The sequence below is a fragment of the Hirundo rustica genome, chromosome Z (assembly GCF_015227805.2).
Source record: "Hirundo rustica isolate bHirRus1 chromosome Z, bHirRus1.pri.v3, whole genome shotgun sequence".
In the NCBI taxonomy this organism is placed as follows: domain Eukaryota; kingdom Metazoa; phylum Chordata; class Aves; order Passeriformes; family Hirundinidae; genus Hirundo; species Hirundo rustica.
This window is the reverse complement of record NC_053488.1, coordinates 85,690,119-85,760,427: the sequence shown is the minus strand read 5'-3', so window position 1 is coordinate 85,760,427 and position 70,309 is coordinate 85,690,119. Positions and strand designations below refer to the sequence as shown.

General features: G+C 49.4%; 1 protein-coding gene across 2 annotated transcripts; it reads right to left on the bottom strand.

Annotated features, from left to right (window-relative positions):
• Window positions 1-20,925: 20,925 nt before the first annotated feature.
• On the bottom strand, window positions 20,926-38,444 carry LPAR4 (lysophosphatidic acid receptor 4). Of its 2 annotated transcripts, XM_040090266.2 has the most exons (3): window positions 38,126-38,413; window positions 37,134-37,722; window positions 20,926-27,757 (listed from the first exon to the last, which is right to left on the bottom strand). In XM_040090266.2, exon 3 carries the CDS (start codon window positions 27,602-27,604, stop codon window positions 26,558-26,560), a length of 1,047 nt encoding a protein of 348 aa, XP_039946200.1. In that variant the 5' UTR covers window positions 27,605-27,757; window positions 37,134-37,722; window positions 38,126-38,413; the 3' UTR covers window positions 20,926-26,557. The 2 variants fall into 2 exon arrangements, with proteins under 2 accessions (XP_039946200.1, XP_039946199.1); XM_040090265.2 differs by lacking the exon at window positions 37,134-37,722 and having other exon boundaries at window positions 38,126-38,444.
• Window positions 38,445-70,309: the final 31,865 nt, after the last annotated feature.

The following is a 70,309-nucleotide window of genomic DNA, read 5'->3' as shown; positions in this document are numbered from 1 at the left end:
TCAGATAACAGAAAGAGGAACAGAGTATGACAAACATTTCAAAATCCTTCCCTTTTATTTCTGGTTTTGGGCCTCAAGCTGATAATAATTTTTTCCCTTGAAACAAAAAGGAGCAGGAGGCACATGGAAAAATTCAGACCAGGGTGTTCTGTGAGAAATAACTTCTAATTACCTGCATTTTCTGGCCACTGAATTATCATTGCTCATTAGTGCCTCTCTCTCTGCTGTTACAGAGTTACAATTGCACCACGTCGTTAACGATTTCCTCTGCCCCCAGTACAGACACGCACGCTCCTCCTGTCCAAAAGAGAGGCTGATTCTGCTCCAAATAAATCGATTTTTAATTCAAAACAGCAGCTTTTCCTAGCAGAGCTGCCCGGTAGCTCTGTCTCAGCCCAACCCTGCATCCCACGACAGCCGTTCCCTTCCGTGGGCGCATGGAGCTGGGGATAAGTAACGAGCTGGAAACGTCCGCACCAAGGGTTTCTACAGGAACAAAATTATCCCTCCCTGACAGCAGAAAGAGAAAGGAGATCTTGGAATGCTGGTGCCCAAACCCTTGGAAGCCAGCCCGGATTTTACTCAGGGCAGCTGAGCACCTTGAGTCCCCGGGGCTGGAGGAGAGTCTGAGGAGATTTTCCAATGAGAGATCCAGGGTTTGCCAGCTCTGGCCACAAGGATTTGCCCATCGGACTCATTTGTCATAGTCATTTACTTCCCAATTTCTGATTTTTAGCAGGAACTAAAAAGGAGAAAATGTGTCTTCTCCTCTAACCAACCAGAGCCTCTGAGAAGTATTTTCCATGCAGCTGATGCTAAAAATAATCGTTGGTTTTCTTTGCTGAAACTTCTCCTTCATCCCTTGCAGCTCAGAATCCCTTGACAGACAGATTCCAGCAGCCTTTTTGGAGGGGATAAATGAAAAATTTGAGGGAGAGGGACCCGGAAGGGAAAATGATCTCTTAGTTTTGCCTTGCAGTGGTTTTAATTTCTTTGCCCAGTTTAATTTCCTTGCAAAAGTTCTCTTCCCAAGGGGGTCTTTGTAGTGGTGAGTTACCCTGGAGCAGCTGCCACAAGCTGGCACGTGAAATTCCTTTTCCTTACGTGCACAGGGAATTGAGTGCATTGCCTGTGTTCCTTCTGGAGCTTTCTGCTAAAGCCAGTGCTCTGATTCTCCCGGGGGAGAATCACCAGCACAATCTGGTGAGATCCAGCTAAATGTAAAGGTTATAATTTGTTAATTTAGGGCTTCCAGCAAAAAGAACTGGAAGTGTTGGAGCACCATCCTCAGGGAACCAACTCAGCCTGGAGCTATCTCCTGGAATTCTGTCACCTCTCACCTACGGGTGACTTGCCCCTCTGTCAGGGCAGGACAAGTCTGAGAGCCGTGGTGTGAACTTGGACGCATCCCAAACCATCCTGGGATTCCATGATCCAAAAGCCAGCGTCCCAAATATCATCCGTGGCACTGGTGCAGCCTCCCCATGAAGGCTGAAAAGAGAAGGTTGAGAATTTCCATGAGAGCTGGAAGACAAACCTAATGAAGCCTGTGGGGAATTCCCGAGACTGGAAAACCCCCTCCCAATGAATATGATGAACCCCAGTGATGTTCTTCATCACATTTTCTTCATGAGGCTCTGCTTCCCCTTTCACTTCATCTGGAACAGCACCAGCAAAGAGAGAACTTGATTGCCTTTAGTAATTAGGAGACTTTTAGATGGGATATTGGGAAGGAATTCCCAGCTGTGAGGGTAGGGGGGCGGTGCTCAGAGAAGCTGTGGCTGCCCCTGGATCCCTGGAAGTGTCCAAGGCCAGGTTGGACCTCATTCTTGTCAGGTTATTCATGGAATTAAAGGACTGTTTGGGCTGGAGGAGACCTTAAATCTCATTTCATCCCAACACCCTGCCATGGGCAGGGATCCCTTTCAGTTATCCACCTAGACTAGGTTGCTCAAATCCCTGTCCCACCTGGATTTGGAAGCTGTCAGGTGCCATGTAGGATGTGTGGGGTGAGTCACAAACATGAACACAGGCTTAGGCCTGGGCCTAAGATATAAATCTGGTCAGAGAAAAAAATTAATTCTACACCATCAACAACTGACAGCAAGAAATCAACAGCAGCAGTTGTGTCTCAGGGTGCTCCTGGCTGGGGAAGGACCCCAAGGAAAATGATTCCTGGGAGAAAACAGCCTCATGAGACATTTTATCATTTCAATAAGATTAGAAACACTGGCAGCCCGTACAAAGCAGCTTCAGCCCAGATATCACTGGCTGATTGCAATAATGAAAAGCCAAGAGATGGTTTTGCCCTATCACTGCTTCCCTGGATTCTAAACGAGCAGGACAAATTCCTGGGAGCTGGTTTGATTTCCCTGCCCAACTGCAGAGGAGCAGTGATGTGTGCAGGTGTTGACGGAGCAGCTTGATTTTAGCTCTTCCTGCGAAACATTATCTCAGCATCATCTGTTTGGGGGGTTTTGGCTTATAAAGATCTTTTGTCAGCTCTTAGTCCCGCTCCAAGTGCCTGGATGTGCCTGGATTCTGCTGAAGCTGAACCCCAACAGTCACAACCTCCAATTTTTTGCCCTCCAGAGCTGCAGCTGAAGACCTTCAGTTCAGCAAGTTGTCAGCAGCAGCAAAGGAGGGCTTGGAAGGAGCTGTGCCATCCCACAAAGTGGATTTGTCTCCTGGAGCTGGCGGGAGGAGCGGAGCAGGAGCCAGCAGATCCTGGAGCCTTCTTCCCATCTTGGAGAGGGCTGTCCTTTGCTCACATCCCACAGGGATGTAAATCCAGCTGGGTGCTGGAAAGGGTGAGTGAGCCTCCACTCTTACAAGAGCTCCTTTGGATAGAGGACTCAAGATTTCCTTGGCAGCCAAAATTCATTGGCCCTGTTGGGTTTTGCTTCTTGTTTTGACGGTTTCTCCAGTGGCTCTGTGTTTAGGTTCAATCTTTGTTTCTTTTTTCTCTTTCAGATCTGTCTTTCACTCCTCAGTTTTCTCTGACACCTGGGGAGGAAATGCAGGACAGTCTTATCTAAGCTGTGTTTGCAGCATCCCAGTCTTGCAGAAAGAATCCTCCAGATCCTGAGATCAAACAACAGTTTAGCTACACCCCATCTTCTCCAGTGTTTTTCTTTAATGTTTTGCTTTTAAATTTCATTTTCTATCCATAATGTGGATTGCATCAAACCACCAATTCCATGGATAGTATTTCCGAACAGGGGGTATCAGTTGCCATGAGGGGTTTACTCTAAATGGATGATTCTAACTGTGTATTCCCAGATTCAGGAGTTAGGAGAAGGAACATTTGCTGCCTTTAAGTCAGTCTAAATTCATTTTTCCCAGTATTCCAGCTGTACTCAGTGAGGGAAAGCACAACTTCCAGTTCCACTCCCCTTGAACCAGTACCACAATTTATTGGGGTGAAATCCAACCCTTAATGGGCAAAATTCTATTTTTTAGGGACATTTCCTGCAGTCGCATCCCACAAACAATTTGCAGTTTAGTTGAGATACCTCCTCAAGGCACCAGATCCCAGGAGTCCTCCCTCCCTGGAAAAAAACTAATATCCCAACTTCCAATGGGTTTTTGCTGGATTAGGACTCTCAAATCTTGCTGCTTTTAAATGAGAACATTTGAGAATCCATTTGGGAGACTGGGAGAAAGCTTTTGGGATTGGGATATCTCCTCCACCTTTAAGATGTGTGGAGAAAATGGAGCATAGGGGAGGCTCCACACGTAGAACATTCCAATGAGAAGTGAGAGAAAAATCATTCAGAACAGGCTTCTTAAATCGTCTAATTTTAGACTAAAAGCAAAGTTCCTTCTTTCCCTTCCTCCCTGAAATCAGTGGAAGAATCCACAGCAGTCCTACGATTCCCTCATAAATCGGGCCATAGGTAATCCCAGTTAGCACTGGGCTCTGATTGGGAAATTATAATCATCTCTGAGTTAGAAGGGGGCTTTTCACTTTCTCATTTCAGATTGAGTTATTGGTTTGCATTTTGGGGGGGGTTTTTTTGGTTTTCTTTATTGTTGTTTGTTTGGGTCTGGTTTGTTATTTTTGCTTGCTGAGTTTACATAAAGCTTTGGGGCTGGGTTTTTTTTCCTGTCTTCTCTTCATAAGCAGAACCCAGGTGTTTCCCAGATTCGTCAGTAACTCTCAGGTTCCTCTTCCACCTTGATATCATCCCCATCTCTGCTTTTCCCAGGACGTCTAGCCATTTTTGCGTCTGGATAAAAAAACCTTTGTAGCCACCACATGACCAAACCCCTCGTCCGGAAGAGCTGCAGCTCATAAATTCACAGTGCAATCATTTTATTCTGAGAATTCTTGTGCAGGTGGAGGGGAAAAAAAAAAGGAAACTGCTGGTTTGTGGTTGAGACATCAGTGAAACCGTGTAACAATGTCAAGCTGCAAAGAACAGCTCTGCTAATTCCTTTTTCTTCCCTTCTTCCCAGCTGGAAGAACTGAAGTCTGCTGGGCAGTCACTGGATCAGGGATTTCGAATTAGCCCCATTAACGTGCATTAATTAGATTTCTGCAGAGCCAGAGACATCAGGCTTCAGGAAAACGATATCCTGCCTTTTGTCAGCAGCCTCACAGATGCTCCGGAGGAAGGGGAGCTGTGCCTTCCCCAGGGAGAGCAGCTCCCGGGGCAGGAGGGACATTCCAGAGGGAGCCTGGGAGGCTGAGCAGCTGCACCACCCGGGGATGCTCAGACAGCCCAGAAAGCAAGAAGTGCTGGAACATGCCGCCGTGGGAGAGGTGTAGGAAAGGGACAATCGTGTCCTGGGCTGGCAGGTGGCAGCAGGGACACGGTGTCACCAGGGCCCCTGAGCAGTGGCAGACACGGGGTGAGGTGCGAGTGAAGCCAGGTGGAACCTGCAGGCAGGAAACGCCCACTATTTGCTGGCTAGTTGGTTTTTCTCCTACCAAAACCACTCCTAAGTGTCCCAAGTCCCTCGTCCAACTTCAGCCTGAGTGTCTGGGAGTGCCGCAAGACGGCAAAGGATTTCCCCAAACAGACAACTTGGAGGGAAAAATGCTTTCTTTTAAACAAAAGAGTTAACTTGCCTTTCTAAACAAAAGGCTGCTGAGACTGGCACAGGGGCCTGCCTGAATTCCCTGGGGTTTCCCATTCCTTCAGGAAATACTGACTTTGGAGAGCTAAGCTGGGAATTCTGTCCCATTATATAAATTTGGCCGTTCCTCCCCACTGCTCATCCTGATGTGTTTGACTGGAGCTGGGGCGTGACTGCTTTGACCAGAACCCAAACCCACCCTGGCGTGCTGCATAATCAGTCCCAGGGGATACAAATCCCTCGTGTCCCTCTGCCACAGCTGCTGCAGCACCTTTTCCCTCAGGGTCTCCAGCAGCAAGCAAGGGCTGCGGAGCACACAGAGCAGGAGGCGTGGGGATATTTTGGAGCATCTCTGCAGCTCAGAGCCTGTTCTGGTTTCTCGCAGCTGTGGCTAAACCGTCATCAGCTGCCCAGATCTGCAGGCCACCGAGCTGTGACAGAAGGGTTTGTGTATTAGATAACAGTTCTGGTTAATTACTTGAGCACCTCGTGGCCTTTCACCAGCTCAGCCCGCCTGGAGAGGCCGTGGGGTGAGCTCTGTTTCAGGGACATGACCAAGAAACAGCAAGGGCTAAGATATTTCTTAATTCTTCTTCTAATTTCTCGTCTAGGGCCAGGTCCCTTTGCCCGCAGCCCTTCCTGTCACTGTTGGTTTGGCTCTGCTTTGGAGCTGCCTGTGCTGATGAGAGCCCTCCCTGAGCTCAGTCCCATCCCTGAATCCTAGGAGAGGATGCACCATGGTCCAGCAGAACATCCTCACGCTTTTAGGGTCTTTTAACCTTCCTCAAGACCACGGCAGTCCCAAATCCCTCCCTCTGGAGCAGCAGCAGGTTCTCAATATGTTCTCTGTTACATCTAGAGAAGGGAGAGATCCTGAGAGCTCTCCCTGTTTCTGTGCTTCCAACCCCAAACTTCAGTCCCTGGCCCCATCCCCAGGCACATCCTACCCTGGGCTTGGAGGAGCCCAGCTGGGATCTGCTGGAGGGAAAGGACCAGTAGTCCTGGATCCACAGGAGCACATTCCCAGCCTGGAATCAGCAGTCGGGGTGGTGGTGAGGAGAGGAAAGAGGCCTTGACTGTGCAGACAGGACATTTCCTGCTGGGAAAGGAAGGAGGTTTTTTTTCGGGGGGCTGATGGAAGGAAGGAAACTTGTGTGGGAGCGACTCAGTGTCTTCTCGTGGAAAAGTCTGGAAGCTGCAGAGCTCCCCAGACCCCAGTCTCCCAGCAGGGCTGTTCAGCTGCTCTTCCACCTAAATGTTTTCCACCTCCATCCCCCTTAGTGGAGCTGAGAAGCCTCACCTGGAGCTCCCCACCCCTGCCTAGGGCTCCATTTAAGCTCAGCATGGAGCACTCCTCCTCTTCCTTGCCTTGGGAATGCTTGGCTCTGATCCTGCCTCCAGCATGGACCTTCCCCATGCAGGTAATTTCCCTCTGGGATGAGCCCTTGGATGCACATTTTAATTTGTTTCCAGGCTGGGTTTTGACCCTGATGTTGGGGGAAGTTTTGGGGTCTTGTTGTAGGCTTGTCCCAAATCCTGGCTTTTTTTTCATTCTGGAATTCCTGGGCTGTGCTTGACCTGGCTGGGATTGTTGAGGGGATGAGCTGCCCCTCCAGGAGTCTTTCAGGGAGGAGTGAGGGCTTTCCTTGTGCTGGGGTTATCCTTGGATCCCAGGTTGCTGGTCTTTTGGGATCAGCCACCCTCGTGCTCTCTGGTAGCCTCCTGCCCAGCTCAAGTTTCTGGGGTTGCCTGGAGAGCTGCTTCCTCCCAAAGAAAGTTGTTGGAGCAAATCATGGATTTGTAGGCTCCAAGGCTGGTGTTAGAGGTGGAAATTCTAGGATTTGGAGTGGATGCAGGGCTTGACGGGGTGTTGGTTCTTCCCAGGGAAAAGGAAAACATCTTAAGATTTCAGCTCCTCAATTTCCCTTTCCATGAGCTGCCAAAATCCTTTTGGGCTCTGACCTGGCACATTTGGCATGAAAGTCAAAGCAGGGCCCCTTCTCTTTCAGTCCAGGGCCTATCCTGTTTGGGTTTTTGTTTTGTGGGGTTTTTTGTTTTTTTTTTTTCTCTTTTCAGGCATGAAACCCCCAATAATGGGGTGACATGTGTTTCCCTTCTTCCCTGCCACCCATTTCTTGCCTTCCTGGAGTTCATCCCAAATCCAGGCAATTGTATTTCCAGGGTAAATAATTTCTCTGACAATGATTTTTTTATTTTAGCTTCTTGGGCTGACTTGCTGTTTTAAGTTTATTTTTCAGCTCCGAGCTCTGCCCGAATAGACTTTCCCTTTGCTGAAAGTGTGCCTTCAGAGCAGGAAGGAACTTGACTTTGTGAAGATTTATGGCCCTTTTAACCACATTATGGGGCTATTTGTAACAATCAGCTTCAGTTCCACTTGAGATAGTAAAATTTCTGTAAGCCCTTATTTGCCCCAGGCTGGAAGGTATCAGCTACTGAAAAGCATTGAAATGAAGGAATTTTTCCACATAAAACATTGCAAACGTGCTGTTAAAAGCTGGATCCTGTCTTGGGTTTTTAATGCAGGGGTCTAAGGATGTGGAGTTGGGAATAAAATGGAGGTGGAGAAGAAATAGAAGAAAATGTTAATTGTTGTAAATACCAAAACCAATACAAACAAACAAAAAAACCCCCACCAACCCTATCTGAAGTAGTTTTAAATGAACTTTTAATGTTTTCTACCTGAAATGAAAACAAGATGAAAAGGTGTAGGGAAAGAGAAGCTGTTATTGAAAAGATTTGAGAGGAGGAAAAGATGTTTTATCTAAACAAAGAACCTGATGAAATTCTGATCCAGAGCACTTTCACCACTTTTGGTCTGACCCTTTTCCGTCCAGTCTGAATTTATTTTAGCAGTAAATACAAACCTGGGGTGGGGGTTAAGGAAAGATTTCCCTCAAGCACTTAATTTTTTTTTTTTCCTTTCTCCTTCTTCTCTGCAGCTGCTGGTTTATCTTTAATTAAAAATAGATTTATTAGGGTGCTGATATTGGGATCCTTTCCAACCCAGGAGAGTCCATGACACAATCCAATTCCCAGAGTTTATCTGGGACATCCAATGTCATTATCAATGCTTTCAATTTAGAATTAAGTAACTTCCCAAATGGTGTGCAAGTCGTGAGGAGACAGTTTTGTTCTGTAAACCTCAAGGGAGAAATAACTTTGTTTGGGCTGACACTTTAACAGGTGTTTTTGGTGGGTTGGTTTGGGGTTTTTTTTGTACTTTTAACCACTTCAGCTGTGTCTGCTTTGTGAAGGTCAGGGTTTCCGTGGGAAATTGGATGATTTTTCAGGCTGTGTCTGCCAGGGTTGTTCCTGATTTGCTGTGGAATTATGAAGATAGCAAAAGTCCAGCCTGTTCACGTGCATAAACTCTTTAAAATGGTTTGAAAAATCTGTTAGAACCACCAAGGGAGCTTGGGTTCCCTTTGAGGGCAAGGACAGTCTGGATAAAGGGATTAGTGAGGGGAGTCACTACAAACAGCACCTGTATTTTTAGGGTCTCACACCAACTCCCAGAATTTCTGCCTCTGGGATTGTGACTCTGCTGTCTCAGTGCCAAGGGGCGACCCTGAATTGCAGTTTTGAAGGAATTTGGTATCCGTGAGCAATTTCTCCTGACAAGGAGGGAAAGTGGTGGGAGGGAAGATGGAAAACGGCCCCAGCTGGGGTTTGTTCCACACCTGAGCCTCATCCTCAGGTCAGAACCGGGGTGGGGACAGCAGCAGAAGAGGAGTTTGTGTGGGGAATGGTTTAACAATTCGATTTAGGGTAGCTCTGGGTGGATTTTTTGTACTTTGACCATCTTCCTGTGCATTCTCTGGGTGCCATTTGAGGGGAGGGTTTGCTCCGCGCCCCAAGGAAGTACAGCGGTGTTGCTGGGGGGAAATTTTCTTTCTGCAGGGATGTTTTAGAACTTTATTTTGACAAACAGTCTGAGCTGCTTGGAGCAATAAATCTGCACCAAGAACTGGTGCCAGGGTGTAGCTGGCGTTACAGGATGAGCTGAGGGGGTTGCACAGCAGAGCTGTTCTCACCCCCACTCTGAGATGCTGAAAAGTTCCTTTTTTTTTTTTTTTGGCCTGGAGTGTGTTTTCCTTTGGATGTGAGATGGCAGCAGGTGCCTCAGCGCTGCCTGCACCACGTAATTGTGGGAATAATGGAAAACAAACCCCTGGAAACAAACTTAGTCAGGCTGAAAATGTTGGGTGTGTCCAGCTTGGAGGAGAGAAGCTCCAGGGAGATCTTAGAGCCCCTTCCAGTGCCGAAAGAGAGCTGGAGAGGGACTTGGGACAACGGATGGAGGGACAGGACAAGGGGGAATGGCTCTAAGCTGAAGAAGGGAAGGCTTAGATGGGATGTTGGGAAGGAATTCCTGTCTGTGAGGGTGGTGAGGCCCTGGCACAGGGTGCCCAGAGGAGCTGTGGCTGCCCCTGGATCCCTGGAAGTGTCCAAGGCCGGGTGGAATGGGGCTTGGAGCAACCTGGGACAGTGGAAACTGTCCCTGCCCGTGGCAGGGTGGGATTGGAGGAGCTTTGAGGTCCCTCCAACCCAAACCATTCCAGGATTTTCTAATTCTAATCCTTTCTTTTGCAGCAGCTTGGAAGAGATAAAGGAAGGATCCATTCCCCTTTCCCTTAGAAAAACACAATCCACCCCTTACATTCCCCCTTTAATTAATTTCTGCCCTTATCCCTGGCATTGCTGAATTTCCTCCTGGGGCTGCGCCTGCTTGAATCCTTGTGGGATTTGTGCAGGATGGGGCTTCCCCTGAGCAGATAACACAGATCTGGCTGACACTCAAGGCGCTGCAATGGCCAAAGCCACTCCTGGCACGGGAATAACAAACCTTTCATCAAAGGAATCCGTCAGTTCTGGAATAAAGAAGATGTCCCAGGGGAACAGGACCCTCAAAGCAGCTGGAGGGGGGAGAGATGTGAATAAATGGCAGAGGATTTGCAGCATCTCAGGCTGCCTTGGATAAGCAGCTTTTGGATGAGCTGGTTTTGAAGAGCCCTCAGGATTTAATTTTTTTTTTCCTTATCTTCCCTCTACTTACAGGGGTCGTGTAGATGCTTTTCCTGCAAAATACCCTCAGGTTTTGTTGTTATGGTTGGTTTTTTTATGGGTTTTTTTGTGTTTTTTTTTGTTTGTTGGTTTGGTTTTGGTTTGTTCTTTGTGTGTGGGGTTGTTTGTTTGTTTGTTTGGGGGTTTTGGTTTGGGGTTTTTTTTTTTCTGTCAGGAGATGAAATTACGGAAGGCAGCTCTTTCTGCTGTGTTTTCCTGGTTCCTGCGAGCTCTGAGGAGGTTTTTTTGTGTTCCACGGCTGCCCTCTGGTGCTCTCTAAACCCCGAGCAGGTCCCTGCAGATTTTCATAGGGATTTCGTCGCCTGCAGCTACCGAGGGCTTGTTTCCTGTTGCCTCCCTTGTGCCATTGCTGCATTTGAAAGTATAATTTAGGATTTTAATGAGCAACCCCTAATAAAGACACCCTTTTGTTATAATAGATTTTTTTTTTCCCCCCTAAAATGTGGTTTCTTGCAACTACGTTTGTGTTCTTCACTAAATGCTTCACAGTTTTTGCACCCTGTCCTTCTGATTTAACATTTCTAGTTATCTTATATATATAAAACATTTTTGTGATGCACTGAAATTCACACAGGGAAAAAAGAAATAAAAAAAGACCACAAGAAATGCCCCTTTTCTTTAATTATGCAACAATTAAAACTATGGTCCCTTGAGCGGGATGATGCTTTTGGTCCAGAAAGCAAAGCAATCAAATTAAGGAATTTGAGAACACTTTGGATTTTCCCTTTCAAGGTGACTGAAATGAGGGACAAAAAGCCTGTGGAATTCAAGGCTTAAAAGTGAGATTTTTTTTTTTTTTCTTGTCCCTGAGTGCACATATTTACCTAACTGTGAATAAATAATGTTTTCTGGGAAAAGAGTGGGAAAACGAACTCTGTAAGGAGCATATTCCTGCTCTTCTAATCCTCAGAGCAGAGCTGATGGTGTGGATGAAAACTCTCCTTGTGCTCACAACCCAAACCATGACAAGGGTAAAATTGAGGAGCATCCTTTGGCACCTTCAGGGGTCAGACTTTTACCAAGAAATGCCTTAAAAAAGGAAAGGTCAGAGGGGTTTTGAGCTCTGCCCTTTGGGAAAGGGAGGAGAGATTTGTGCCTGCCTTGGGGAGAGTCCTGAAAACCCCAGGATGTCAAAATCCAGGTCTCAGCACAGCACTTTCCACCCTGAAAAGGTTAATTAATGAGGCCCAAGTCATAATGGCATCGAGGGCAAAGCTACCAGTCTCTCCCAGCCTGTGGAGTTTATTGACACAGAATTCCTGCAGCAGGAGGAGCAGGACAAGGGGACAAGGCGCTTGTGCCTGCTGGGAATTGAGGCAAACAAAGCCCCAGTGCTCCCACAGAGCCCTGGCCACCTTCCAGGCCCCTGGGTGGGAAAAAAAAATCGATTGAAACTCGCCAAAACCTCCTTTCTGGCGTTGCTAAAAGGAGCCTCAAACAGTCCCGGTTTCTAAGGTTTAATGTTAATTTCTTGCTTCACTCTATAATCTGTGAATTAAATATACTGCGCTTTAGAGAACAGGAGTTTGGTTTGCACCAAAGCACAGAACATATCCCTGAAAAATCCCTAATTTTCCAAGTCTAGGACTGGTGCACCCCTCACCTGCAGGATGCAGAGGAGGGAGCGGGGGAAGTCAGAATCTTTCAATAGTGGAATTACTTGCCACCTCCTGAAGCTCTGCTGAGCAGAAAGTGGGAGAAAATCCTTGGAGAGAGGGACTGGCAGGAGCTGGAGTCAGGCAGCAGCCCCTTCTCCCTAAGGAAATTCCTCCCTGGATGCTGCTGAGCCTCGGAGAGCTGCAGGCAGAAGAGGTTTGGGTGGGAGTGGGGTCTCACTCACCCACCCATCCTTGGTTGTCAGAGCTCTCCTGATGGATCCTGAGGAGCTGGGATAGGGGCTGTGGGGCTGCACAGCAACCAGGCCCAGGAAGCCTCCAGGAAAAGGATTTTTGCGGAAAATGGGAGCTGGGAATGCTGCTGAGAGGAGGATCTGCCCCCAGCAAACCCCCAGCTGCCTTCCCCAGCAATCTGCTCTGCAAAGTCAATCGGCCTCTACCAGTTTAATGAGGAGGGGTGTTGTAACCTTGTAGTAGCAGCAGCTCAGCAGAGCTGTGGCAGGCTCTCACTGCCTTGTGCCTGGCAATCATTTGGGAATTGCGCCTGAGACAGGCAGCGCCGGGGGGTTTTTGCCTCAGCCCAAGGTCCCCGCAGGAGCAGCGGCACTCTGTTGAGATTTTGGCACAGGCACTGCTGTGTTTTCGATTCGTGCCTGGTTACCCCGGCACAGTCATTTCTGCAGCGGGGAGCAGGATGGGCTGCTGGGGCGTGGGCGCGTTTTTGGGCTGAGAAGCGTCTGTGTAGGAGGTGATATCATCGGTGATTCTGGACCTCGGGGCCTCTGCCTTTTGCTCGGTGCCTGAGAGAGGCAGTTTCAGCGCGTGGTAGACGGGCTGACTACGGCAAAGTGACTCATGCTGGTTTGACTTATTTTGCATTTTATGCTTTGTTTAGGGTTTTTCTTCCCTATCTGTCCTACATCACCTTCCTCTTCTACCCTGTTTTATTTGCTCTGTAGCCACTTCTGTCCTTCCCTCTAGTTCTTAGAGGCTTCCCTTTGTTTTAGCGCTTTGTTTTTACACCTTCACGTCTCTCCCCCAGCAGTCTGCGCACCGTCTTTTCATCTCTCTCCATTATTCCTTGCATCCTCCATTCCCTTGGGATCACAGAGGGACTTTGAACTGTCTCCTCTGTTTTTTAATTAGGCAAAGCCTTCAGCCCACCTTAGCCGATCCCGCCATCTGATTTCCACACAGGAGGTCACATTTAACTGGTAAAACCACGCTCAGGGTAGGCTGAGGAGATGTTTGGGGAGCAGCAGGTGCCAGGCAATGTCCAGATAGCTTTCCAGGGGCAGGTGGATGCTGGAAAGGCAGAACCGTGGCTGCTCGCACCTTTAAAAGTGCCCCAAGGCTCCCTGAGCAGGACCTGCCTGCAGCGGGTGACATCCCGGTGCCCCCAGGGCACTAACACATATTCCCGGGGTCCCAGGAAGTGTTGGAATGACCCTCCAGCCTGATCCTGGCAGATCAGGAGCATCATCTGCCCAAGGACCCCTGGTCACATCCCACTCCCTGTGAGCCTCGTGCCCTCGGCTCACAGGTGAGGAGCCCGAGCCCCTTGCTGAGCATGCAGAGCCCCCTTCGAGAGTGCCGTGCTTGAGTTCTCCGTGGAAGCTGGAAGAAAGATGGCTCCTGCTCCAGAGCCTTGTCTGAGATGGGATAATGTGCATTTCTGTTTGTTGTGGTGTCTCCTGAGCCATCCCAGAGGCATCAGAGAACCGGTGGAGGGACACGGGGGTGTGCTGAGTTATCCCTGAGCCCTGTACCAGATATTTTAACCTCAGTTCTCACTTGAAATGTGCACCAGAGCATCAAAGCCCAAAGAGAAACACCGAGAGTGCCCAGAAATCAAATTGTTGCTGTTTTGAAGTTGTTTCAGAGCTTTAGTCTCGAGCTCCAACACCAAATCTGATGTGACAGTGCTGTTTTGGCTTCTCGAGGCCAGGCAGGCTGAAGATTGTCGTTGGATCAGCGGCCACCTGAAGCGACCCAGGGCACAGCTGGATGTTCACAGCCTCCTTCCCACTGCTGGGTTGGACTTGAGGTGGCTTTCTGGAGGGGAAGAATGGCATTGTCACCACTGAGTCCAGGAAAACGCCGGTGCAGATGCAGGGGAGTTTCGGTGCTTCGGGTATCCGAAGCACAGGAAGCGGCAGACTCTGGATTTCTGGTTTGGTTGTGTACAGCTCCATGTCTGGAGGGCCGTTGTGGCTTTAAGGAAGAGGCGTCTGCACCATTTCCATGCTTTGGGAGGAACCTGGAATGTGGGGAAGGGCTGGGGGTGAGCCCTGAGCCGGCATTTCCCCAAGCCTGTGACTGCTCAGGGCCGCTCAGCAGAGCTCCCCAAGGCTGCTCCCTCCCTCTGGATTTGGGGATGGCTTCTGGAGGGTCTGCACAGCCTCTGAAGGCTGCCCTGGGGTCACGTCCGTCCTGTGGCACAGCTCTGAGCTGAGGCCACTGCTGGGCTGTGTTCACAACCAAATGAATTTGGGCAGCCGTGTGGGTTGGTTTTCTTCTTTTCTGTGTATTTCTAAACAACCAGTACAAATTCCAGTCCTCCAATTAACAGAGAAAATCTAGATTATTTAAAGGGAAATCAGGTTTTTGTCGGCAATCTGCCCTGGCCTTTCCTCTGTCCATCAGTGTGACTACAAAACAAATAACTGCTTTAACATCAGGGGCCTGCAGCAGCGAAGATTAAAAGTATTTCTGCAAGATTCCCTTGAAAATAAATCCTCATTTGCTCTCTTGCCCTGCATCTTCACCAGAAAGCTTTCCATTTCCACTTCTCCTCTTGCATTAGGAAGCACAAGTGTTAAGTGATGTGTGGAGGTAGGGGCAGTGGGAGCAGACCAAGAATTCGCAGCTCCTAAAAGGAAGGATTTTCACATTGGATTTTCACCTTAGAAGGGTTTTCACTTTTAGCCCAAGCTTAAAAAGAAGTTGTTCTTGGGTGTTTGGCAGCAACTTTGCTGCAGAAGTCAGTAATCAGGTATTTAAATAATGCCCTTTCCCCTTTGCCAGTTTTTTCCTGCTTAAAAAAGAGTTGCTATGGGAATACCAAGTTGCCATAGGATTAGAGTTTGACTATGAATCAAGAAACAAAGGGAACTGGATGAAAAGTCTTTTTTTTTATCTGAACACACATCTTCAGCAGTTATCACTTGTAATCAAAATTCCTCCCCTGATTTCCTGCTGGAGACACCAGGCTGGCTGCAGGACAAGCGGAGCCCACATAAGTGATTTTTGGTTGCTATGGAGCTGGGAATAAACAGCCTTTTTCTTAGGATGGTCTCCAAAACACCACCGGGGCTTGCTGGCTGACACCAAGTTCAGCCCCTGAATTATTTGCGCCTCTTTGTGTTCCAATTTATCCTGGGTTTCCTCAGTTAAAATGTTGATTTCCTGTGGGGATGGAGCTTCCTTCCCTTTTCAGGATCAGAAACCTGCACTTGTCACCTTTTATTTTTCTTTTTTCTTTTTTTTTTCCTGAGAAATTAAGTGGCAGCCTCTGAGCCCACTTGTTTTTATCCAATGTGAAATGCTGGGATGCTGAGCTCCAGTGTCACAGAAATACCTGGGCAGGCGGAGGTTTGGGAAGAAGAAAATGATGAAAAGATAGTGAAATAACTGAGGTGGGAAGACTTTTTTTTTTTTCCCCCTCCTGGTCTGCAGTTGGGCTCTGCTGTTCTGTGCAGAGTAAGACGTGACCTTGAGCTGCCCAGTCTTCCTGGATGTGATAAACCCCACTTAGGCCTGGCTTAGAGGGTGTCACAAAGCTGAGCCACGGCTTTCACCAGCTCCAGGAGGCGCATGCAGGCTTCTCTCGGAGCCCAAAAACGAGCTGGATTCTTCCTGGGAATGCATCCTTCAAACTGGGACAGGCTCAGCTCATCCAGTGCATTTCGCCGATCCAGACAGGCACCAGGCTCTGGCTCTGTGCTTTATCCAGAGCTTATTTAAAAAAAAAAAAAAAAAAAAAAAAAAAGAGTAAAAATATGCTTGATATGTTCTCCTAAGAGAGCGCTGTGGAATAGGATCTTTCACTTCAAACCCTCCAAGGAAAGGAAGTAAATCTGATCTCTGCTCCTTGCCTAGAGCCCTTAGGTTTCTTTCTGGAGTAGTCAAGTGAGACAAAGCCAGGAAAAATAGATCCTGTTGAAGCCATTGGTCTCCCCCTGCTCCAGCTGCAAGCACCTGTTCAGCCCCAGCGGAGGAGATTTTCCTGCTGGAGCTGTGGAACTGAGCTGGTTTTATTGGGAAGTGCTTTAAATCTCCCACGTTATCCATTTCCCCCCCCCCGAAATATTGAGCAGAAGAGCAAAGGCAAAGAGCAGCCCAGCAGAGGTGTGAAAATCCTGCCGCTGGAAAAGTCCCTGTTCGCTCTGAGCCCGCGTGGTGCTGACTGGGATTTCCTGTTTGGAGCAGGGAGAGAGCTCTGGGGGTGATCTCTGTTACCAGCTAAAGGTCATCTGCGAGGATGAGACCGCGCTCAAGGAGCTCCGCAGGAATCAGGGAGAGTGCACAGGCTGCTGCTTCCGTGGTGGGAAGCGTTAGGCACATCCATGTGGAGCAGGGGATGCGTTCCCCTTATCGGATCCCAGGATGGCTGGGCATTAATGGGGCCTCAAAGCCCACCCTGTTCCATGGGCAGGGACACCTTCCACAGCCCAGGCTGCTCCGAGGCCTGTCCAGCCTGGCTCCTGTAAATCATCCAGGGAGCACCTTTGGCTGGAATTGGGGCTTTAGCAGCTCTTATTCCCCAAACGACTCCCCTCAGAGTGGAAACTCTTGGATTCTCCCTTGGTACAGCCAGTGATGTAAAGATTGCACGGAGATGCTTCTGAGAGCTCCCGCGTGTGAGACGAGATCCTGAACTCGAGGGTGATTCCAGCTCTGGTCCGCTCCACACACCACAGGTTTCACTGCCTGATCAGGATTTTTCCTGTCTCCCTGCCGTTTAGATCCACTGGCAGCATTCCCCTTGTACCAAGATGTCCTTTCCTGTGAGTGTTCCCATGGCTGTCTGTCCTGCAGCGCATTTTTCCGGGGCCAGGCTCCATGGAATCCCTGCCAACTCTAATCTGCAGCTCAAGTGGCTTGGCACCCGGATCCCACAAAGCCCCTCGGCATCCTACACCTCCATACACATCCCAGATACTCGTATTTATCTTTCCCCGATTAGGGCTCGTCTGTTGGGGAGTTTCTGCAGATGTTTCTTTATTTAAACCCTGCTGGATGAAGGGAAGGAAGGAGAGGGAGACCCCTGAGGAGGCAGGAGATGTTTCACAGCATCCTTTACTCTGCAACAACTCCAATGCCAGGAAAACCTGTCCATTGCTCATCATTCTTTTTGTCTCATTTGTTATTCCCTCCTACTCCCCCAGCCAAAAAAAAAAAAAAAAGATCCCAAACAGGAATTCCCTGCTTCCTTCCTTCCTAATTAAATCTGCCTATAACCAAGGAGGCCTATCCATGCGGCCAAATGATGGTTGGATCGGCTCAGCAGGAAATTTGGTAGGAAAATACAGCTTCAGCAGCTTAGCAGGGTTTATTTTTAGGGCCCGTGTGCTCGTTGAACTCCGGGATGCCAAGTGCCAGACTCCCATTGTTGTCAGATGGCTCCTGTCCCACCAGGCTGGGTCAAACCTGTGACTCACGGGAGAAGAGGAATGGCTTTGACAACGAGCTGGGATTTTTTTTTTTTTTTCCCTCCTCCAGTTTTAGATGTTGACGATAAAACTTCCAGTTTAAGACAATAAGGCCTGCTTGCAGGACAAGTTCCCGGCTTTTTCTGATTAAAAAAAAAAAAAAAAAGTCCTGTTTGTAATCAAAACCCCGTGGCAATGTTTGAAAAGCACCTGAGGTTTTGGGGCTGGGGGCTCCTGCAGATCCTGCTCTGCTTGAGGCTGGCCAGGTGTGAGCCGAGCCCCGAGTGGAAACAACGGGGCTGTGTGAGCTCAGGCCTGTTCCCTGGCCAGAAATCCCTGGATTTATTAAACCTGGAGCTGTGCTGCAGCAGGATCAGGTTCAGGTGTGAGCTGCCGGGCACCTGGCCAGTTTGGCAAGGGGAGGTGACCCCTGCGGAAGATTCAGGCCCACGAGTTATTCGGGGAGATTTATGATCTAGTTCTGACACACAGCCTCCCTCCTCTCCCTCAGCCTTCCTCCTTCCAAATCATGGAATTGTTTGGGTTGGAAAAGACATCTGAGATGGAGTCCAACCATTAACCCAGCCTGCCAAGAGAATGGCCCCAAACCCTCACCCTCCTCTGTGTGACAATCTACTCCTTTTAGAATTCCATGAAATAGTTCCTGGAAATGCACATGGAGTTATCTTGGGCTCCTTCCTTCTTCCCTTTCTGCCCTTTTGGCTCTTCCAGCACTGCATGCCGTCGGAGACAGGCTGGGGTACAGCAAGCACGTGTTTCCAGGCCATCATCCATAGGCGTGGGAAAACCATACGGCATTTCTGGTGAAGTTTTGGTAACAGATTTAAAGCCCCTAAATGGCCAAAATGCTCCGCAGTTTTAACATCGGTCCCGGTCTGGCTCAAGGCTGTGGCAAGTCAAGGACTTCTCAGGAATTCAGGTGCTAATTCTCACCGCTGGACAGGGGTTATCCTGATTATTTTTTCCCTCTTTGCCCTGTGACTGATCCCCACAATCTGCCCTGCTTTGTCTAGCAGGAATCCAGAGATAACTGTCCCTCCTCAGCTGCTGGCTCCCAATAACAAAACAATGTTTTTAGCAGTATTATTGATTTCTTCCCCGAGAGCAGGGGGCTCTCTTAGCAGAAAGAGTTCTGTTGTTGTGAGAGTTGGAGTGCAAACCCAAGCAGGTTCAGCTAATGAAATAAAAATCAGGGAGTAAGAGGTGAAATCATGTGGGAATCACCCTTTAATCCTGGCTTGAATTACGTTTTTTTAAGGATGAGGTGGCTTTGAAGGGCTGGCGGTGTCAGCCAGGGGGTTTCAATGCTCAGGAGCTGTATTTAAGACTTCAGGTGGAAATAAAAGTCCACCTTCACCACCCCCCTGCTGTTTACTCTGGAGAGGGGCTCCGTGAGGCTCAGAAATTCCCTTTGTCCTCCCTCCATGGACACCTTCTCTGTGCCAGCACAGGGAGGGATGGGACAAAGCTGTTCCCAGGAACCTGGTTAAAAGATCCAGGGTAAAAATAAACCCCGTTCTGGGGGAGGTGGTGGAAATTGGAGTTCTGTGAACTCTTAGTTTATCTTGCAGAGGTCTTGGGGACAATGTGCCCTCCCAGGCAGGGGCTGTGCAGCCCAAGGCAGTGGGGGAGCCACGGGGGGGATGCGGAGAGGAGAAAAGGAGGCAGCCTCCCAAATCAATGTCATTGTCCTGGCCCCTCAAAAAAAGAGAGGGACAAATGTCCTGTGAGCCCTGGGTTTAGAAAGTGTCAACGCAGGAGTTGTGTTTGAAGGGGGAATAGTAGGATAAAACTTTGGGAAGCAGTGGCTGTGGCAGGACAGTGTTTTACAGGTATCTCCTCATCCTCAATCCTTCCTGTGATCCCTCACTGCTCTGCCAGTTTGGAATGATGGGGTAATAAATGGGAAAAGACAGGAATCTGAACTGCCAAAATGTCACTTTTATGCCTAAACTATGACAAATTTCCCCAATATTCTCCTTTCCCTTGGATTGGGATGGTTCCGTCATCTGCGTCATCTCCCCCAAGTGGGAGAGGGGCTGGAAAATGCCGGATTATTCTCCTGAGTAACCCTGAGGGAAGGAGCTTTTCAAGTGAAATCATTTGCAATGCAAAATCTGGAGGTGAGTGCAGGAATTTCAGTGGGATCCTTTGCCCCCCTCCCCTGTCTGTGGCCTCCAGCTGTCCCTGTGCCAGGGGGAAAACAGCAGCCCTTAGCCAGAGAGAGAAAATTCCTCCTCCAGGTATTCCAGGATGTGATTGTTGGACTTAGGAGTGAAATTTGTCCTTTAATAAATCTGAACCTTTTTCCTGCCCAAACCTGAAAATAAAGCAAGGTCTCAAATCCCTTCCTGGACCTGTCAGGTAATTCCAGGCCTGGCTTAATCCTGGTTTTAAGAGGGCTTTTTGCCCATGGGCTGGAAATTTGGGTTCGGATGGCTCTGAGGTTGTGTGAGCAAATCTCAGCTCCACTGTGGCCTCTGAGTGGTGCTGATCATGTTATAAACAATAAAATATTCCCTGGAGCTGCACAATCAACACTTGGCCTTGCTGGATTACGCCCTGGGTTTATACCATACTTTATTTTGGGGGATTTTCTTTAGTCCAGGCTTTCAGTGTGTAATGGGCAGTTAGAGAGCAGCCAGAATTTATAATGGTAATAATGCCACCATGCCACTATTCAAACAGGTTGTTTTTTTTTTATTATTCTTTGTGTGACCTAGGTAAAATTTGTAAATTATTTCCCAAGACTCTTTTATCTGTGCAGCAGGAGATCTGAGGCACCTCTTTCACAGCACTTTCCTCAGCTCCCTAATGCAGCTAATATTGATTCAGCACATAAAATAACGCCTCTCTTGGGGGATCAGCTGCTAATCCAGTGTCTATCATGAGGTTCTCAGACTCCCTGAGTGAGATTTCCACCCTCCCTGGAGCTGAGAGGGCTTTTATTCCATGGCACTTCCAGGGATAACTCATGAGGTCAGCTTTGGAAGCAGCACAGCCCTTCCAGTGGTCAAAAGATGTTTTTAAGGTTAATTTTATTCTGCTAGCAATGTGTCATCTTGTGCAGAAAAGATGGGAACTTGAGGAAATATAAATTAAAATAGGTTCAGTGCAACAGCTTTGGGGTTTTTTTTTTTCTGTGTGTTGTGGTCTTAGAAGTGATCTAGGGAATGAGTTCCAAGAAAGTATTCTATGATTGGAGAGGTGATTTGGGCTAATGGTGGAAGAAATGGGGGGATTTGTACAAACCAAGAAAAAGGAATGACCAGTTTCCATGCTGAGGGTTTCCAGGAAAAACTCAGTGTGCGCTGCATGTACTCGGGATTTGAGAGGGCTACAGAGAAAGTGAAATTTAAATATTATTCCTAGCTAACATTGTGTATTTATGTAAGTCAGGGTAAATGAGCACACTCACACATTCTGTTTTTCCGGAAAAAACTTTCCTTTTTCATTATCCACACACATCCACAGAGATACAGAAAAGAGCAAACAGTGCAAAACGTGGGCATTGGTCACTTCTATACAATATTTACATTGTTCAAATCCCTCAGGCAGGGAAAAGCCACCCAGGCTTTTCTTAGGAACTGAACACTTTTCTTGGAAAACGTATTCCAAGTGATCCCCAAAAGAAACCACCCCACTCCTTGCTTGTCCCAGAGGTTTAGGGGTGTGAATGTCCTGGTGTTTTGCACGGAAATTAAATTTAAGAATTAAAATCGAGAACAGCCAGCAGTGTTAAATGTTAGTTTTAAGTGAAGTGATGTTTTCCGGAGGAAGAAAACGGGAACAGCTCCATGTTTTGCTGTGAAACCTGCACATTTTATAGGGCTTAAAATCATTGTCTCGAATCATGGAATGGTTTGGTTTGGAAATGGCCTAAAAGACTGTGGGCAGGGACACCTCCCACTATCCCAGTTTGCTTCAGCCTGGCCTTGGACACTTCCAGGGATTTCACATTGGGCAGAACGAGCCTTTAGACATTCTCAGATCTGAACACAACAAACTGAAAAGGGAGAATATTCCCATGGCTGGAATCTGTACCCAGAGAAAAGGAGCTTTGACCACCCTTGTGGGAAGCAAAGATGTTTCGGGCACATATTCCTCACTTTCTCGAACCTCCCACAAACCTGATTTTTTTTTTTTTTTTTTTTTTCCCCCAAGTGGCATCCCCATGGCACAGAATTTCAGGGAGATACAGGAGATGTGTACAAATGTCACAACGGGATGAGAGGGAATGGCCTCAGGTTGTGCCAGGGGTGGTTCAGATTGGATGTCAGGAAAATTTCTTTCGCAGAAAGGGTTGTCAGGCATTGAAACAGCGAAGTGGTGGAGCGCCCATCCCTGGAAGCGTTCAGGAAATGCGTGGATGTGGCACCTGGGGACAGGGGTTTGTGGTGAACGCGGTGGGGCTGGGTTGATGGTTGGACTTGATGATCTCTGAGGTCTTTCCAACCTTAATTCCATGATTCCAGGGGTAAGTTATGGTCCTTGGAGTGTCAGAGGGCGTGTGCACAGCTCAGACCCAGCCTGGGCTCTGGGGTCAGCATTCAGAAATAAAACCTACAGCTTTCCTGGAATTACAGGGGAAGCAAGGCTTGGGCTGCTAATCCATGCAGAACAACCCTGCCTCTTTCTTCAGCTAATGCTGAGCACCAAAACCCGCTTAGTGAAGTGAGGGCTGCTTTGTTCCTGCCTCCAAATCCTGCCCCAAGAGCTCTTTGGACGAAGCAAAGCTTTGGGGTTACCCAAAAGTGCTGAGGGCTCCCGGTGGGCAGCAGGTCACACCCAAGGACACCTTCACAGGACAATTTCCTGGCTGTGGACAGCAAACCTTCCCCCTGGGAAGGGCATGGAATGTCACCGGGGAGCTCTGCAGGGACACAGCTTCTGAGAAGGTTATCAGGGGTGCTGTGTCTCTCCGGCACAGGGAAATTCCTTCTGGGTCATCCGTGTATTTTCGCTGGGTCGGGAGCAGAGCCTCCGTCCCTCATCCACACAGGGAGAACAGCCCCCCAGAAAAACTTCCCAGGGTTAGTCTTAGAGGGGTTTCAAGGCTGGATCAATGCAGGGAGCAGGGATAGGGGGAGCAGAGCCTGGAGCACAGGAACTTTCCATCCCTCTGGCTCATCCAAGAGCTAATCCATGACTTTTATACGTGGCTTGTGCTGCCTCTTTGCCCTTGTGATTCGTAGGTGTGACTCTGGGTGGTTTGCACCGATTGAGCAAAGCTGGTGGAGATTTTCACAAGATTTGCTCAAGATTTACGTCAGACTTGGCCCCTTTCACCCATCGCAGGGCCCGTGGTGGCACCCAGAGGAGCTTCCCTGGGACTGTGGAACAAAGCCTGGCTTCCCGCTCTCGTGACAGCTTAGACTGGAATTTCTCCAGGTGTGGGCACGCCAGGCTGGGTTTGGGCTGGGCAGAGGGCTCGGGAGCCTTTTGGAGCCGCAGCTTTTCCAGCTGGGCAATGGTGTGCAAAGCTGGTGAATGAATGTTATGGGAGGACTGGGGAACGGGAACAGGGCTGGGAGCAAGGAAATCCATGATTAATGTTTGTTTAGGATTTCTGGGTCCTGTCTCAGCCTCAGCTAAAGGCAGTGACTTTTAATTAATTTGATTTTGTTTTTAAACTTGAAGTGGTGGCGTTGTCTTTGCTGACAGCAGCCCTTTGTCAGGGGCAGGAGCCCCTCAGCCAGAAAAACTGGGAATCCACTTTTCTGCCACCCTCTCCTCCCAGCCTGGCTTTGCCGACATCTGAAAAATGACTTTTCCTCTCTCTGAATGCATAATTGGTTATTTATCCACAAACCATGGAGTGTGTACTCAGTGTACCTGACCTAGGAAAAAAGAAACAGATTAGCCAAGACCTGTCCCAGCAGATGTGAGTGTCAGTCATCATGTGATCTCCACATAATTTATGAGGTCTTAAATTACAAAATAATGGATCTTTTCAGTTGGCATTTTGGCACAGGATGATAGGATTACATTTTATGTGAGAATATCCACCACAGCTCTTGCCCCATAAAACTGCAAACAGAAACTTGTAAGCGTTGGCACTGGTTTGGCTCCCAAAAAGACACCCATTATGCTGGGATTACAGGCAGGCCATGGATGTGGAGCCTGGAGCTCGTCCAGTCCCAGGCAGTTCTTTCCCTCCTCTCTTTTACCATTTCCTTCAGAAGCCCAGACAGTGGTTTCTAGCCTGGGTTTTTCTTTCTTCCCTTGGATTTAACCAGTGGAAGGTCTGTGGAGCACATCCAGAGCAGAAGATGTCTCAGGACTCTGGAAATGAGAGCTTCTGCAGCCACCAGACATGAGAACAGCCCTGTCCCACAAAGCTCCCAAACCCCACAAACCCTGGAATCTCTTCTTGCTTTGCAAGTGTAAAGCAGCAGCTTTAAAATAAGATTTCCAAGCTGGCAGCTGGATGTTGCCGGCTGAGAACAAGCTGAGTGTAAACAGGATTCTCGTCCCTGTAAATCTGAGTTAATCGGGGGTTTGCCTCAGACAAGAGCATTTTCTTATGTTCCAAATATTTTTCTTGCTAATAGGAAGATGTGTTTTTAGGCACAGAGTGGGATTCTTGGGGCTGTGCAGGGCCAGGAGCTGGGCTTCCACCATCCTTGTGGGTCACTTCCAGTTCGGGACATTCTGTGGTTCTAACTGCACTCTCAGCTTTTCAGTGAATCCTTCTCAGTCTAATTCCTTCTCTCCCACCCCTAGAAATTAAGCTTGTTACTGAATCCTTCCTGCTCTTTTTCCTTTCCTCTCTCATCCCTGCAAATGCAGCTTGTGTCTCATTAGGTCCAGCTCCTGGCGGGGTTTTGGGATGGGGTGCCCTATTTCTCACAGAGTTTGGGGTGCATCAGAGCTGCTGGTGGTTCCCCAGCCCTCCTCTCCGCCATGGGAGGAAGGATTTGCTCCATGGGGAGAATTATGCCTGTAGGGAAGCCTGGCAAATCCCTCACTTTGCCTTTTGATCTGAAGGTGCGGGAACGACTTCTCTGAAATACACACATTTCATGGCAAGGGTGGAGATGGGCGGATCAGCCAAAGGAAATATGGATCTTAGAATTAATTCCCTGTGAAGAGTTTGGGTCCAGCAGAAAAGGGGCACAGGCAGGAAAAGGGACAGAGCGCTGCCTGGCACCACCTCTGGTTAAATGGCAAATTCTGCTCCTTCCTAAAGCCCGGCTCATCCCCTGGGCTGGAAGTAAAGCTTTCCCAGCTGCTGACAGATTCCCTGTCAGTGCCTGTCCCTTGTCCTACATCGACCTCATTCCACCAACTTTTTCCGATGATCTCTCCCAGTTTTCACATTTTTCTGCTCCAAAGTGCAGTTGTCTGAGGGTTTAATCCCCAGGACAGCCTCCCAGGCCAGTCCTGCGAGCAAGTTTCCAGTAAAGATTGCTATAACTCAGAGCTGACATAGAATACTTTGGCTGCTCTCACAGTCTCTGTGTATAATGAGTTGATCATATGCTTTTCTCCAATAAGTGACATTTTAGGGCTGAAATAGGATCGTTTTTGGGGTCTCTCAACCTTGGTTAGCCACTGACTTCTTTATTCAAAGTGAATGCAGTGCTAAATAAATATTCCCTTGGAAGCATTAACATTTTACAGCTGAATTCTTCTCACACTTAAAACCCTGTTGCTCTAAATGATCACGTTTGAGGTGCTGCTCTCGTATCTCATGAGGCTTCATCACAGAGACTTAAAATAGAGTCGAGTGGAAAACATCTGTTCAATTAATAATTTGTCTCTTTTTTTAGCAATGTAGCCCTAGAAGTAGCTTTACCATGGTAATGTAGATTGCTGAGCTAACAAGATTTAAGTTTATATTTTTTCCAAATCAAATTGTTCTCCTCATTTCTGTGTCTGACACTTAGGAATGAACCAGCCTGGGAAAGGCTGTAGAGCTTCAAACACGAGGCCAAGAGCTGGAGAAAGGAACCAGGTGGTAAAATGCAACACATAGAAATAATTAATTTTCCATATATTTTTGTAATCTATAAAAGTAAAGGTAATAAATTAATTGAAAAACAAGACAATATTGCTGTAGCCAGCTAAGAAAAGAGTGCAGCAAACTGGGTTTTTGGTTACTTTGAGACCCTAAAAACCCATTGAGCAATCACAGACCATCCCTTAACTGGGTGCTGTGACACCGCTTGTCCATATTTCAGTGGGATCAGCACTCCTGGGCCTTCAGCTGCCTCAGCTTCCGTATGGGAGCTTTGCCCTTGGAAGAACTCTGGGGTTTCAGGCCCTTCTCCAGCTGACTTTACAGTCCAGCCCTTCCCAGAAATAGTCACATAATCCCCTGGGATATAAAAGTCCAGGTGCAACAGATCATTAATGAGCTCTTTACTCCTCCCCAGATGTGGCATTAAAAATAATCAAATAAATTAAATGACAGCTTAATCTGATAAAAGTGAAACTTTGTCTTTCAAAACCGTAGTAATAATTATCTTTTTTTTCCTTAGTATCTTTTCTGTCACCAAGCAACTCTTTTGCCTAATTGCTAAACAATTATTTACACTTCAAACCTCTCCATAAATTCCAGTCTCTAGGATAACCAGGCTCTACACTCTGGCAGTGGAGTAAGGAAAAGCCACAAGCTTTTATTATGCCTTTGTAAGCAAACATACATATTGTGGGAAGTTACTGAGTTAGCATATGAGGATGAGGATGCACCTCCAGAAGGCGGAAATATTGGCAGGAATCTCTAAGGAAATGAAATTTTCTATTTCCCAACTGGTCCCATGTCAACTGCTGAGGGGGGAAAATGCCAAATGTTGGCACCTTCTGGTTACAGAAGCTGTTCTATTCCCTCCTGAGTTGATGCATGTGTTGTAGCCTATCCATAATCTCCGAAAGGAGATCCATTGGGATTTTCATACTTTGTGTTCACCTGTTGAATGTGATGGGACCATCCCAGTGCGAGGATCTGTCGTCCCCCAGCAGCTTCTCTTCATTAACCCCACATGTGAAACCCCGTTTTCTGGAAATCCTCTTGGCCACGTGGTGTTAATCAGGAGTTAATGGGGGATGACTCCCTGTGTAAACATCTCCCTAGAAATGGGATTCAGACGTGGGATCTCCTCCGTTGGTGATGGCCTGGTCACTGATCTCATCCTGCGGCGCCGGCAGCGCCGTCTTTGTGAGCGGCACCTCTGTCTTGAAAAGAGAATCCATTTTGATCTGGGTTTTGATGTTGAAGGACTTCTGGAAGGACTCAGAGGTGAAGTAGTAGATGAAGGGGTCGAAGCAGCAGTTGAGGGTGGCGATGCACAACGTGATGGGATACATGGTCCTGGCAAACCTCTCCAGGGAGCAGTTGGCAATGGCCTGGGAGCGCACGAGCGCGTACAGGAACAGGATGGAGTTGTAGGGGACGAAGCACACGACGAAAATGGCCACGTGCACGATGATCATCTTCAGCACTTTCTCCTTGTTCGTCCCAATCTGGGAGAGGGTAGCCGGCTTCCGTAAAGTCCGGAGAACCAGCGAGGAGCACGTGAGGTTGAGCAGCAGAGGGATGATGAATCCCACCACCTCAATAAATATGGTGATCTTGGACAGGTAGGTTTTCCAGATCCTTTTGGAGAACCCTTCGAAACAGGTTGTGCTGGTGTTGGACACGTTGGTCGTGGAGAACAGCGAGGCCGAAATTCCGCCGCTGAGGACCAGGATCCAAACGCCGGCGCAGACGATGGCGGAATTCCTCCTGGTGCGGATGGTGCGGGAGCGGAAGGGATACACGATGGCCAGGAAGCGGTCCACGCTGATGCAGGTGAGGAACAACATGCTCCCGTAGATGTTGGTGAGGAACGCCGTGCCCGAGATCTTGCACAGGCTGTCCCCGAAGGGCCAGTGCCTGTTGAAGTTGTAAAAGATCTTAAAGGGCAACGTGAACACAAAAAGCAAGTCTGAAACCGCCAGGTTGGTCATGAAAATGGCCGTCTCGCTCCGCATCTTCATCCGGAAGAGGAAAACGAAGAGCGAGGCGCAGTTTGTGATCAAGCCAAGGATGAAGACCACGCTGTACACGGCTCCGTACAGGTTGTACTTGAAGGAATCATCTGTCAGGCAGGTATGGTTGTTGCTGTGGTTTCCCATGCCAAGTCCGGGATGGGCTTCCAAAGGCCTTCAAAGTCTACTTCAGTGACATCCATAAAATAAGGCAGGGAGCTCGTCCCTTCCCGAAGGAACACATTCCAGGGAGGTGGCTGGACTCCTTCCTACCGCATCTCCCTCATGGATCCGTTCATCCTAAAGGAGAGAGAGAGAGCTGCCGTCAGTCTTGAACGGGTCCCCCAAAGTGGCTGTGCAAGAGAAATTCTCAAATTAATGGATGTGCAAACAAGAGCAGGAATTCGTTTTCAAGCGAGTCTTTACAAATTCCACTCTTTTGGGGGTTTTTCACTTTTGAAGATGGCATTTACTGAATTTGGCCTTTCCTTTCCTTCTACCACTCTTCCATCCTCCTGTTTAACGGAGAGTGACTGCTCTGAACAACCTGGTCTACGGAAGGTGTCCGTGTCCGTGGCAGGGGTTGGAACAAGAGGGGCTTTAAGGTCCCTTCCAAGCCAAATCGTTCTAAGACAATTCCAGCTTTCCCCTTGGAAAGGTTTTTCTTTAAAATCTGAGATGGGATCAGCCCAGTATGTTTGGAAAGAAATTTAACAGAATGAAACCTCTGAAATTCTCCCCTAAGCCTGTAACAGGAGGAGAAAAGCTGAAAGCTGTAGTGTTTGCTTTAAACTGTCCACAAAGACTGGTTCTATGGATTTTCAACCTCTGTTTGATGCAAAAGTATTAAAAAATACCCCTCAAATCTCTAATGAAGAGCTGCTTTGCCTTTTTTTCTAATTGAAAATAGGAGCATCCTTACACTTGTTTTCCAAAGTGGAAAACTGTTGTACCTCAGAAACGCTTATCACAAACACTTCCCAAAGCCATGTTTGCTTTTTTCCCCCTGCCTAAAAATGTCTGTAAATATGGTATTACTTCCAAAAGGATTTTTTTTTTTTTCTGCAAGTGTAAAACTTTCCCGAGAAAGATTTCTCCAAGCTGTGCCAACAGCTGCTTTTCGCTCCTACTCTTTTTCAAGGTTTGGAATGTGAAATTTGGGAACTCCCATGGACTGCACTCTTGTAAGACGTCCCAACTCAACAAGCTTTGGAGACACGTGGAGTTGAACTGAGCATGTTTTTACTTGGACATAGGTGCTTCCTGAACTCCCTGGATCATCTCTCCTACCTGTTTTAAGTATTTTTGATGCCTGTGAGGATAATCCCTTGGAAAGTATCCTTATTGGAGCAAGGAGGGTTTGTGAGCTGGATCATGAGTTCAGCACTTCTTGGAAATGCGGAGCAAAGTTGGGTCATGAAGGGAAAGATCTTTTTCTTACAAACTCCAGCCAGCCAAATATCAACTAGTTTGGAATCTCCTTGTAATCTAAGAAATTTAGGAGCTACAACTGGGAGTAATTTGGAGCTGAAACCCTTGTGAAGAGTGGGATCCTTTCCAGAGTGATCCCCTGACAGAGGAGTTTCAGCTCCAAACCTGTCACTGAGTTGTGTTAGAGGTTGCAATGGCAACATATAAACAAATAAAATGGAAAACAAAGCATGGATTCGAGACCATTTGGGATGCAAACTATCAAAATCAGATGTTTTCCATACATTTTGCTCCTGGGAGTTCTCGCACGCAAGCTGTCAGCCTTGCTGGTAAAATGGCAGGTGCTGGGAAAGCTGGGATAGCCATGGCTTTGCCGGGTGGAAGGGGCAAGTTCCTCACCTGGGAATGCCAGGAAGAACCACAGGCTTCCCAGAAACTGGTGCTGTGACCCTGGGAGCAGGCAGCACCTCACCTTTGCACCTGGCAAAGTAGCAGGAAAGGAGGATGCCCAGATGACTCCTTCCCAGATGACTCCATCCTTTGGACATCCAAAAAGATGAATTGGAATATGGAGGTCACTCCTGTGGAGGTGTTTTTGGGTTTTTTTTTTTTTCCCTACTAAATTCATGGTTAAATGAGCTTTATTGGGAAACAAGCATAAAAAATTATATCAAATATTAAAATTTATGAGGAGGACAGGAGTAAAATCTCAAATGTAGGATTGAACTTGCTTTCTTTGGATCTGTGGTGGAAGGAAAAAAGGAAAGGTCTTGCCTGAAAGTCTGAATGCCTTTAAACAAGAGTGAAGTTGGATGGGAAACCTCGCATGAGCTCCAACAAGAGCCTTGGCTTAACCTTCAGCCTAAAGCATTAAATCCTTGGCCTGGAGCTTCCTCCCAGTGCAGACACTCCCTGTTATCCGCATCAGGAGAACTCATCTTTGTGCTGGAATGTGACTCCCCGGGTGTGTGAACCCCAGGTGTGCCACACTCCGCTGGCCCCAGGATCCAGGATTCAGGATTCCAGGGCTCTGGGTCCTGCTGGGGGGATCTCGGAGGAACAGGGTGACCTTTGAAGCCTCACACGGCCTGGGAGCCTGACGGAAACCCCACTTTCCAACCTGGCCTGGATGTTGGCAGTTCCTCAACACCCAGGTTTGAAAGGTGCCTTTGGAATTCCCAGCCTTGTTCCTGACCAAGTGCTCCCTGCCAGCAGCCTGACCCGGATACTCCTCACACAAGAAAAAAGATGCTCCATCACCTGACTCTCTTCTCCCTGCTCTGCTCCAGACACCCCCAAGGTCAAATCCCGTTTTTTTTCCAGTGTCTGTCTAATCTCTGGGAATTGCCTGCCAGCAATTGTCTAGTTAACTTATGGGCTTTAAAGTACAGCCTGGCTTGTTTACCTATGGAACTCTGAGGTGTTTAAACAAGCTGACATGTGGCTTTGAAACCCAGCCATGTGCTTTAAATTCTGTAGGATGAGTCCACAGATTGAGTTTTCCGAGTGTAAAATTCCCTTTCCTTCCTTTCCACTGTGGATTAAAGCAGCGGGATGCTCTTCCATGGACACCATGGTCACCGCTGCTGTTGCCTTGCTGGGAAAAAGTAAAGCAATATATTTAAAAAAATAAATACAAGATGACAAAGTAGGGGGATTTTTTTTTATATTTCAGGCAGGGTAAAGCTTTAAATCCTATATTTAAACTGGAGGCCAGTCAGGAGGGGAGGAATGTAACAGAATAAACTCCTTTAGGTGTGATAAAATTCAGAATATTCTCTCTCCTAGCAGGGATCGTACCAGAAAACCTCCAGCAGCCATCCCTCACAAAACCCTGTAATTCAGAGTGAGGTGGTAGCTCCAGGCTTTGCTCTTTAGAAATATCCCATCCTCCATAGACTCAAAAGAGAGGAAAACTCGGTGTTACTTCCTATGGTGCCTGAGTATCCTGTTTACAATTCCTGTATTTCCTCCTCCCAGCTCCCCAAGACACCTCCAAACTGCCCGACTGCAGCTCCCCCCAGAGCAGCTCTTTGTTAGAACAGGAGTTACTGCAGGGGAAAAAAAACCAATTTAATTTTTTTCTGCTCCACACTGATCCCCTTCTCCACACGCGCAGAAAACTGAGGTCAGGAAAACCAGCGCGAAGCTTGGGGCTGGCATTTTTGGCACCATCACGCTTTCTTTTGGTCCTGTGAGATGTCAGACGGGTGGAACTTTATCGGTCTGGACGTGAAGGACACCCCGTGTGTTCATTTAAACAACCTAACTCCGGGTTTGGGAGGTCTGGCACAGCCCTGGTGGGAAAACCTCCCAAAGCTGAAGGATCTTTGCTGAATTATCATGGTGTGTACTCAGGTTTTCCCTTTAATCTTGAGAAACAAAGGTTTATAGGTCGAGGAGCCAAAACCTGCAGGAGAGTGGGGTTTGGGGGGGGTTCTCTGGGTTTTGTCCCAGGTTGTGGCACCACTCCTGGTGTTTCGATAAGGTCTCAGCCCCCGGCCTTGGAAATTAATAGGGATTTTCTGAGGGCACGGCAAGAACTTTATTTCTGCCTTCTCCTGACAAGAATTCCGTGGAGTTTGCAGCTCCCTGCTCCCCATCCCATTGCTACAATGCCTGTGGGATGTGAAACTTACACCCACCACGGAGCCCAGGGTTACAGCTTTACAACAAACTCCTCTCTGCAACTTCTGGGGGTTTATTTCCTTCCTTTGTTCCACTTTAATTAGGCCAAAGGCTCAAATAAGGCGTTTGTGCAGGGAGATGTTTGGGGTTTGGGCCAATTTTTGCAGAGATGATAATTCTGTGTGAGTCTGTAGGACTTGGGGTTTTCCTGGCTGGTGACTATAGATAAAATAAGATTAAACTACAATTGTATAGATAAAATCAAAACTACTATATATTATATATATATATATATATATTTCTACCTGATTAAACATCTCGGTTCCTGCAATAAAATCCCCATTTACTTCTTAGTTGTTGAGTTGGGGGTTTTTTTGTTGTTGTTGTTGTTTTTTTGCTTGCTTGCTTGCTTGTGGTGGGGTTTTTTTGTTTGGTTTGATTTTGAGGGGTTTGGGGGTGTTTTGTTGTTGTTGTTTTGGGGTTTTTGGGGTTTTTTTGTTGTTTTGTTTTTGTTTTGTTTTGTTGGTTTTTTTTTTCCCCCATTAATTTGGTTTTGGTCATGGAGAACTCTGAGAGTGTGAACTGGCAGCATCTTTAAGGACAAACCTCCAGCTTGGGCCAATCCAGTGGCTGATTTTTCCCTGCTGGAGGCTGCCAGGGCAGCAGCTGGAGCTGCACAGCAATGCTGCCTCTCTTTTCCCAGCGCCAGCAGCGCGGCTTTACGGAAAGCTGGACCACCCGGAGTAGGTGATGCTGGATCTGGCTTCTCCAGGGAAAGGTGTAGGGATGGGAAACAGCTCGAGGCACGAGTTTTAGGGTTGGCTCCGCTGGCTGAGTGTCCGTGAGTGCTCCATGCTCCCCGGAGCTCCTCGCAGATTCCAGTGACCTTCCCGTGTTCTCTTCACCGGTGCGGTAGGAGCAAGGAAAGGCCGGGATCAGAGGGTGGGAAGCGGAGCAGCTGCCTGTAGACAAAGCTCCATTGACGATCCGGAGCGCTGGGAAGGAGAAACGCTTTAATCTCTTTCATTTCCTAATCCTAACTGATGTACTGGGGAACAGTAGGAAAGGAGCAGGCAGGAGTGGGACTTTGAAGTCCACGGAGGTTTGTGGAGCTTCAAAGGGCCGTTCCTGCCCGGTTTATCGGAGTGAATGCCGGCCCGGCATGCCCGGGAAAAGGGGACGTTTGCGGGTGATCAGCCTAAGAAACAGGGCAGGAAGGCTCTTATTCACGGCTTTGACACTCATTGTGCTCAGCGGCACCGGACCTGACACTCCCCAGCCCCGGCTGAGGGCGCGACATCGTCTCCTGTACCTGTGGAAGGTGGGGCTGGGAGTCCCTCGCCTCAGCCAGCTCTCAGCGGCTGCTTTCAAATCCTCTGCGAGAGAAAAACCCAAAGCACGGGGCCGCTTGAGGAGGCATCGCCTCTCCCTCGTCCAGGAGCGAGCCCGGGGATGCTCCGGGATGCGGCGGGAGCCGCCGGCCGCTCCTGTCCCCTGGTCTGAGCTGGCTTTGGCTCCTGGGGACCCTCGCACCCCCTCCAGGCTCAACAGCTCCTTTCTGTGGTGCACGAACCGCAGCAAGACCCCGACTGAATTCTCCAGGGTGCAGCAGGGACGGAAACCTGAGCCTCTCAGCCCGAATCCTAAAGGCGCTCTCCTTTTTTTCTTCCCTTGTATTTTTTTTTTTTTTTTTTAATTTTGTTTTTAATTGCTCAGCGCCGCCGTTGTCTCCTCACTGTCCTCTGAGGCTTACAAAGCATTTCCTGCTCGTGGTGCCTTCTCGGGGCTGTATCTGTTTTGGATTGAGCTAATTAAAATGTTTCCTTCAGAAGAGAATCGCGAACTGCCTTAGCCCGTATTCAGCCACTGATCCTCAGGGCATGACTCTCCTTTTGTTTGCACTGGGAATGTCTCTCTCCATTTACATCACCCTTTAACCCTTGGCGTGCTCCGCCTTTCCCCATCCCCGGCAGCCTCCGGCGGGGCCGGGCCGCCGCCGGGAAACGATGGAATTCACCCCAAACTCCTCGGCGAGGTTTGCATTATTTAACACTTGTAAGAGCGGCTTTTCGCGAGGCCTTTGGTGCTGGAGGAGCTGCGGGAATGCTGCTCGTTTGGAGCCCCAGGTCTCACGCTGAGGGGGGGGGCGGGATTGGCGGATAATGGCAGAGCTGGATTCAATAGGGAAGATTTGGATGCAAAGAGAAAAGCTGATGAAGTGCTGAAAAGCAAAGTTGCCCTGTCTGACCAGGTTGTTTTCACCCGGGGATAATGTTTGCCGTAGAGGTTGCTGTGTCCTTGATGTAGCTCTGGTTCATTATAAAATGTGGCTAACGGGGGAAAAAAAAAAAAAAAAAAAAAAAAAAAAAAAAAAAAAAAAAAAAAAAAAAAAAAAAAAAAAAAAGCCAACGTAAAAAATAAGAGACTCCTGTTCCCCCGAGCCACCGGGGACTCCAACAACAGGCCTGGGTTTATTTGCTCGCAGTTCCAAAAGGTTCCCGGTCAGCAGCCTGCCCAACAAGCCGCCTTTCTTCGCTTTCCCTGACACAATTTCCAGCGGCTCCTTGGCCATTCCTTGGCTTTCTGGCTCCTTCTTGCCTTCCCTCAGCCCCTCTGAGCCACATGGAGCTATCCTGCTAGCCCATCCTCATCCCTTTGGGATGGATCCTCTGCACTCCCCCTCCTGAAATGGGAGAGCTGAACTTTCTCCCCCAATTATCCAGAAATTATGGAGGTTTTTTTTCCCCCTTGCCTTGCACCAAGAAGGTGCCAGCACAGCAGTACAAACATCAGTTTCACCTTGGCAAAGTGGCCTGGCCGCAGGGTCTGCCTGGATTCCTTTGGGTGCTGGGCCAGTCCTTCCATGGGGTTGGACACAATCCATGTTTGAGACTGTGAGGGATCTGAGCCCTGCATTTATTTCCTGCAGAGGGTTGATCTAATAAGTATTTTTTTTTCTCTTAAATGGCTTTATCCTGAGGGGAAAATGGGGAATTTTTGTAAGTTTTGAGGACTGTAGAATCCCAGGATGGTTTGGGTTGGAAGGGAACTTAAAGCTCATCCTGTTCCATCCCTGCCATGGGCAGAGACACCTTCCACCTCCAAGCTTTGTCCAACCTGGCTTTTTTTTCTGTAAAATGTTAAACTAACCAGCAAATGACTCCATGATGCAGAAAACTCCAGTCTCAGCTAGCCAGCAACGCTTCTGCAGTGAAGCTTCTTAGAAATCAGATTTCTAATGATGAGAGGAGGGCAAGGGCAATGACATTTTGGCATCATGCAAGGGCTGGATGCTGCTTTTCCTGCTAAATATGGTTATATCCATCTGTAAAACACATGCTGGGGATGGAGAGGGTGAGTTGTCTGCAGGTTCAGGAGAGGAAAATGGGAATATTGTTAGAGGAAAAGGAGAGGTCTGCTGTGGCTGTGCATTTCCAGCATCACAGGGTCTCGCAGCCTGATGAGCTCATGTTTGGGCAGAGAAAGGATCTGCTCTGCTGCCAGAACACACCTTTGTCTCAGGGCTGGGGGCTGATGGATGTCCCTTAATTTCACCTGCCAAGGTAAAGAGATCTTCCTTTTTCTACCAACCGAACCCATTACAAATAATCCAGCAAGTTTTCCTGCAGCCCGGGTCAGCTCAGGCTGGTCTGGCTCTGGAGCAGGGTGGATCTTTACCCCTTTTATGGGGCTGAACTGGGAGTTGGTGCAGGAGGAAGCCTTGCAGAGCCACTGTCTGCTCTGGGAATAAAGAGCTCCTCTTTTCAGGGAGAGAATTTCCCTTCTGTGGAAAGTGGTGGCTCCCCTTCCCCGGGACTAAATCGGATCCTTATTTAGGGAGGAGGAGCAACGTGTGGAGGAGCAGAGTGAGGCTCTGCACGCACGCTTGACCTGGAAAGACCTGCTGAGGGTGGCTGAGTGCTCCAGGAGCCATCCCCACCCAGCCCAGCCCGCGGGGACGGCTCCCTGCCGGCTCCTTTGGGATCCTGGAGCACCGGCAGGCTGGGAACGCCACTCCAGCCACACAGTCCTGACCAGGGGCTCAGACATTGGGAAATGGAGCCCCAAATCCCAAATACGCTGTAAGCGGGGTGAGGGACAGCTGGCACGGATGGATCATGGACATGGCATCCACCCAGATGGCTCCAAGCCCCGCAATGACAGAATCCCAAATTGCTTTGCCGCCTTCCCCCCAAACAGTGCTCCCAGAATCTGGCCCAAGCTCTGGATAAAACTGCCTTAATTCCTGCTCTTGTGCTCCAGCCGTGAGGTCACTGCTGGAGGAGTAATCCATCTCCCAGCTGGGAGAGCATCCTCTCCCTGCCCAGGGAATGTTTCCATCCCCGCTCCTCAGCAGCCCCAGGTGCAGCTTTGCAGTTCTGTGCCTCACTGCAATGCCCTAAATGAAGGTGAGTGGGGAACTGGAGCGTTTGTTGTGTTTGTCTGTGCGGGGGCCGAGCTCCCGACCCTGGAATTTGGAAGACATCGATTTTTTTATCAGTTGAGGAGGATTCTCCAAAGGATTCCAGTGAAATGTTTGCTCAGCCTCCTCTCCCACCCCCTTCCTCCCTCCTAAGTGTTTCAGGACTTTCTTTTAAAATGCAGAGGCTTTGAACCCTCCTAAGTACCAGGGTTTCCTGCCTGTTTTGTTTTTAGGGAATGCTCCTAAGGGCAAGAAGATGGAAAAGTACTACAAGGGGGGAATGTCCTTATCACCGAGCTGTGAACTTTGCACTTCCCATCCTCTGGATTTGACTGTTCTGTTCCTATGGGGCAGCAACACAAAAACCAGGCACAATTGTCTCCTCTCAAACAATGATTTGGGAATGTCATTAAAACCTCCAAACTTTTCCTGCAAATTTTTCTGCCATGTGCTTACATTGTGTTAAATCCTCTCTCTTCCAAACAGCCAGATCTTTAAATGGTGTTGTCCACCGTTCATTTTACTTCAGACACCCGGAGTTTTAGACCTGTCTTTGAATTTTCCTCTGCATTGAATTTTGCAGTTTTAAAGGAGCAGATTTTAGCCATGAATGGAAGCCGAGGCGATAAATTCCAATTTTTAAGGTTTTCAGTATAACATTTATAACTTAATTCCCAATATTTTTTTTTATATAATTCGTGGGAGCCAGCCCTCCATTAAACGAAGTCGAACGCCACCTTTATATCCAACCCCTTTTAAGCCTAAAGTGACAATGACTTCAAGTACAAAAGAAAGCTGTAACCAAGGGATCTTTTCCACAAACACACAACAAACAACAGGACAGGAAAGTCCTAAACTCGTCACCGGCACTGCCACAACGAGAATCTCGATGGGAATGGAGAATCAGGGCGGGAGTTAGAACCATTTCCATGCAATACGTAGGAGTAACTCACACAGGAACCACTTTCCCAAAACTTGGAGCTCATCTTCCTCCCTTTAGGCAGCCCCAGCCACGGCAGCACCGGAGCAGGAGGAAGGGGAGCCGCCAGCGCAGGGAAAACACGGCTAAACTCCAGTGAATCCCGGCTGGATTCACCCCCCACATCCATCCCAGCCTCCGGCTTCCAGAACCCCCACCCGGAGCTGCCATGAAATCCGGCCGCTTTTCCTGCCTCGGGAAAGGGGGAGACTTACCGGGACCGCCACCATTCCCACGGCTCGGTGCTTCCACGGGATCCCTCCCTGACAGCCCGCAGCGATCCTTTGTGTCCCTGGGACACGAACCGCGTTACTCCCACGCGGCAAAAAAATCCCACTTTGTCCAAGTTCAGGCGCTCATCCTCAAACTCCGCGCTCGGTGGCAGCTGCCCGGCCTTTGTTCCGAGCGGGATCGGGGCTGCCGAGCGCCGCTGCCATCGTGTCTTGGGAAAACGGGACGCAAGAATGGGCCCAATGTCTGTGCAGGGGCTGTGGGCAGGGGGAACCCCTGGGGGTCTCCATAGGAAACGCTTTCCATTGGGCAGGGATGTGTTATTAGCGCCGGAGCCCGCCCCGCCCCAGGTCTCCGCTGGGTCCCTCTCGCGGGGCTCTATCCATGGATTCCCTTCCAGAGTCTCTCCCAGCTCGGAATCAGCAGCTTGAGGACAGCCCGACAACGAGCAGCGCGGATTTCCTGAGCAATTAGCCGGGGGGACCCAGCCTGGGAGAGCGTTCCCGATGGGAACGAGCAAGGAAAAGCTCCTCAAAGCTCGGATTTTCCTTCCCGCGGCCGCAATTGTTTTGCCTTCCAATTAAAAAAAAAAAAAAAAAAAAGAAGAAAAAAAAAAGTGAGGAGCAGAGGGGGGAGCGGAGAATCGGGAAAGCGCTGGGCAAGATTAGGAAGCTGAAAAGCTGGCCGTGAAAATAAAATATCAACTATCTCCCCAGGCAGATTTAGAAAGGCGCTGTTTGTTAGGCTGGGGGCTGTTGTTTTGTTTTAAACCTTCTCAGAGGAGCTGACTGGAACAGTCTGAGCTCTTGCCCTGAAAGCGCTGGATTCCTGCTGGAAAACCCGTCAGCTTTTCCTTTTCCAGGGCCATAATCACAAATACTCGGAGAAGCGTGGCTGCGTCTGCCCGGGAGCTGCCCCCGAGAGCCGCGCCGTGAATCTGCCCTCTGCCTAAAAACTGGCTCCTTCCCCCTCTTACCTTCGATATCAGCCCTTCAGGTAGGGACGAGGCTGTTCTGCCAGCAGCAGCAAGGCGGCGGACGGTTCATCTTATTCCCTTTTCAGCCCTCTCCGCTTCCATAGGGCCGAAACTCCGGGGCTGCTGCTAAAGCCCAGCCTCCCCTCTAACGCGTCTCGCCCGCATTGTGTTTGTCTCTCCTCTTCCTCCGCTCTCCTTGGCTCTTCCCACAGGCAGCCAGGGCCAGTAAACAGCTCATGGTGGAGCTGGGATGGAGGTAATTCCTTGGGCTGGTGGCCGCCGCGGCTGAGTCGCCTCTGCAGCGCGCCCGGCTGCTGCCACGGGCTTTTATCCCCTGCATGCAAATAACTTCCTGAATATCTCATGTAACAGCCCGGCAGCTCCAGGCTGCTCAGCCTCCGCGGGCTCTCGGTTTAACGAAATCCAAAAAAAAAAAAACAAAAAAAAACCAAAAACACCAACCAAACCAAAACCAAACCAGGAGCTTGGATTCGGAGCGAGAACGGCGGCGGCGCAGATGTTTCCTGCCCCCGATGGGCGAAGGTGCATTTTATTTGTTGGGTAAAAACAGGGGCAGAAAACGCGGGCGAGCGGCGGCGGCGTGGCCGAGGGCATCGCTGTCACCGGGTGCGGGGCTGGCAGAGGGCTCAGGATGGAAAACCCGCCGGCATCACCGGTGAGCTACGGAAACCCAGCTTGTGGGCATCTTCAGGGGGCGGCATGGAAATGCCGATCACTGGGGGGAGGCGGCTGCTTTTCACACCTGTTCTCATGCGAGGGTGAGAGCTCCCAGTGGGAGCCCACTGACCAACGCCGCGACGCTCGGCAGCTTTTTTTAGGGAGAGGATATCGGTAGCTGGGTGCTCTGACACAGATCAGGATGAGCTCACCGAAACCTTTTCACAGATTAACATCATGAGTCTGAGCTTCAAAACTGCCCGGGCTGGGCAAAACCCATCAGAGAGGAGGCTGCTGGCCGCCCCTTGAAGATGAAATACAGAATAAATCTCAACCCCAAACTTCTGTGCCTCGTACAGAATTTAGGCAGAATGTGGTGATTGTGCCAACTTTGCTGCTGCTGGAGCGGACCCAGGCAGCTGTGCCTGGCTGGGATGTTTGCTTTCTCTCCAGTTATTGGTTTAATTAAACGCTCCTGACAAAGGTCTTCAGCCTGTTGGGAGCTTCAAGGGCCGGGAGAACAACTCCTTAAAGTGTCACAGGGGATTGGGAATGGGATTTGTGCCCTCTGTGGAGTTCATCCTTCTAAACCACCGTAGTGATTCCAGCCTTGTGTCCATCCGTGGTTGCCATTAAATCCAGAACTTGTAGTGAGCAGGTTATTCAGCCACCACTTGGTTTAGGATTTATTTTTTTTCTTTTATAAGGAGCATTTATTCTGCTACAGCCAAAACTAGAAATATAGAAAAGTGAAAACTAGATTGAGCCATAATGCAGTTCTCTAACCTGTAGAGATCACACACACACACACACACACACACACACACACAAAAAAAAAAAAAAAAAAAAAAAAAAAAAAAAAAAAAAAAAAAATCAAACTTTTTCCCTGTGGAATACAAAATTTTTGGTATTGCTGAGAAAGAAAATATCCCCAGAGCACTATATTCCTGTTGCCCTCCAAGGCACTCAAAGGAATATGTGGATGCCTTTATCCTTCTCCTCCTAAATAGGCCAAATGTTGAGCTATCAACCCACTCTGTGTAATTTTTCTTTTTTTTTTTAATAAATAAAGCACAAACATTTCCAACACAGTGCCCTTAAGAGAGGTTTATTTGCCAAACATGAAGAAAGGAGGGGGCTGCCTCTCTTCTTGGTTCCAGTTACAGAAAAGTGTTTGCTTTGAAAAGGAAAAACAAGGAGCAGACTCCCGGGCTCTTCATCTCTGCGCAGCTCGCTTGGTGTCTCCACCCTGATCCCATGGTGTTCGCCCTAGACTTGGGACAGGGTGGGATTTAGTGAACTCTCCTTGTTAAAACATTGGCAGGACATCAATAATCCGGAGTTTTTTTGGAAAACAAGGGAAACTGGGCTGTTATCTTATTGGAAAGCGTGGCTGCTGAGAAGGCACAATGTTTTGAAGAAGATTTACCCCCTCTTTGCAGAATTCGCTGTCCGTGTACAGAAACCCCACGAAAATGACGCTTCTGGGCTTTCTCTGGTTGTGTCAGTGCTGGAGTGGCCTTGGGGACTGGGATGTGCAATTCCCATTGATTTCAGCCAGGCAGCAACACCTGAATTTATGGGGTAATTTTGCCCGGAAAATGGGAATATTGCATTTCCCGGTGATTAACACCTAATTATTCTGCTGTCAAACCTGCTGAGCATTTTCAGTCAGCTGAGGGCTTCTTGTGCCAATTTTCCTACTTCGGGGCACTTAGGAGCCCTCCAAGGAGCCAAAGAGCAGAACCCAAATCCAGCTGGCATTGGAATACGTATGATCGAGGCCTTGACTTTGTTCCTTTATTGCTCCTTTCCTTCCTGCTCTTTCCTGCACCAGCAGAACTCCTTTGTCATTTGGGCCTTAAATATTGCATGGCTTGGGTTCATCCTGAGGCTTCCATGGAGCCTTCCATCCGTAGAATCCATGAACAGGCTGCTGCGGCACAAATGGGGCGTCCAGGGGTGGCTTGGTGGCATCCGAGTGGTTTAGGAACCCTGCCTGGGGAAGGGGGTACCCCCATGAGCCCAAAACATCAAATCTGTGCCTCAAATTGTTGTATTTGGAATTTTTTTTTTTTACCTGTCTGCAGCGCATTCATGACGCCCTGTCTCCTTCTCTCATCTTGTGGAACAGCTTCTAAAGGGCTCACGCTTTTAAAGCAACAGCTTTAGGACCACAACTCCTGCGAAATGATGTTTAGTGTCTGAGGGACCCCCGACGGGTTGTTGTCAGGGTGATCAAACCAACAGGTTTAATTGCATTTGAACAGGGTGTTTCATTGAGGGTTTTGCCAGGAAAACTAAAGGAGAAGAGGGGGGGGAAAAAATAAAAAGAAAAAAGAAAAAGGAAAAGAAAAAAGAAAAAGAAAATGAAAAATAGAAAAATAAAAAGAAAAATAAAAAGAAAATTAAAGAGAAAAAGGGGAAAAAAAGAGGAAAAAAAAGAAAAAAAAAAAAAAAAAAAAGAGGAAAAGCATCACTTTACAGAAACCACGGTTGGTGTCGGCAAAGATTTTGAAGGAAAATTCCTGAGTGGAACCAGGTTGGACAGGGCTTGGAGCAACCTGGGATGGTGGAAGGTGGAAGGCCCATGGCAGGGGGTGGAACCTTTAAGTTTCCTTCAGCCCAAACAACTCCATGATTCCATGATTCTCTAACCTTTCAAGAGCTCATTAATGCTGCGGAATTCCTAATGTTCCATGGTTTGTCTTCCATCTGAAACCTTTTTTGAAAAGTTTTGTAACACAGCAACCAAAAATCCCTTTGGAATCAAACGGAAGTGCAAAGCATCGTCTTTTCAGATTCGGGGTTTTTTTAATAAGAATTTAGAAGAATTTTTGAGTATTTTTAAGTGCTGGAGAGAGACAGCAAAGAAGAAAAACAAAAGGCAAGTGCTCATTTGAAGCCCTCCCCTTGCAATTTTAAAAAGGCCTCATTTAAAAGTCTCAGTTTGTTTATTTATCAGCACTTAACGTTCCATTACTTTCCTATCCAAGGGAAGTTCTTGCCAATGGATGCCAGGATATTTCTTCTCCAAATGTTTAGGCCTTTCTGTATTTAAGGCACTTAAGCAAAGGCAGGATCACGAGCTGCTGGAACTGGGGAAAAGGTAAAATAAAACCTTGTGCCGTTTGCTGGGTCAGGCAAATCCAAACCTCCGGTGGCACCACGGCCTGGACTTGAATATCCCTCCAAACCTCACATTTTGTCCTCAACCTTTGGTTTTATTTTATCCCAAATAAACCAGGAGAGACACCTCTGGACAGAGTCCTCTCCCAGTCTCCAGCACTCCTCACTTCTTGGCTTTCCATGTCCTACAGGAATTTAACCGGGCTCTTCCAAGGTTGTGTAAGTAGTTTCAGAGCCTTTAATTCCTCTTGTTGATGGAGAAGGGATCCATTTTGCAGACTCCCCACCCATCCCTCATCTTTCCCCAAACATGGAACAATTTCCAAGCGTGACCACACCAAGCCCATGGTGTCTCCCTGCAGAAATTGCATCCAGGGAAGAAATTCCTGGTTATTTTCTTCTCCAGAATGAGTTCAGAAACTCACCATGTCTGTATTTTCTGAGGGATCTGGGTTTGTTGGCTCCTTTTCCCCAGTTCAAAGGGACAGATCCCGGTGGGAATGGGCACTGTTGTTTTGACAGGAGGATCCAGCTACTCCGAAACCTTACCCCTGGAAAAGGGAGCAGGTGTTGTCCAGCAGAGCCCACCCGCTCCAGCTGGGCAGAGCCTGATTCCCAAGCTGTGACATCACTCCTGCCTGTCTGCGCCCAAAGGGACACCAAAACACTTCCCTTCTTCTTCCCATCCTGTATTGCAGAGTTTTAATGAAAATCGGGAGAGGCAGATTTGGCTTATTGTTGGTTTTTTAGGTTTTGGGTTTTTTTTCTGGATCCTGGTGACTGCTCCTATTCCAGACATGGTGGAGCCTGGTTTTCAGGCAGGGATAGTGGATTGGAAGGTGCTGCTGCCCACAGCAGAAGGAACTGGAATAGGAAGGAATTTCAAGCCAAGCTGGCAGTGCCAGCAGGAGATCCCGTACCCACATTTCATCCCTCACAACCTCCCTGGGCTGAAGCTGTGGGATGGATGATCCTGGAAGGCGACATCAGAAAGTCCTGGTGTTTTCCTGGAAGAAAACGAGTTTCACCAAAAAAATTGGGAAGGGAACGAGTTTCACCAAAAAAAATTGGGAAGGGTGGAGAGCCAGAAAATTGGGATGGTGGGAAGAGCCACCACAGGGCAGAAATGAAGGGAGAAGACACCGACAGAGGACATGCCCAGGGCTGGCTGTTGTTCCTAGGCAGGAGCACGGAGGGAGGTTAAATTATAACAAACCCCAAAGACACGGGAAGACAAAGAATTTATTCTGTGTTCTGACAGCAAAAACTCCCAGTTTAAAAGGGCTTGGGAGCAAGGAAAAAGGGAAAAAGGTTTTGGGGAGCACCCCAAACAATCGAGGGTGCAGCCAGGCAGGAGCACAATTCTGCTGGGCATGAATAGAAGGAAGAAGCAGCTGAATCTCAGGAAATGTTGGGAACAATGCAGAGATTGGGCTTCGCTGGAGGCTCCCAAGGGAAGTGGTAAAAGCCACAAGGGCTGAATAATGGAAAACCAGACACAACCATGGTGTGCGCGTCATGGAGGGAAACCCTCCAGCACAGCCCTGGGGAATTCTCAATCCTTAGGGAGCGCAGCATTGCTGTCGTGTTAATAATGTCTTTAAGGGACAGGGTTTGAGCCACAGATCGAAGATTCCTTGCCAGGGAGGGAGATGGGAAGGCCCTGGCACAGATTACTCGGAGAAGCTGTGGCTGCCCCTGCATCCCTGGAAGTGTCCAAGGCCGGGTTGGAGTAACCTGGGACAGTGGAAAGTGTCCCTGCTGATGGCTGAGGGTGGGACTGCATGATCTCTAAGGTCCTTCCTACCAAACCAGTTTGGGATTCTCTCTCTTAACCCCAAAACGAGGCAGTTTGGAGCCCAGGGCTCACAGGGAGCTCTGTGATTGTGCCCAGCTGGGGTCAAACGCCCAAATTGTGCCTCACTTGTAGGGCTTGCATTAGCAAAGCTCATTAGCAGAGCTAATCTGGCCCAGCCTGAGCTTTGCTGGTGCACAAACTCCCAGTGTTATGCAAATCCAAGCTGTTCTATTGGTGTTACGCCACCACTGCTTCATCCCGGCTCTCCAGTTGTTGCCAGGACTTCGGCCTCCCCTCAGCCTCACTAATTGCAATTAAGCCTTTGGCAAAGCAGTCAAGGTTGTCTGCTCTGGGTTTGCTCCATACATCTCCGGAAGATGCAGATAAGCATTTCCTTGGGAATGGCCCCAAAATGCCTCCAAAATGCCCATCAGGGAGCCCTCACACCCTGCAGCCCTGGTACACCAGGACCTGACCTTCTTCCTCCCGACCCTCCCTTCTGCAGCCTGTAATAAACACCTGGCATCCACTGGAAGTCCAGCCTGAACTTCAGATTTGTTCCCAAACCCTGTAGTTCATGATCCAAAATTCCTGCCCAGGCTGACTGGTGTCCCGCAGGATCTCCTGCCAGGAGATGGGCATTTGTTCAGGACTGGAAATAGAGCACCAAGCAAAGAAATCCAGGAGTTAAACCAGATAAAAGCTGCTTTGCTAAAAGCATTTTGACTCTTTCTTGATGGAAGAAGAGCTTCACCCTGCCAGAGAAAGGTCTCCCTGTCCAGGAATTCCCAAGACAGGAATGGAATTCCTTGTACAACCTTTCCCTTTGTTACCAGAGCTTTGTTTTAAAGAGAAAAGCTTTGTTTAAAGAGGAAAGCTACCCCAACAGGTCAATGCCTCTATTTTTTTTTCCTTTTACCTTTCCTCTGTTGACTCCTGATGTCCTTCCAAGCCTGGGGAAGGCACGGCTGCCTCGTCACACCCCTGTAGCCGTGGGGAGCAAAGACTCACAGACCTCCTTGTTGCTCCGAAGAAAATCGTTTATTGTAGCAAACCGAGTCTTTTTATGCTCTAAACTGAACCAAACTTAACCAAACCTGGCCAAACTCAACCAAAAATGAGCGCTCATTGACTGCCTGTCACCGCGGAGTCGTTGTTCACAGCTCCTTTATCCAGTCAGCTCTTGGCTCATGTGGTGTCCACACATCTCCCACGATGCCTTAGGATTTCCATTTTTATGTTTTTCGTATGTTTGTAACCCTGCAGCTCTTCAGTGATTAACTCTAAACTCCACACACGGTGTCAGCTGCTGTCTTCCCACTTTGGTCAGACTCAATTCCTCTCCAGGCCTGGGAATCGTGGACAGCTCACTGCCTCAGGCCTGAGAGATGGAAACAAAACTGAGTTGATGTTGGAGTCCAGGGCATTCCTTTGGTTGCCCTGGAGGGTCAGGGACCTGGGCAGGGGGGTCTGGGACCCCAGCCCAGAGCTCAGAGAGATACTGGCTTTGATTTCAGTCCATGGGAAAAGCTTCCTACACTGAGAGAAGGTTTACAGGCCACAAGAATGTGAGAGATAGTAGTTTAGCTTATCACAGAATGAGAAAATAGTAGATTTAGGTTCCTAGCATTGAAGTGAATGGGGACAAGAAGGAGAATCTGGGGCGTTGTCTCCTTCTCCTTCTCCTTCTCCTTCTCCTTCTCCTTCTCCTTCTCCTTCTCCTTCTCCTTCTCCTTCTCCTTCTCCTTCTCCTTCTCCTTCCCTCACTCCATTGCTGCATTGACGTGGCACAAAGTAGTTGGTGAGGATTGGGTCAAAGTAAAGATGACCTTTTTAGTAATAGTGATAGACATTGGTAAGAAATAGTAAATAAGAAATATGTAGCAATTAGTATAAAAGATAAGGACAGCCCAGCTCGGGGGGAGACGTGAGGAATCCATGCAGCTGCGAACATCTTGTCGGACTCCGAGAAAATTGTAAGATAAGAAACAATAAACGAAGTATGCAACCTTGAAAAATCTAAACCTGAGAACTCCGTCTCTTCCTTCGGCTCGGCTCGGAGCTGCGCAGGGGAGCAAGGACCCTGAAACCACCCCAATGTTGGGGTAAGCCCCCAACAAGTTGAGGGGAGCAGACTTGGGGCAAAACTTCATTACCTGAAGCCGTAATTGGGAGATTAACCCCCAATATGCAAATGGACCAAACTTTTAAAAGTGTGAAAACCTGTGGCTCGTCATCTGTTTTTGGGTGTAACCTCTGGGGGAACTTCATCTGCCCAAAATGTACCTGAAGGCCCTTGAATAAATAGAACTGCTTTTTATTCCCTTAATTCTGCCTGGCTTCTGCTTTTCAGTAGCCCCAAAAAGGCATCACCCCAACCAATCACTGCCTGGCGACCATCAGCCAGCTCTCCGGCCCGCAGCCAAACCCTTCCCAGAGTGCTTTCCAGGGAACAAAAGTGAAAAGGATCCTTATTCTTATTTCCCACACATCCCCACTCCGGGGAACAGCTTTCCATGAAACGTGAGACCCTCACTCATAATTCATGGGCTTCCCATTTTATCACCACTGAGTGACCAGGGAAGGACAACTGCACCTCCCGTGACTTGGAGACAATCCAGGATTTTCCCCTGGGTTCCTGTCTTCCCTCCTTTGCTGTCCTGTCCTTTCCTCTGGGAAGGGAATTATGTAAAGCAAGGATTTTACCCAACATTTTATAGTGGTTGTATCGACTGAAGCGAATAGACTGAAGCAAATCAACGCCTCCAGTTTTACAGGGTCTGATTGAAGCCTTTCCTGCTGGTTTATTGTTTCTGGCAATGCAATTTCACGAATTATTAATCATGCTGGACTCCCCCAAGCCAGACTGGTGGTGGAATGGGAGATAATAGGATGTTTTCTTGTTTATAACAGCACTTGCAGCCCAGCTTCCATGGAGCCTGCTGCCCTGGAGTGTGTCCTCTGGGCTTGAGGATCCTCTCATCCGTCCCTTTCCCATCCCTGCCCTGTCACAGCCACAGATCTGCTCAGCAAGAGGAAATCCGGGAGGATTGTCCCTGTTTTCAGCTGGACAGTGACACAGCCATGGACAAGGGTTTGCTGAGGCTTTGATGGAGCTACTCTGGATCTGGAAAAAGGGATTGGATTAATTTCATGCAGCCAGAAAGCCAAGTGGCCCAATTCCAGACATCTCCACCCTGGGTCTGCCTGCCCTGCGGAGGGTTTGGAAGGTCAGGGAAGTGCCTGGTGGGCTCCATGAGGCCCTGGCTGGTCCCCAGTTGGACTCAGGGTGGGTTTGGAGCAGGATGGGATGTGGAGGCCACCAGGATGTGCTGACCCCTGTCAGTGCTGAGGGCAGAGCTGAAGGCAGATCCCAGCCCAGGAGCTCCCCAGGAGCTGCAGAGGGAGTCTCCTGACAGGGCTGGAATACAATGAGTTCCCAGTCAAGGCAGCACCTTCCAGCAGCTCTCACTCCATGCCTGCGGGAATTCGGCTGCACTGGGATCCAGGACGGGAAGCAGAAACCAACATGCCCAAAGAGAAGCACAAAGGAATTCAGGGAGACAGCAAAAACAGCCTGGAATTTGTCCAGATCCTTGGAGTTGTCACCCCATCTCCTGCAAAAGGACCATGAGTGGCCTTTGTCCCAGCGCTGTGTCCCCTGGGAGAGGGGCAGGGAAGTGGGAACAGTGCTTGAGGTGTTCCTGGGTGCTGGGCCAGCTCCAGCTCCAGCTCCAGCTCCAGCTCCAGCCTGGGCAGGGCAGTTTTCCAGAGAGGTTTTCCCTTGGGAGCTCTAGCTGTGGCTGCACCCGGCTGAAGCTCACAATTCATATTCCCGTGAGAACTCAAGGTGACTTTTCGGACCATTCCGAGCAGATCCTATATTTATCCTAGCCCTGACACGTCTTTAAATAGCGTGGATACATGGCAGGTCCCTGGTCAGAGAGTTCACCACTATCAGTTTCCCAGAGCGTGGTTCCTTGGAGTTCTTTGTAAAGGAGCAGATCCTCCCTGAACACTGCTGTGACCCCACATTTTTTCTGACCAGCAGAGCTGCCAGAGCCTCTCCCTTCTCTGTCAAGCCATTGTTACACCTCTTCTGTAAACATTTTTTCCCCTCTTTCTCTTCTCTTTAGCTTTCCCAAAACACCCCTCCTACCCTTTTCCGAATTCCCACTGGACCTCTCACAAATTCACAGAATCACTGAGGTTGGAAAAGCCCTCCAAGGCCATGGAATCCAACCTGTGCCTGATCCCCACTTGTCACCATCCCAGAGCACTCTGTGCCACCTCCAGGCACTCTTTGAGCACCTCCAGGGGTGGGGACTCCAACACCTCCCTGGGCAGCCTCTTCCAGTGCTTCACAACATTTTCCATGGAGAATTTCCTGCTGCTGCCCAACCTTAACCCATCCTGGCGCAGCCTGAGGCCGTTCCCTCTCCTCCTGTCCCTGTTCCCTGGGAGCAGAGCCCGATCCCCCCTAACTGTCCCCTCCTGTCAGGAGTTGTGCAGAGCCACAGGGTCCCTCCTGAGCCTCCTTTTCTCCAGCCCTGTCTTTGCCCAGCACTGGAGTTAAACTTTCCCCTGGTTCCAGGAGAGCACACATGGTTTTGCTTAGCTCTGCCGAAGGAATTCCGACGCCGAAAGTCGTGGATGTGGCTCTGCCAAGGTAAAGTAACCTCCGCTGTGAACTTGGACAATCAAAGCTCGGCCTTGTTTGTTTTCCTACGTATGGATTTACCAGCTGCTGCTCTCTGACATTTCCTGATGTTTTCTTTCTCCCAATCCAGACGTCATTGCCGTGTTTGTCATCCCGCGTGCAGGGAGTAGCCAGGTATCCCACGAGGCTTTTCCTCCACCCAGGCCAGGATCCATCAGGGAATCCAAATTCACTCTTTGGACCAAATTTACTGGGAGAGGGAACAGGTACAAGCAGCGTTTTACACACTCAGCCCCAGAAAAAGAAGTATTTCTTCAAAATCTTAGTAGAAGCTATAGAAAATGCCAGGGGATCCTGGAAGAACGGTTGGGTCTTTTATATTTAACTTTTCTGAAATGTTTGCTCTGAGAAATTTATTTCCTTGGAGATTCCTGTGTTGGATTAGAGAAAACAAGGGGAAACCTGGCTGTAAAAGTGTATTTTCTCTTGTGAGACACCTGGCATTCCTTGGGATTCACTTTGTTCTGTTCTGAGGGAAAGCTTTGCAGAAGGAGCACATCCTGGAGCTGCCACAACCAGAGCTTGAGCCTTGTCACTGGCAGAAGGACATTTGTGTTCCCGAAGGTTGGGATAACTCCCAAAGGCTCCCTGGCTTGCTTTTGTGTTCCTTGCCCCTGCCAGGGGATGGTGTCACTTTATCCACACCCACATCCATGGATTAACCACGCTGGATAAGGACAACTGGAAAATCTTTGTGCTGTTTGGGATTCAAACCGACGGTTCCTCACGCACCTTACACTGAAAAATTTGGGTTTGACCCTCGATTATGAGGTTTGCACAGCCTGGTCACACACCCAGGTGAGGTAGGACGCCCTTGGTAAAAGACAAGGAAGGTTTTATAAAAAATAATTGTGTTCTACAGGGCTGCCTTGGCACAAATGAGGGTTTGAGACCATTTTGATGGCTTGCACGGGTTGCTTCTACCAATGACAATGACTTCACACGGTGTCATTTAAAATCTGTGTCTTACCCAGTGTCTGACTTAGGCCACAAACAGAGCCCTCTGTCTGCCACAGTTTCAGTCGTCTGCTGGATTTTTGCACCAGAAAATGTATATTCTGTGTATTTTCTGTGTATTTTCTGTGTATTTTCTTCATATAGTTTTATCCACAAGCTGCCGCTCTATTTGGGTGCACAGGATGAAAAACAGAGCTTGAAGACCTTGGTAAGTCTTTGTAAAGTAAGAGTTTCTCCAGTTCAGGGTTTTTTTTCAACTTGTGAAAGTGTGAACCTGTTTTTCAACAGGTGTGAAAGTGTTCCTCGAATGACATCAATGCAAATTCTTGGGTCAAGCTGAGAAAATGACATTTTGAATGAAGTTTGTGAGCTGTTATTGCTGACCTTTAGAGTGCAGAGAAAAGGAGGTTTGAGTTGTGGGTCCCAGCTCTCCCTGCTGATTTCAATGACTGACTGTGTCACTCCTGGAGATATCTGAACACACTAAAAACAAGGAGAACGCTCAGGATCCCTGTAGCCCCAGGGAAGCACTGGGAGCAGCCTGGCTGGACCCAGCTCCTCACCTGGAAAACCTCAACCTGTGCTCCTGGCACGTGGCTTGTGTTTGTTCCAGAGATCCACAAGCAAAAAAAAAATCATCTGGCAGCAAGCCTGGTGTAGCTTCAGGGCCAGAATCCAGGGAAAAGCATCTTCAGGAAGCAGAGCTGGGAAGAGGAGTCTCTGGAGAAGTGGGATGTAATTCCCAGCTCCAGGCAGAGCTGTCATCAGCCTGGCAGGCACCCAGAGGACAACGCCTGTGTCCCTGTTTTCCTGAGGGAGGCTGGAAGCTGGGAAGGGAGAAGGGAAATTTCTCCTCCCTGGTGTCCCAGGGAGAAATTCCTGGGGAAGAACCGGAAGGGAATATCCTACACAGACCAGTACAAATGAGATAACAACCCTGCAGGACGGGCCGTGGAACACAAATACAGCAAAATCTCTGCCCTTTGTGCCCAGGCCTTCCCTCAGCCCATGCGCCTTTGGGTTTGTTTATTTGGGTGAGCTCTCCTTAATCCTGGAGCGTTCTGGAGCTGTATTAAGCACGGAGGCTGCTCTGGCCCTGGGCTGAGCCCCGCAAACACCCAGGGGCGGGGAGAAGTGGCCGGGCAAAGGCTCAGCCCTCCAACCTGATGGGTAAAAATAACCCGAGCAGAGCCTGGGAGATGAAAGCAGCCGCAGCACGTCCCCAAACACAAACTCTTTAATGAGGCCCAGCCGCTGGGGCTGGCACAGCAGTTTTAGGGGCTCTGGTGGCCAGGGTCCCCATGAATGGAGCACTTGTGGAAGGCCTGCGGTGCCACGAGAGGGGAGACGGCGCAGGGGGGAACAAGGCTCAATGAGAGCTTTTAGAGAGCTCTGCTCTTCCAGGCCACGTTTAACATTCAAACTGCTGCGAGAACTTGATACCTCCACGTTCAAAATCGTCTCGTGACGGCAGCAGGCAGAAAAAGGGAGGAAAAACCAGTTTGGCTTGATTTTCAGGTAAACTTAGACTTCTCCAGGAGCCTTTTTTTTCCTGGCTTTTTACACCAGTGGAAGGCAGGTAATCTAACATTTTACAGGCTCACAGCAGTGTCAGGGCCCCTCATGATGAGAAAGACATTGAGGGGCTGGAGGGAGTCCAGAGATGGGAACGGGGCTGGGAAGGGGCTGGAGCACCAGGAGCAGCTGAGGGAGCTGGGAAAGGGGCTCAGCCTGGAGAAAAGGAGGCTGAGGAGGGACCTTGTGGCTCTGCACAACTCCTGACAGGAGGGGACAGCCGGGGGGGATCGGGCTCTGCTGCCAGGGAACAGGGACAGGAGGAGAGGGAACGGCCTCAAGTTGCATCAGGGAAGATTTAATTTGGATATTAGGGAAAATTTCATCATGGAAAGGGTGGTCAGGCTTTGGAATAGGTTGACCAGGGAGTCGCCATCCCTGGAAGAGTTTAAAAAATGGGTGAGTGTGGCACTTTTGTGACATGGTTTAGTGGCGAAGTGGCAGTTTTAGATTAACAGGTGGGCTCGGTGATCTCAGAGGTCTTTCCCAACCTTAGTGGTGCCATGATTCTCTGATTCCTAGGAGATTTGTGTTCATTTGCATGTTTTGCATTTGCAAACAGCCTCGTGTTAGGAGCAAACTCTCCAGATATTCCCATGACTCCGTGATGGGGTCCTGGCCCTGCCAGGTGTTCCTGTGTCCCCCGGCAGCGCCGCGGGTGGAGCTGCTGCTGGCAGCTCATCCTGTGCTAATTAACTGATGGGTAACGAAGCAGGGGAGGCTGCTGTGTGCCAGCCCCACTCCGTTCCCACACTGAGGAACTCTGTCCAGCCCAGGTGTCCCTGCACAGCCAGGACGAGTTGTGGGCGCCTCTGGAACTCACCCAGGAGCCCAGGTCACGTCCTGCAAACCATTCCAGCCCACGGAGCTCTGGCATCTTCCCCAGCTCACAGAGTTTGTTGGATATTGCCATGGAGAGCGGGAGCTCTTCCTGCCTTGCCTGTGGCTGCTTTTCCAGCTGCCTTGCTGAGGACAGGGAGCACAAATCCTTCGGGCAGGCATGGAATGCCAGGAGAGAGAGAACAGGCTGTGCTGCTGTCCTCAACCACGAGTGTCGTCACCCAGCTACGGCCCACAGGTGCCTCTGTGACGATAAATAGCCCTTGGTGACTTTCCTGGATTAGTGCTGGGGCTGTCCAGGTGTCCCAGAGCTGCCAGGAGCAGCCTGGAGCCTGTGGACGAGCAGGACACACAGGGTAGCCAAGAGGTGCTACCTGCCTTCCATTCCATAAAATGTTGTTGCCTGCGAAAAAGGGGAGATTCAGGTTGGACACCAGCAGGAATTTCTCCATGGGAAGGGTGGCCAGGCATTGGAAGGGGCTGCCCAGGGAGGTTTGGAGTCCCCATCCCTGGAGGTGTCCAAGGAAGGCCTGGAGGTGGCACTCGGTGCTCCGGGCTGGTGACAAGGTGGGAGTTGGGCACAGTTTGGCCTTGATGATCCTGGAGGGCTTTTCCAACCTCACAGATGCTGCAAAAGTTAAACTGGGCCCACAATGGCATGTGGATGCTCGGTAACTTCCTGCTCTCTGGGGCACGGGGCAGTGGGAGATGTCACCTGCAAGCGGAGAAATTCCAGTTTGCGCCAAGGGCAGGGGAGCGAGAGTAAAACCCTCCCTGCAGAGCTGCCAGGGATTTCTGCTGGGTTATCTCAGTCCTTGGACACGGTCAAGCAGGAATTGGGCTAAGGAAGGGATGGAGCCAGGTGTAGCTGTGGCACCACAGGAGCCTCCCCAAGCCGGATGCTGCTGGGATGGGATTCAGAGCAGCCTGAGATGGGCTCTGGCAGATGGAGGTCTGCAGCCACGTGGGGTGATTTGGGAATGACTGAGGCAGGAGGTGATGGAATTTTGGGGAGGGGGTCAACCTTTCCCTGGCCTTGCTCCCGTGAAAATCCAAGCCATGGATCAGGGGTTTACATCAGCCTGCTCCGGTTGGAGATTCCCTGCCCATCGCAGGGAGCTGGAATGAGATGGTCTGGAAGGTCCCTTCCAACCCTGGGGACGTGGATGGGCAGGACACAGCCCTGGTTCCCTCATCCCGCCCTGAGGAGTTCCTGCTGCACTTGGCAGGGTTTTGGGAAGGGCTGGACCAGCTGGGGGTGGGACTCACCTGCGCTGTAAACACCTGTCCTCTGCCAGAGCAGGACTTGGAGTCAGCAAAACATTCCAGCACGTGCTCAGTCACACCCAGCCCTTGGCAGAAGTTGAGCATCTGCTTCTTGTCAAGCCTGCACTTTTAAATTTTGGGGGCTGGAGTGGTGCTGCCATGGGATGCCCAAGCTGGATAGCAGTTATGATGGGCTTTGTTGAGTACCTGGAGCTCCAAGAAGTGCTGCCTTCAGAACAAAAAAAAAAAAAATAGTCCAAAGCTGAATATATGGGAATAAACATTCCCACAAGTCATCTGCTGTTAATTTAAAGTCAAATCAATTCCTTTTAATCCAAAAGCAGCAGAGCAGCTTTCAGCCTCTGAAGACCATTGAATATTACACTTGATATCATCATTAAAAAGGATTGCAGGGCATGCTTTATTTCACCAAGAGCATTGAGTTCTTTGCCAAACTCTGCCTCCCGAGAGTCACTGCAAATGTGTTCTCCTGCTTTTCATACAATGCCATTGTGCAACTCTTTAACTATTCCTGCAATTTCAGCTTGGAGGCTTCTCTAATGCAAGCGTGTATCTTGGTCTCACAGATTTATCTCCCTCTAAATAAATAAATGTATGAACAACCTTCCTTCCAGGGCCTGAAGGGGCTCCAGGAGAGCTGGGAGAGACTTTGGGCAAGGCGCTGGAGAGACAGGACATGGGGAAAAGGCTTTAGGATGAGGAAAGTGAGATTAAAGTTGGATATTGGGATGAAATTCTTGTCTTTGAGGATGGAGAGGCCCTGGCACAGAGAAGCTGTGGCTGCCCCTGCATCCCTGGAAGTGTCCAAGGCCAGGCTGGATGGGGCTTGGAGCAACCTGGGATAGTGGAAGGTAATCCTGCCCGTGGCAGGGGATTGAAAATGGGTAATATTCCAGGTGATTCCACCTGGATGCCATGGATTCCATAACCTCACACGTGCCATGCCGCCACAGGAGATTTTTTTACCTGAAATATGGGAAGCAATCACTTCCCAGGAGAGAAGATGAAGATGAAAAGAAAAGGAGCTCAACTAAATCCCTTGGACAAGTTGGACTGTGCCAGGCCTATGTTAAATTAAATCAGGAAACAGCAAATGTTTGCTGATGTTGCTTGCTTTAGCTCTCCAACGCTTCATTTACCTTTTCTTCTGCCTCACGTGGAGGAAAGACCTCGGTGGGAAGCAGGAACATTGGGCAGCCACCTCTGAGCACTGGGCATCTTTGCCGTGTTTGATTCCCCGCAACTGCCCGGGGTGAGCTCATTATCTCCTTAAAGGAGGAATTCCTACTTTTACAGGGTGATTAGCAGGCTGATGGAAACATGGAGAGAGCAGAAACCCAAATATTTAGGCAGAGCCATAAAGTGCTTCCCAGAGCCGGCCCCGCAGCTGCAGCAAACGCTGGTGGTTTTCGGGTGATACAATTTTCCTAAGGGATAAATTGCTGGAACAGCTGGAAGTGAGCGTTCCCTTGTGCTTGCACGTCACTGTGCAGGGCAGAGCTGCGCTGACAACCGGCAACGAGGTGCTTTGGACTGACTAAGCTCTTCCCAGTCAGTTGTTGCTGTCCTGGTGTTGGGTCCCTGCAGGAATGACGGATGTGGCGGAGCCGCGCCGGAACACGGCAGCTTGGCTGGGACAAGGGACAACCTTCCGGGGGCAGAGAGCTCTCAGATTTTGGGTGGCTGTAGGCCTCCCCCATGGACGCATTCCACTGCTGGGGATGACTCCGTGCATCCTCCTCGGGCACGGGGATGCGCATCCTGCCCTCGGCAGCGGAGCGGGTGCCAGCCCAGCTCACGCACTCCGGGTTCAGTAAAGATCCGTAGTGTTGCTGCTGAGAAGTCTGAATCAGTCTCGTCCTGCCCGATCTCTCCCTCCCTTTCGGCCTCCCCAGCTAATAATGGGCACATGGAAGTGATTAACGGAGCCTCGTGGGGCTGTTCCTTGTTGTTTGTGCTCCCTCAACGTGAGCTTTATCTCCCAGCACGAGGGGGACGTGTCTGGCACGCTGGAGCCGCCGGCTTTGCCAGCTGCAGGGAGCGCACCAGCTCCTCCCCACGCCCCTGGAGCAGGGAGTTTCTGATTTTCTCCTGGTTAGACAAATGTGTGGCTTTAATAACCGAGATAAGCTCGGTCTTTGCCTGCTCTGTGCAGTCTTTGTGTCGCTTCTCCTGTGCCGAGCAATCCCTGAGGTGGGTTTCATCTTGGGCACGTTCTTGTGACCCTCCGTGTCCCGCCATCCGTCAGCAAGTCCTGGTGGATCAAAGGCCAAAATTGACTACAGAGGGGGAAATCAATCAAAATCTTTGAAAAACTTTCCATGTCCATTAAGAAATCTGATTTTCTTTGACAAGCATTTACTAGAAAGTTGGAGCTCGGCTCCACATTCTGTCCAGCTGGCAGCCAGCTCACAAAGTCATCCAGAAATTGTTTGGAAACCCTGTTATTGACAACAGTAACCATTAACACACCCAATGAGCTAAAAAATAATGCACATATGGGCGAAAATAAATGCAGGGCATGCGTCTGTTTTGCGGAAATTAAAGGAAATTAGGAATGATGGAATCACAGAATGGTTCGGGTTGGAAGGGAAATTGGAGCTCATCTAGTTCCACCCCCTGCCACAGGCAGGGAAACCTTCCACTCTCCCAGGTTGCTCCAAGCCCTATCCAAGCCGGCCTTGTAAGACTGAAAAAATGGAATTATGAAAATGGTGAGGAATCCTAGCAAGAGCTTGGGGGGAATCTCACCCAGTTTCAGATCTTGGTTAAGTTCTATCAACCTTTTTCCTTTTCTACCTTCTTTTGACCCAGCTTACTCCAAACCCTTCTCAGCTGAAGAACAGACCCATGGAAGGGCTGCTGGCATGGCTGGATCTCCTCGGGATTGTTTGCATAACTTTGGACGTGCTCTTTAGGTCTGGAGTGCTTGTTTTGATCTTTGTTTGAATAACACTTGGAGTGTTGATCCATGATGTGGTTTCCTACAGCCTCCAAAGAGGTACAAGACAATAAAATTGATATTGTTTTGTCTAGGGACTTCTTTAATTAGCTCTTTAATCTCTGTCTTTAACCCAGTGCTGCCAAGGCCACCACTAAACCGTGTCCCCAAGTGCCACACATTTTCTAAACACACAAAGGGCACTTTGTGGCAATTATAATATAACTTAAATGATTTGTTTTATCTTTCTCTGTGGCTGGAAGTCTGGGAGCTCTTGGGCATTTCCTAAATCCATTAATTTATGGGAAGAGCATCACAGAGTGATTGGGAGCTGGGGGAAATCTTCTCAATGTGAAAAGCTAAACCTAAACGCAGAGACTGAAGCAATAGTTCATGTTGCTGGCAAAATGAAATTGTTCTGTCTTTCTTTCTAATTCCTGTGTTTCTGGGGAAGAAGTTAGGAATTGTCAGTTAAAAATCCATAAAAACGGTAGCAGAGATTAAAGCTCAGAGTACCCAGGGCCACTACATCCCTCCTCTCTCCCTGTTCTGGGCTTTCCACCTGGGAGTGGTGGTAACCACCCCTTTCCACCCCCGTTTCCTTGGAGTTTAACCAAGCACAGCTTCACCGCCTGGGAATGCTGCGGGGGTTCTCCCTCCAGGGATGCACCTGCTAAGAAATACAAGGAAATCTGGTAGGACCCCACAGTATGGGAAGAAGAGGTGACCCAGCTTCTCAGCACGAAAGGGGGACCCACGTCGTACAGAGAGACACACAGGTGTGTGTGAGGACTGATGGGAGCTCCCCACCAAAAACCCCTTTTCCTGTCTGTTGGACCACAAAACCCAGGCAGAAGAAGAAACACCTGGCCCTCCAGGGGTTGTTTTTCAGGTTGATGAAAGAGGGAAGGAGCAGTTTTACCATGAAGGCAACGCATCCCAGCAGCGCCCAGGTCAGCACGCACCCCTTCGGTTCCACCCTTTGCGCAAAGTCAGCCTGAAAATGGGCTGCAGTTGTACTTCTGCTTAGAAACACGGAATTGCAGGGAAATGCACCCACCAGAGAGCTCTGGTCTGATCTTCGGCTTCTTCCATGTGGTCTGCCCTCATCCCCAAAGTACAGGAGCTGATGCCTTTGGAACATTCCCTCGGGACTGCCTGGAGTGGTCTTGTCAAAGGCAGACCCAGAGCTCATTTACTGGGCCAGCAATGAGCCACAAAGATCCTTTCCATGAGCAAAAAAAAATATTCCCATTTCTGTATCAGCATAAGATTTAGTCCCTCCCCTTGTTTTGAGCAACTGTTTGACCCTTTGGAAGGAAGTGATCAGGTATTCTGGAAATTCAATCAATTCCCTGGGTCGCAGGGTAGTCCTAAGACAAGGAGTTAAACTTGTTTCCTTTTCCTCTGTTTTTAAGGTCATTTTCATTGTGTCCAGAGCATAGCTGAGATAAGCTCTGCAATAAACACACATCAGGACCAGATTCTGCAAGGAAACATATTTTTGTCCTTTTTTTTTTTTTTTCCCCTTAAACCAGGGCTTTAACTGGATCCTTGTTTAATTCTCAAGGTCACTGTTAAATATTTTAAATACTTGGTGAAATGCCAAACTATTTTCATTGCCTGGAGTTTTCTCCTTGGAGAATGCTTGCAGACAAGGAAATGTGTCATCTTCAGAGGCTATGTCAAAGAGAAACCTGCCTTGACAAGCATTTTTGTGACTCGGGGACTTGACTAAAGTTTTATTTATATTGAGTAGGACCAAGTGTCTTGGCATGTATTTAATCACCACCAGCAGCATTTAATTTAATTAAATTTAATTTTACGTATTTGATCTCTGCAGCAGGACTGTTGTCACTATAGGTTTCATTCATTAGGTGAAAATGGTTTTATTGGTGTGGGTTTTGTCCATTCTGGGCTGAAACCATCATCAGGCCTGGATGGAGCAGGGTAAGGCCAGATGGTCCCTCCTGCTTAGGGCAGATTCTCATTCCAGGAACATCCACAGGGCTGGGGAAGGCAAATGGGACAAACTGAGAGAAAAGTGGATTTTTCCTTTCTTCACACCCATTTGTGGGGAATCATTAGGCAGTGAAAGCCTCTCCCAGGCAAGGCAAGAGCTCCTTGGTGGTTTGGGTCAGGCCTTAATCTACAGTGGGATAATAATGTCTGAGCAAGCCTGGATCTTGCCACAGCTTGGTTTTATACTTTCTCAATTTTATCCTGGGAAAAAAGAGAACTAAGATCTTTCTGTGACACACTTTCACCACCACTTTCCTTGAGGAAGGAGCTGGTGGAGCTTAAAAGGGGTTGGAGTTTGCACCAAGCCTGTGCTCTGAACTGTGTGGAGACCAATCAAAAATGCTCAAAAGGAGAATTCATGGTTGGTCAGATAGGGAATTCTGATTTGCTCAGATGAAGGCGAAAACAGAACCTTCCAAAGCTGGATTATGAACAGGTGAACCTCTGTGTTCCTTTTGTGAGAGCAAGGGAGCATTGTCAGTCAGAAAAGAAATTAACTTGACTGAAACCAGTCATTTTTATTTCCTTCCAAGCCCTAATTTTGATTTCTGCAGAAGTCCAAACTCTCTGGAAACACTGGGCATTATTCCTATTACAGGGCTGGCCTGGGCTTCATTCCCTTTGGTTTTTCCATGGAAAAAGCTCGTCAGGGGCTGGCACAGCTGCCCAGGGCAGAGGTGGATTCCCCATCCCTGAGGGATTTAACAGCCATGGGAACATGGGTCAGGGTTAGGGTTTGGAAGCGCTGAGGGAATGGTTGGACTTCAGTGTCTCCAAGGGCTTTTCCAGCTTAAACGATTCCGTGAGTCTGGGCTGGGGTTCACAGGGGGCCACTGGCTGTGGGGACAATGTGGGGACAATTTTCTCCCGGTTGCGGGAATTTCTGGTTGACTCCGTGACAACGAGAGGAGCGCTGAGCAGAGGAGAAGGGCAGGACACGGTGAGGGTCTGACATCCGCCGCTGTCACCGCCAGAGCGGCCTCTGATGAGGCAGGGAAGGGCTGGAGGTGTCTGTTCAAAATTAAATAACCACAGCAACAATCTCGAGGGATTTAATGGAAAAGGTTACAAAACATGGCTTGCTTTGTAGGGAAAACAAAGGTCTTTTGTTTTGCAACTAATTAATCCCTTCTTTCCCCCTTTTGTGGCTTTTTTTCCCCCTTCCCAGGGAAGAAGAGAGTAGAAATTGGGATTGATCTATTTAATTTCCTTGTCTCTAATGAGAATTTAGGGAAGCCACAATTCACAGGAGCACATTCCATGGAGTGAGGAGAGAAGAGTGAGTGCTAAATCCCAAGATTTAGCAGGTGGAGCCATCACCCAGACCCAGAGGAGGCTGGAATTATGTTTTTTAGGGCTCTTGGCAGTTTTGGGGTACTGATGTGCCTACAAACTGGCACAGCTTTAGGAGAGAGGCAAAAGGTGCTTCCTAAAAACCTGACTGGATAAAAACCTGCCTGCCTAAAAACCTGCTCTAGCCAGCAGCAGAGATGGTTCTGGGGAGTTATCAGTGGGGATGTTATTTCTTTATGATCTCTTCTCCGGCCCCCTCAGTATTTGTTTTACACAGCTGCCTACAACATCTGCTTTTCATCTCTGCTCTCTGCCTATGTAGGTATTTAAAAATGCCTCCCTCCTTTCAGCTGCTCTCTGCGCCTCCTGCCTTGCCAATGGAACGTGCGGATGATTGAATTCAAAAATCACCTTACAACAGGTCATTGAGTCCTTTACACCCAAACAATTACAGGACCAATGTCAGTAACTTCCACACAAGGGAAGATGGGGAAAAAGAGCGGAATGAGCCCGAAATTTCTCAGGAATCTGTAAGGAGGATGAAACCATTCTGTAGTTCCAGCCTGAGGTGTTTTCCCACCTTTCAACTGGATGGATTTTAAGCTCTTTCCCAGCCCTTCCTCTGATCACTTGGAGCAATCAGATCCCAAGCTGTGGTTCAGCCTTTGAGCCCAGAATCCAGCTCTGGAGCATTGGGATTCCTGGGAGAGCAGCTCCTTGTGGTCAAGCATCCAGCCTTGGTGTCAGAAACCCCCGATTCCTTGGCTTTTGGCACCGGTTGGCATGGAAAAGGTCTCAGTCCTGGCACAGCAGGTCCTGGCAGCTGTCTCTGAGCCCTGGCAGCAGGTCCTGGCAGTTTCACCCCTCTGGGAGGGGAGGTTGCACGAGTGGGGGTTTGCAGTTATTCCATCCCAATTTCAGCCTGAATTGCTCTCCCTCCTCCCTCCTCCCCGGGACACGCGGGGTTGTTGTTCTTGGATTAAGGAGCTGCAGCTCCGAGGCTTTTCTCAAAAGCAAATACAACTTTTGACCTCAGCGAGGAGCAGATTTTGCCTGGATCCAAGGCCAGCAGCTCCACGAGGCTCCTGATGCCTCCTCCCTCTCATTCTCACTGCAGCCTCCTCAGAGGAAAAACCCTTTTTCTTCACAGAAAACCTCTCTCCTTTTGATGTTTTTCCCATTCATTTTTACTTATCTCCTTGGGCAAAGCTCACCCTTGGAATAACATCTCTCCACACTGCGGTATCCCCATGTCCCTGGGGCTGAGCTTCTGCATCACGGATCAGCTGCAGAACAAAACTGCATTTTCACCTGTAGGTGATCAACAGCGAGGTTTGGAGCCCCAAAACTGGAAATTGGGCAGAAAACATTCCCAGGCTCGAGAGGGTGGGGTGTGATCTGAAGCATAACTCAGTTTCCAGTTCAGAGGAAAAATGGGGAATTTTTTACTACTCCTCCTCCTCCTCCTGTTTTTTTTTTTTCCTCTTCCTCGGAGTTCAGGCAAACAGCCCACCATAAGGAAAGAAGAATGTAAAAAAAGCTGCCAGGTTATGTCTCTAATGTCTAAGATGTGTGGAGGATTTCAGGAAAAGTAACAAGGAGCACAACTGGGGACAGGTGAGGTCAAGGTCTGCAAACCCTGGAGGTTTCCAGGACCTGGAGGTCCCCAAACCAGCCCTGAGTGGAGCCCTGAGGTCAGTGTCCACCCGGATTCACATCTCCTGGTTTTGTTTAGCAGGCAGAGGAAAAATGTCCTGTGCTTCTGCTTCTTCCTGCATCTGAAAATGTAAACTATGGTAGAGTATCTGCTTATAGCGTGACCTCTTCACTTGAGTGGGGGTTCTGCTCTGGGGTGAATTCCAGCAAACCACGGTGTTTACAAGGAAAATGCCTTTTTTCGGTGTTCTCATACCCATTAAAAATCCTGGGGGGAGAAGCTGGAGAGTTTTCATGGCTCACCCAGGGAAGTTGAGGGAATAAATACTCCTACTCCACTGTTTAAAAAAAAAAAAAAAAAAAAGAGAGAGAGAGAGAGAGAGAATAAATTAATTAAAATCAGTTTTAAATAATTGTTTGGTGCCTCCTGTGGTGACACATCTGCTCTGAGTTTCAAACCAGTGAGGTGTTGGGCTTTCCATCCAAACTCAGGTCTGCAGCAAACAGGAACAAACTCAGCCCTGCCAGAGCTTGGAGCTGGCAAGAGGTCGGGTGCCCCAGGTCATCATTTCTAAATTCCAGGAGGGATTTAGCCCGCTCTGGGGACAGGGCTGTGCTGGACAGACAAAACCCTTCCCGAAGGATTCTGGCTCCCCACTGTGGCAGGAGCAGGAGCTGGGCAGGGGAATGCGCCAGAGGAGGCAGCCCTGGGTGATGATGTTGGGAAGGTGATGGACGGGGCTTGGAGCAGCCTGGTGGAGTGGAAGGTATCGCTGCCCATGGAGGGGGTTGGATTAGATTGACCCTTAAAGACCTTTCCAACAGAAACGTTCTGTGGTTGCCACTGGCAACTGCGCCCTGGGAGTCGCAGCCCCTGGGAGCTCCAGCTGCTGTTCCAGGAGCTGCTTCTGCACTGGGCTGGGGGAAATGACAGCTCCTGTGAGGGACAGGCAGAGTCCCACACTTCCCCATGGTCACCCGGCTCTGTAAACAAACTTCCATGTGCCTGGAGACAGATCAGAGCCCGGGACTCCATCCCTCTTCTCCTCAGCACGCTCAGGGAATAGCCAAGAGCAATAGATTTATGGAATCCAAACATCACAAATGCGACTCATTTACACTGCTGACGCCAAAAGGAGGAGCAGATGCTTCTGGTTTGGATGCCTGTCCAGCCTAGTTTCAGGAAGACATGGGGGTCGGCGCGAGGGAAAGGCAGGAATCAAAACGTTCAATGCGTCACCCCCAGTTGGATTTCGACAGTCCTGGTCCATCCCTGTCACACCCTCACAGCCGTGTGTGCCTCCAGGAACAGCCTCCAGGGGCACCCCTGTGTGCACAATCCCATTTTCCCTAATTCTGCTGTAAGATGTCCATCCAGGATACCTTCGGAAGGGCCAGAGCCTGAGCCAGAGGGTTTCAGGGCTCTGGCTGACTCGGTGTGGCAGCGGCTTGTCCTGACTCAAACCATCCTGGGCACAAAGGAGCGGATAAACGGGCCCCGGGGGATTTATTTGGCAATTGTGCCGTGCGAGTGGGAGGAACCAAAACAAGGTCTGAGCAACGGGGAATTGCGTGGCCACTGAAAGTTGCGTTTGGCCACCAGATGCTGAGCTGGCGGCGACCTGCTGCCTCCTGTGCCACATTGTGGGATCACAGCCTGGTCCCTTGGGAAGAGACCTTAAAGCCAATCCAGTCCCACCCTGCCATGGCCAGGGACACCTTTCCACTACCCCAGGCTGCTCCAAGCCCCATCCAACCCGGCCTTGGACACTTCCAGGAATCCAGGGGCAGCCACAGCTTCTCTGGGAACCCTGTGCCAGGACCTCAGCACCCTCACAGCCAGGAATTCCTTCCCAATATCCCATGTAACCCTGCCCTCCCTCATCCTAAAGCCATTCCCTGTACCTGCCTGCCTTTGCGGCAGGTGCCGGGGCAGAGCGGGGTTTTCCTTTTTGGGCTGGTTGGGTCCGTCCCTCCCGGCAGAGGGCACGATGTGACAGCGCGAGCGGCGATCCCCGGCCGGGAGCGATTCCAGGAATGGTGCAGCGAGCAGGAACAGGAGCCAAAACCACTCGGACGGGACGTGTCGGACGCGGCGTGTCGTCGGGGTGGCCAGAGCCACTCACTGCTCCCAGCCCGGGGACGAACATCTTCTCGCTCTTTCGAGAGCGCTCGGTTTCGTTATTAAACATCCCCGGGGGCCCTTCAAGTGGCGTTCGGAGAATCAGCAGGGAATTCAAGGAAATGGAGCCAGCGTCTGTTAGGAGAAACCAAACTGCCCGTAATTTTCCGGAATTTTGATCGCGAAAGAGCAACGTTTTTTTTCCAAGAACGTTCGACATCTTCTAACATGGTTTACTGCAGGAAGCAAACCCATCTCCTCAATTCAGTCGGCTCTGTGTGAGGTCTAAATCCAAGTGTTTGGATTATCGATGCTTCAGAAAACTCATCTCTAAAAATGACTTTGTTGTAGAAAAATGCCTTCCTGTCCGAGTCTTTCCTTCTCCCTGAATTATTATCAGACTTCCTTTGAAAGAGGTTTCCCAGAAAAAGTGGGAGAAAAGTTCCCTTCTTGCTTTAATTATTAAGTGAGGTAAATATGCTGTGTAACCTCAGCTCTAATTTTAGGATTTTGGTCACTCCTATGACATGGGAATTCTCCTTTCATGGGCACCGTTACGTATCTGTTCCGAGAATTCTTTCATTTCACTTTTCTGCTCATATAGTGCTGCTGCAATGATGCAAGTCCTGGCTGACACTCACAAGCAGTGAAATCTAAACCACTTTTCTTCCAAGAGGCAAAGTTTACACAAATCTGATGTCCTGGGAGAACCTCTTGTGAGAGGGAAATGCCTTCCTTCAGCTGCCCATCTGCACTTCCATTGGAATTCCCTGTTGCAGGGATGGGTGACTCTCTCCCTGCAATCCAGAAAAGGCTTTTGTGGTCCTGGAGAGGATGGATAGCGGGGTTTGGTGCAGGAAATAGCTCCAAGACAAACACCGGTGGTTTAGAGAAGCTGTGGCCGCCCCTGGATCCCCTGGATCCCTGGAAGTGTCCAAGGCCAAGATGGATGGGGCTTGGAGCAACCTAGGATAGTGGAAAGTGTCCCTGCCCATGGCAGGGGGTGGATTAGAAGACCTTTAAGGACCCTTTCCCACATAAAGCATTCCATGATTTTGTGATTCCAAGCCCTTGGCAAGGGCAGATTCTGAGGTTTTTTGCAGAGAATGACTTGACCCCACAGCCAAAGCTACACGAACCACCAGGAGCCAGCCCAAAACACTCGGGGAATGGTATCCAAGTGGAAAATAAAAATAGCTCATGTGCTTTAGCTGAACTTAGAAAAACCTTCTTTATTTCAAGGATTTGGAAACTTCAGATGAGGATGTGAACAGAGGGAATGGAGGGTCTGCCCTTGACCGCAAAGTGCTTTGGGTGTGCAGATCTCTCCGAGCCTGGTGCTCTGTCCCAGAATTTCCTTGTGGAGCACCTCCTTCCCTTTCAGCCCGACCACTGCCACAAACCCCAGCTGCTCTCAGGAGGGACATTGGGCCATCAGAGAATCACCGAGCTTGAGGGTATCTCCGAGACCCCCGAGTCTGACCTGAGCTGTTCCACGCACAGAGGTGGCACCAGCCAAGGGAAAAGCCAAAGGCTGCTCATTCTCCTGGGAAATCACTTCCTCCCCTCGCTGCTGGGAGCACACAGGGCAGCTCCTGTCCCTGGAGGATACCAGGAAGGGCTTCCCCCCACAGCACCCATGAGCAGTGCAGCACAACCGCCGGCAGCGCCTGGGTCTTCCCTGGTGGCTTTCTGCTGACAGGGGGAACTCTTCCATTTATCGGTTTGATCATCCTGTGCAGGGCTTTGTTTCCTCTCCATCTGCAAAGGTGATCAGAAGTGGGGCTGAGGGGGACCAGCTGCCAGGAACTGCGCCACAGCGAAACTGTGAATTTGCTGAGATAGGACAGGAGATAGAACACCCCCCCGGTGTCACTGGGTTCTCTCTTCCCCTCTTTGACAACCAAGGAGTCAGATGTGGTCTAAATATTCACTATAAAAACCCTGCCAACGCGGGCTGTAACAAAACAACTGTCTCCTCTAGATCTCTCTAGCAGAACCACAGGAAAAAAAAAATATACATCAACAATGCCCAGGCTTTAACAAAATAGAGTTTTATTAATTACAGCACTTCAAGTAACATTTTGTCTCTCCTGGGAGTGTCTCACTTCAGGCTCCAGGAGCAGGAACAGGTTATCACAGTGCATCGAGTCATTAGGACACCCTTCCTGCTGACGGGATCAGCTTTGATTGAGAATGTTCATCCAAGGGTTTGGTTGACTCGATTGCATTTCTGCTCTGCTCTTGCTGATCCCCAGCCCTTGGCAGAGTTTCCTTTTGAGCCTCCTGAGAAGCAGAGTCAGCACGCAGCCCTCGCTGCTGGTGCTGCAGCCACCAGCTGGGAATGGCAGGCAGATCTGGGAATGGCACAAGGATTTGGGGATGGCAAAACCATCTGGGGATGGCAAAATCATCTGGGAATGGCAGAACGACCTGGGAATGGCAGAATTATCTGCGATGGCAGAAGGATCTGGGGATGACAGGATGCCTGTCAGAAGTTCAGTCTCCCCTCACCACAGTCTGTACCTGGAGCTCCCATGTGAAATCAGGAGGATTTGGAAGTGCCCACGGCCATGTGTGCGTTGGGCAGTGTCAGGGGTGTCTGGAGCTCTTCGTGCTTTGCTGATAAGACCCGGGAGTGTTGAGGAAATCCCAGGAATCACCGGCTGGGGAAGAGCTCTCCCACACCCAGTGTGGTCAGAAGGACATTGGCGGCCGTGATCTTCCACACCACTGCCGGCAGAGGTGGGACAGCTCTGTTAATCCCAGCAAATCCCTCCCCGCCTCTAAGCCCGCAGCCGGGGAACCGCTGGAGATGCCTCTGGATGCAGTACACGGAACCCTCCACACAGGGGTGTTCTCAAACGCTCTTTCCCGCGGCTGAAGCGAGCAGCTGCGCTCCAGCTTCCCTCGCCTTCACCTCTGAAGAGGGATGAGAGAAGCAGTTTCCTGGTTTGTGCCGTGACAGCCTCCCAAGAAGAGGTCCGGGAGTGTTCCAGAGCGTGGCATCTCGGCCCAGCTCTGTCCCAGGAGCTCTCCAGGCGGAGCTGATGCCCTGAGCCCACCTTGGACGTCTTGGTGCCCACCTTGTCCCTCCATCCCACCTGCAGAGCCCGGGGGTCACCTCAGTTAGGAATATTTTAGGACACGGATCCTGTCTTCAGTAAACAACTACACAGCTCTTGGCTTGATATATCCCCGAGGAAGCCTTAAAGCACCCTTTTTATATAAAAAAATAGTGGGGTTGATTCACAACCATGAAATGTCTTTTGCTTCACCTCTACAGTGAATAAAGTCTAAATAAACACACACCAGGCTGTGGTGTCTCAGCGCCAAGGGTTCTCAATAAAAGCTGAACAGTACCAGGAATCAGGAAGGTTTAAACTCCCAGGGGACCCTTGGTCCTGGTTGCTGAACATTCTCCAAATGGTTTGGAATTGTGTTGAAGGGTCTTGTGTTGTTCCATCACCCCCAGAAGGAACACATCCTACTTGGATTTGAGTCTAGACCTGGGAGACATGCTGAAAAATATCTTGTAGTAGATGTACACGTTGATAATCCTCAGCAGGATTCCCAGGATGTAGCTGAGGGACCTGAGCAGGGCCGCGGCCACGCTGGAGAGCTGGAACAGGAGCCCCGGAGAGCTGCTGGCCCTCAGGTGGTCATCCACGAGGAACAGCGCACACTCTGCGGCCACCAGCGTCCAGATGGCCCTGGATATCAGCCTGGCGTTCCTGACTGTCCTCAGGGACCGTGACTCCAAGGGCAGGAAGGTGATCAGGTAAGCCTCGAAGGCCACGCAGCTGAGCAGGACGCAGCTCAGGTGGGCGTTGGCCGTGAGGAGGATCCGCGGCAGGGCCGAGGCTGCGGGAGAGACGCCAAAACTCCCCGAAACTGCGTCAGAAACAAGGCTAAGGAAAACCAGGATGTCCGCCTGGGCCAGGCTGGAAATGAGGACTGCGGTGGACTTGGAGGAGACCTTGGCAGACTGCAGGAGGACCATGGTGTAGGCGCTGCCCAGCAGCCCCAGGAGGGTGCTGACAGCGTTGGAGGAGGACAGGACAAGGTATTGGATGTACTTCAGTGCCAGGTATCTTCTGAGATCTTTCATGTGGTCTCTCTCCATTGAAATGCCAGTTAGGGAAGAATACCTGGAGTACACATTAAAAAAAAAAAAACACCCCAGTGATTAAGTGTAAAATTAGCAGGATGGATTCCAGGCAGATTATGGTGGACCTGCACTTGTACAGGCACATTCCGGTGTCAAGAACTGCTTGGAGATGATGCCGGCTCAGGATATCTGAGCTTGCATTTACACACTCATATCTCAAATAGGAATGGGGTTTCTAAGTTCCTGGATATTTTTAGGTAGCAGCATAATTTGTGTAATCTTGCACCGAACGGGTGTAAGTGTCAATTATCCCTGTCCCTGAAAGGGAGGAGCCAGAAAATGATAAGGTGCAGTTCCTAGAAAATACTAAAATCACCTCCGGATTCAGTTCTAACAAATAAACAAGGAAATTGATCTCTAAATGGGGGAGAGGAGATAAGGAAGAACAGTGTGGGTTTCTCACAGATAAAGCAAATTGATTGAGCCCAGCTTCCTCCAGTAGCAAGGGTGATCAGTCCTGGTGGGAACCAGCCAGTGTCACACAGCTTCAGCTTCCTGAAGGGTTTCAATATTGTTTCATGAGGCATTTTCAGGGAGGAGCAAGGTAAGAAAGGGTTAAGGGTTAAGTTATACACAGCTGGATGGGAAGCAGAGGGAAGGCTCATTCTCAGGAATTTGAGGAATGATGTGTCAGGTAGGGCTCTGCAGAGATCTCATGTTTCTGTGGTTTTCATGAACTGCAAGAAGGAACTCAGCAGAATTTGGGCCTTGACTGAGGTGTGTGACCAGTTTTGGGGCCAACAGCTCAAAAAAGGCGTCACTGAAGAAGTTTGAAAGAGGCTGATCCTCAGAGACTGAGCCAGAGTGTACAATTCCATTCCTCTCCTACGGAGCAATTACATCCATATGTAAATTCCCAGAATTCCCAATGTCAGCACCTTGGAGCTGGTGTTGCAGAGCTTTTCCAGTGCTTTACCCAGCAGGTCTGGGTGGTTGTTTAAGTCATCACCGGGGTGTAACTTTGCCGGGATGATGAGAAAACGATAATCCCATGTGATTCCCGTGAAAGGTATGGAGCCAGATTTTTGAGACCGGGATTCCCACTGCTTGTAGAGACTTGACCAGTACCAGGTTGACTCATCTGATATTCACATGTGCCTCTTCTCCTCTGTCGTTGAAGTGTCTGATCCAACATGCTGAAGGGGATTACTTTGGGGAAGAAGTAGAAAAATATTTCTCCCTGTATCTCAGCTGAGTCAGCTCATCCTACCCTCACTTCCCACAGCGATTAAGTGGGAAAACGATTCTGCGTTTTGTGGCAAAAGCAAACGATCTTAGAGGTTTCTCCGACCTTAATGACTCCCTTTGGTTTGACCCTTTGTTTTGATACAGAGCACCAAAGCAATTCCGATCTAATGGAAAAAAACCCTGAACCCGCAACATGGAACTCGTGCGAGTCCCCAGATCCAAGAGGAGGAGAGCCAAGCCATGACACGTGCAGCTGAATCCTGATTTATCTTCTTACCTTCAAGCAAGTGACTCCTCTGAAAGGTACATCAAGAATCTCCTGTCATTATTTTTCTCTTGCAAACTATTTCTGAGTCCATTCTCATTAATTATATTTTTTCAGGAGATAAATTACGTGCCTTGATAAAGACCTTTGCTTGTTTTAGGACCACCATCCAAGGGCTGAATTTACAGCAGATCTTGTCCATGAGAAGCATTTGTACTCAGAGCTTCTGGACTTTGGGTCCTGCCTGACCCCAGGGTTTGGTGATGAGTCCAAGGAGGAGCGTTAGGAATCAGGAGCAGCTGGAGAAGCCAGAGGAGGTGCCCAGGGTGGAACCTTGAGGAGCTCAAAATATTTCTCCCATCCTCTCTTCTTGAAGCTTCAGCACTTTCCATTAGTGCTGCGGGCATTTTTCCGGACACCACGGTGTCCTTTGGAAAGGAGCTGGAGCTTCTGGCTGGAAGATGCCTTCCTGCTTTCTGTTGGTGACCACCAGAGGTATCCATCCCCTCATTCCACAGCTGCCCCTCGAGGCAGGATCGCTGCCAGGGCTCCCTCCTGCTCCCTCCACCTCTCCCACGCTATAATTTAGGGGTTAAAACCGGCATCCAGAATGCGGCAGAGCGAGGTTTGATTTCCTCCTTCGCCTCGGGGGATTGAGATGTTTATCTCCATAGGGATTGTCCTCGTGCCTCCTAAGGAATCTGGGCACGGTGTGAGAAAACAGGTGACACCCCTGGCCAAGGGTCAGGGATCAGGAGCGGCCCCGTGGGTCAGCACACAGGCACTTGCACGTGTTCGATAGGGAAGAGACATCCCAGATCCTGGCACTCGCTCCAAGTGCTGCTTGGATTCATCTCCTCTTGTGAATGAAGCAGAGCTGGGAGATGTTCCCAGGTGCTGGAGCTCCGTTCATGGAGAGCTCCGGAGGCCCCTGGCAGAGTTTTGGCACTGCCAATGCACACTCTCCGTGGGGACAGGGGCTGGGCTGCGGCAGGAGGAGGCGGGGAATGCTGCCCACCCCACCAGGATGCTGTGAGGGCACAGTCCCTGCTCCTGCAGCCAAATCAGTGCCAGAGACAGCCCTGGGCATGGCACTGGTCAGACACAGCCTCTGCAGAGGTGAGAGAAAGGTAAAATTGGGTGAAGAGCAGGTGCCTAGAGGGAGCACAGGCAGGGGCTGAAGCCACAAACTCCTCCTGTGTGGCTCACTGTGCTCCCACTGCCAGGATCCCCATCCACGGCTTCCTCCTGCAGGAAATCCCACCACCCACAAAGACATTTGGCGAGGGGAGAGCAAACCCTTCCCTATGCCTGCACCTGGCCAGGTGGCATCACACCTGGCATGGGAACAGGAGTCGGGAGCTGTTTCCTGGATGTGTCCAGAGTGGCCACACTCGGTGAAGGAGGAAATCTGAGCTTCACCCATTCATTTGCAGTTTTCAAAGCAGCTCTTGTGGCCTGTGGTTCAGGTCACCCACAGGAGGATTCCTGCACATGGACAGGGACCTTTGGACCGTTTCTGGTCAGATGAAATCCCAGTTC

Coding starts and splice junctions, on each gene's coding strand:
- LPAR4 (XM_040090265.2), bottom strand. CDS start 27,604: ATGGGAAACCACAGCAACAACCATACCTGCCTGACAGATGATTCCTTC.